The 72,089-nt window shown below is 29.9% G+C and overlaps 1 protein-coding gene across 1 annotated transcript; it reads right to left on the reverse strand.

Moving 5' to 3' along the window:
- Positions 1-1,182: 1,182 nt before the first annotated feature.
- LOC123302352 (glucose-6-phosphate 1-dehydrogenase) lies at positions 1,183-34,035 on the reverse strand. The gene is made up of 9 exons (XM_044885249.1): positions 33,851-34,035; positions 28,228-28,361; positions 11,713-11,859; positions 10,999-11,219; positions 8,159-8,537; positions 7,522-7,741; positions 6,406-6,611; positions 5,295-5,455; positions 1,183-4,357 (listed from the first exon to the last, which is right to left on the reverse strand). Exons 1-9 carry the CDS (start codon positions 33,864-33,866, stop codon positions 4,258-4,260), a joined length of 1,584 nt encoding a protein of 527 aa, XP_044741184.1. The 5' UTR covers positions 33,867-34,035; the 3' UTR covers positions 1,183-4,257.
- Between the last annotated feature and the right edge of the window lie 38,054 nt (positions 34,036-72,089).

Genomic DNA, 72,089 nt, shown 5'->3' on the forward strand with positions numbered 1-72,089 from the left:
TATGTACATATTTAAAATCTAAGTACGCAGCAAAACGAATGGGTAACTGCTAGTCTTAAAAAAAACTTCTTCCAATCATTGAAATTGCAAAACTATAAGGATAAACGATTCTTACCAAGAGTACCCTTTTTGTAATACACAATTTTCTGAATATAAATTCGACACTTTCAATCTCTTATCTAAAGGGAGAAGTTTTGAAATCTAAAACCTTCCATTTTACGCCAATGGATTGATGATAAACTTAATTATTATGTGGGTTTATTTTCCTATAAAACCTTGTAAACATACCCAATTTTAACAAAATATCATATCGCGTTTGCAGTTACAAAAACGATTTCAAATTTTCAGCTTCAGAACTTTATAGCTTTCAAACGAAACAACTTGGTACTAGGCTCTAGCAAATTTCGCTAAGTCTAGTACAACGTTGTACAGACGTTTTCTGAATACATCGATATCTACGTAGTATCAATACCTGACATTTGGGAACATTTTCCGAAATCCCATCCTCCTAGAGCTAAATTTTATTGCAGAAACTCTCTGAGAATGTGTTATTAGAAAATAAAAATATCAGTCTGCCAAAATCGTTGGAATTAAAATGATCCCCTGTATGGCATCGAGAATAATATGTGTTGATTAGCAGAAAATTGAGGATTTCAAAATAAAGAAAAAAAAAGATTTAAATTTAAAAATATATATTTCCAATCAGTTTCAACTATTATTTTCGAGTATCATGCAAGTATTTTTAACAACTTTCTTTCTTTGCACAATTTCCCTTTTTTGCTCAAAAAAAACATAAAAAATTTAATAAATTAAAAATAATTAATAACAGAAATTACAATTTTTTTTATATAAACATAATTAAAAATATTAATTAACATTAAACAATATGCCTTAAATTTCAATCGCTCAGCTTAATTTAAGCCGATTTTTTAAATATTAAAACCAATTTACACAATTGTTGGTCCCACCTTATGTGAAATATTAGAAAAAAGTAAAAGACAAAAAAATTAAGGCCAGTTAAAAAATATTTTAAAAGAAATCATTAGTAGTATTTTATTGTCAACAAAAAAATTAGATGAAAATTTTGAAAAAACATATAATTGAAGAAACGATTTATAGTAGAAACTTTTTTTTTCAATAATTGATTAAATTTTTAACTTTAATTAAAATAGGTTTTTTTAATTTCCACCAACTAGTTTTGGAGAAATCTATGAAAACATATTATCCATTTATCGTTTTCCCATATGATCAATGTTAAATATTCCTACTTTCGAAGTCTTTATTCATTAAAATAAACGCACAAACAACACCACCCCCTTCCTAAAATTTTCAGAATTGATTTAAACTTAGTCCAACTTCATATAAAAATGAATCAAGCTCTTTATTTAAAATTGTTTTGGTGCTCGTACTTTCTTAAGTATAATCGTTCGAATAAAAAAAAAATGTGAGGTCAAGTTTAAGTGATTTGGGTTACACAAACCTACAATACCTCAAATTTTTGTGTTTTCTTCAATTATATGGTTTTTTTTCAAAATATTTCATACCGTTATCAAAAAACATTCATAAAAACCAGAGTATTTTCTTTAAAAATTAAAAAAACTTAAAAGAAAGATATGCAAATGAAATGCTTCTTAAAAAGAGTATTAATGGAATGAATTATATCAGTGATGAATTTAAAAAGGACTGAATACAAATGAGAATTAAGGCTTTTACGTGTCTTTTTTTCTTTAGTTTCAACGTTATAAAATATACAACTTGAAGCAGCTACCTAAATACATAAATAGTTTCCTATAGGTTCTTCGGAACAATGTCATTGGATTTTATGATAACCACTACCGCCCTGTTTGTTTATATGATTCTATACTGATTGTAAAAGAAGTTCCATATTTTGAATGTGCTACCTTTTTGGCGTTTTGTACTACGTCCTCTATTTTGACAAGTGAAACATTTCGGTTAACGAAAATGACAAAATATTTTATATTTGAACGTGCAATCGTATAATATCTCTTAAAGTAGGCGTTAATTGATCCCCTAGATCTTACAATTTAACGTCTATTGTCTTTTTTCTTTGGGGATATTTTTACTTCAAATCCTCAACAAAAGTTTTATAACTTCATTAAATTTCACCTATTTTGTGCAATAGTGAAATAATAAGTGCTCATTGATTTTTGGTATAATTTTTTGTCGTAAATTACCCGAAGACGCCTCGAGTTCGGGTGATAGGTCGTTCTCAAAGAGGGCACAGAGGCATCTTGGTCTAGGTGCTAGAGACCCACTTGCGGTACCCTTCTTTTATCTTATTATTATTATTATTGTCGTTAATTTTATCTATATTTTTTTAGAAAATTTTTTGTTATGATGTATAAACGGTGTACATGTGATGCGGGGAATGCTACACATAATGCATAAATTTGTAGAAAACAATCGTTCGATATTTCTTTATTAATTGTATTCGATGCAGGGACGTAACTACCGTCGTATCAATGATACGGGGCCTCCGGGCTAATTTTTTACAATGTATATTTTACCATGTGAGCTCACAGCAGCATATAAATGCACCCCTATCTTATTTTAAAACCAAAGGGTGCCCGAAGCTCCATTTGTGCCATCCCCCAACTAATTTTGATACACTGTCCTTCCAAGGCGAGCTACGCCACTGATTCGACGTTAAGATTTGTCTAATTGTGTGATTTTTTGCCAATATTCTTCAAAATTCTCTTCTTATGGTTGTAACGACATAATTATTATGATTGCGTTTAAGAATTTTTAATAGCTTATGACATTTATCTTAGCAAATAGATAATTTTTTTTAGTAATAAAAATTGTAAAACAAACCCATGTTGTTTTTATTTCAAAGGAAATTTTAATTTTGATGTATTTTAAGTATTGCCCTCTAACAGTTTTAATAAAATTTCGTAATTAGCTCTTCATTTAAAATTTTTATTTTTAATTCAAAAAATATTACGGAAAATTTTTCCTACGAAAAAGTCACTGGACACAAACTTAAGGTTTATAATTTGTGGCAAAACAAATGGACAAATTTTGCTCGTTTGCGGACTTCTAATAATATTTTCTTGATAATTTTGAAATAGGCAAATTTTTACGCTAATGATTCTAAAACTATAGATGATCTAATAATAATAATATTTTCAGCAAAGAAAATTACAAAAAGTACCTACAGAGGTGAATAATATTATCTGTGCGTAGGACTGGGGGAAATTAAATTAGTGAGAATTTAGTGAGAAAATATGCCAGAGATTAGTGAGAAAATATGCCGAAAATTTATTAATTAAAATGTATATTCAAAATTTGAGCAATTATAATGTAATGTTCAATAAAAAATATCATTTGAAATGAAAAACCTCTCATTCATACACCTTCATCGATGAAATATTTCGTCATTTTTGTTAATCGGGATGTTTTCACTTGTCATTTGTCCACAATACATGACACTCTGGAAAAAACACCAACATCTTGTATATTATTTCACTAGTATGTTTTTCCCTGTCCACGCGAAATAGACTTCTAAAAATGTATCGCCTAGGAAAAAACAGGCTAGAGAAATAATATAAAGATTTTTGTTTGTTCATTATGTAATTTATATATCATATCTGTAATAAAATTGCCTGTAAATAAAAGAAAGTAAATTATCGGTTATATATTACTTCTCTAGCCTGTTTTTGCCACGATTACCGCACTGCGGAATTCCATAAGGGTCGAGCTAGTTAACACATATATAAAAATATCACCGAAAATGGAACTTTATTTGTCACCCATTGTCACCGATTTGGTTGCGTTACGTCTCAATCGAACTGAGCCCATACTATACAATCCGTATCGTTTAGACTTTCTGACAATTTCACATAATATCATAATTAGCGAAACATTATTTCCTACAGACATAACTAATATAATTCTATACTATAACTATGAACTTCCGAAGCTTTCAAATTTTCGATTTGAAAATGAAAAATACCCTGCAAAAATTCTGTAAAATTCGTGTTTTCTAGATTCTTGGGCATTATTAAATTATGCTACTGATATTGAAATGTAGAGGGTAAAACTTCGAGTTGTATATTTTCTAAGCTTTTAACTTGGAACTTGGAATTTTTTGCTTTAAAACTAGAATTGCACTTTTGAAGTATTCACAATTCTAGATATCTACGTAAGTACTTTTTTTTTGAGAGTTCCAACTGACTGCCATCCGTCTCGTCTCCATGAATCCATCACTATAGGAATGTTTTGATGATTGGAATTTTATAAATGTGATGGTTGAATCCATTTATAAGATCCTGAGTATATATAATTATGTTCACGTAAAAATTGATCTGCTTCAGGAGGTCCACGTGATCCGTATCTGTAAAAAAAAAAGAATACTTTTTATACTTGAAATATATCAAGGTATATTAAATTTAGTTTCAAGTTTGTAATGCTTAGAAATATATTGGTGAAACGAATAAAATTTTGATGTAAGAGATAGTATTTTTGATTCTGCTTGCAGTTTAGATAATATATTTGATTCTACTTGCAGTTTTAGTCGCTGGTACGAAACTACCCCATAGCGTCTGAAAGTACTCCCCCAACGAGGTATGCAAGTATCCACGGCCCGATTTGCCTCCTTTTACACTAATACCATATACAAGGTGCTTTTTTAAGATTGTTAGTTGACATATGCTTGAAACTCGATAGATAAATTTATTCGAATAAAATGCTTCAAACGCAAAATATTAGTTCAAAGGGGCGCATCTTATACCGGCATCAAATTCGACCTAAGCTATCAGGTTAAATTAAAATTTCATTCTGATTCATAACTGGCAAACAGATGAACGCTTAAAATTAGAAAGTTGTTCTTTATAAATACGCAAACATTTTTTGTTTGAAACATTTTTTTGTAAAGCGAATAGTTTAGACAGTAATTGATAGCAAAAATCTAGCTATTTGTGCGTTTGTTCATTCAATTTGAACTAAAATGGTCTTTATAGAAAAACAAATCTTTATAGGAAGTTTTTCCTTTATTCGGGGAGTTGCGATGTGGGTATTGAATGAGTTTTTGAAGTATTCTGTAAATATGACTTTATTTCGGGTTGATTAGAGGAAAAATCTCATCGGCTAATATAAGAGGGTCAAGCAGAAAATTTTATTCTGCATACATGTTTTTGAACTTATCTAATTAATAAAATAAAAATGCAAGGTCTGATATTCAACACTGTCAATACAGAGTATTTCAACAATTAACTCATAATTGTTTATTTGCATTTGTTTAAAATTATTTTGAAAGATATGGGAGAACTTACTTGTATTGCGTTGGTTTAATTTTACTTTCTTCAATGTCATGTAACAAAGGTGTGAAAATTCGCCATGCTTCACGTAATTCATCAGATCGTACAAAATGCATTTGGGAACCACAAAATACGTCTAAAATTAAACGTTCGTAAGCATCGGGTAATTTTGCATCCTGTAAAAGAAAACATATCGAATTTTTAAATAAAAAATATCTTGAATCCAGAAAGAATATAACCATGAATCCTCGATCATGAACATTTAGTATTAGTCTTGCTCGATATACTGACGCAACACGATTTTTTCATAATCGGGAACGTTTTATCATTATCTGGCATAGTTTGTAGTCCAAGCAATCGTAAAAAAATAAGCAAAATTTACCATAATTTATAGCAAATTCAACCTTTGAATGTTTGCTATCAGGAAGACTGTACGTATGATATAGCAGGGTAACGTAAGTACCCGGAAACGCTCTTAATTGTTGCCACTGACAAGCATGTCAGTGGCAATCCATTTGGAGTTTCATCTTCATGTTATTTTTGATTGTGCTGCCATTTTGGAGTTTTGAATTAAAATGCCCTCTATTTTGACATGTGACAGGCAAGAACATTTCGGTTAACGAAAATGACGAAATAGTTGGCATTTGAACGGTTTGGCAATTGAATACTCACGTAAAGTTGGCGTTAATTGATTGCCTAGATCTTGCAATTTAACGCCTGATGAATTTTTTCTTTGAAGATATTTGAAAGTAAATATCATTGATGACACTCAAGGGATGAGTGTGGAAATTTATCGAAACTTTATCAAAAATTTTGGTAATTAAAAAATTCCCGAAGTATCACTTTACTCACAAATGTTCATCGATGAAATATTTCGTCATTTTTGTTAACCGGGAATTTGATAACCGTTTTATTTACACTTGTCACTTGTCCACTATATACGATATTCTAGCTCAAAAAACCAAAATGGCGGCACATTTAAAAATAACAAAAAAAAATGGAACACCTTTTGTTTGTTTCTGACAAAATCCGAATACGCTATTAGTAAATTATATTCCACCACTTGAATCATATTACCTTTCCTAGGAAAAATCATAATATCTATGATTATAAAATGAATACTAACCTTATAGCGAGAGCCGTATGTGAGATCTAATTCCGTTTCTTCCATGTCGAATGTCATACCAGGTGTTTTGCACATAAGTTTCAAGTAAAGTGCCTCACCAGGTTGTACTCGAATTACTAATTCATTACGTTTTGGTTTACCTTCGAAAATATCACCAGGTACATCACGGTATTGAATTCTTACTTCGGCTTTACGTTCATTTAAGGCTAAAATAATAAGATAAAAATAATAATAATAATACTACATAATACTACATACTTCTTGCAAATATGTTCCAAGCATTTAGATTAAGAAGTCCTCTATAACCATCATCTAGTAAGAGATGCTATTTTAAGCAAATGAAGATATAAGATTCTGTCGAGGCACAGCTTTTCGCCGGGAATTCTCCAAAGATTGAAAAATCCAAGGTTTTAGACCAAAATATTCTAAACCTAACGCCCTGCAGGTTTCTGTAGGTGCAAATATTGTAAATGGATGTTTCATCGTCCTTCATACAGACCCTATAAGTGGGATCATCAGAGATTCCCATGCTAAGAAGGTAGTAGTTCCATCGACATTGCCTTTTCAAGAGTCCCACCACCCTTTTTTTCAACTGTGCTCTAGTGAGTTTCAAACGAGCACATTAGCATGGCTTAGCTGTGGTTAAACACAATTTGGCCTTTCGTATGCCCTGCGCAATGTCCACGTAATCAAGATGGATTTGTCGTAGCTATTCCTTGATTCGGTAAATTACGGAGCATTTTGCTATGGGCATTGCTCTCGCATGCTAAAGAGTCTGCTACTTCATTCTCGTGAGAGTGGCTCGGTACCCAGATCAGTCTGACTATGTCCTTGATCATATTGGGCTCTACCGAGACTCATTTTAAGAATAAAAAAGAGATTTTGATTCAAAGTGTTGTCATGATAACCAGAAATTTAAGACCACCCTGGAATATCACAAAAGGACTAATGATAAGTTTATTTGTTTATTTGTAATGCCAAAGAAATTTTGGTTGGACTCTCTAGCAAATTGGATTTAGAAACTATCTCAGAAATTTTGGAAAAATTCTCCATTTTGAACAATGCAATAGGAGGAAATAGAACAAAGTGGAAGAGGAAGTGTCGATGATTACAAACCTTTTCCACATCGTAAGATAAATGGAACACCATCCCATCGTTCATTGTTTATATTCAAGACAGCCAATGCATAAGTAGGAGTTACTGAATCTTTATTTACAACAGTCTCATCGTCTAAGTAACCATATTTCGCTTCACCTGTTCCTTCTGGATCGCCTACATATTGTCCTATAATGACATCATCTTGAGTCAATTCTCTGATACTACGAAGAACTTTTACCTGGAACATAAAATTGAGGATATTGTCTATGAGACCTTAATTACAGGATAAATTGAGTTATAGCCCCAGGGTGACAGAAAATGTGTGAGGCCAAAATTTCCCCAATCCTTTTTGCAGGAATAAAATATTGATTGTAGTAAAGAATCTGGCATTTTTTATCATTATTTTCGTTGAAGAGAATTCTTTTACTTTAAGAGTCGGCCATATTGAATCTGTCATTTTGAAATAACCAATTTACATATTAAATCGTGATCAGCGATCTAGAATGCGTTGGATAATTTCCAAAATTATTTGCTACTTCGTAGATATTTCTGATTTTCATAAGTATTTCCGCTCAAGCTCATATCTAGGGAGGAGCTCTCCATACTGATAAAAAAAATTTTGCTAAAAATTGTCATGTTTCCAATTTTTAATTACCTTTTCATTTCGAATATCATCTGGATGTACAGTTGCTGGCTTTTCCATCGCAACTAAACTTAATATTTGCAGTAAATGATTTTGCATAACATCTCGAATTATACCGAATGTATCGAAATATCCACCACGGCCATGTGTGCCAAATGGTTCCTTAAATGTAATTTGTACTGATGCAATATTATCACGATTCCATGTTGGACCAAATATACGATTACTGAATCGTAAGGTCATTAAGTTTTGTACCATTTCTTTGCCTAAATAATGATCGATACGATAAATTTGTTCTTCTGAGAATAATGATGCTAAATGATCGGAAAGTTTTGCGGATGTAGCTGCATCTCTGCCAAATGGTTTTTCTATTATAATTCGTGTCCAACCCCTAGAAAAAGTAATATAATTCATAATTAGGACCCCTTCGTAAAAACGTCACGTAAGCATCGGGCGCTAAGAAAACGTGACATTTGCATTTCATTGGACAATTTTATTTGAATATTCCTTAACTTACTGGATTTTTAAGATATTTAATGATTTAAACAATCAGCACAGATTTAAGCAGAACAGAATTTCGTCAAAATAGAGAATCGAAATTAAGTCCTTTCAAAATTTTAAAATTTAGCTTAAAAGTTATTATCATCTGCTACCGTTTTACGTTGGGGAAAAAAGTTCACCGTTTAGGAATTGCCAGGCTGGAAATCTTCGTCATTGCAAGTTATTCGCTTTGCCTGGATATCAGTCAACTTCTGCCTAACGCAGTATTATGTCAATCTTATCTCGAAAATTGTAACAGACCAGCCGCAAATTAAAAAAAACTTTGAAGTAGTCTAAAAGACTCTATATATCCTTGAGTCTGAAAGATTCAATGGCTGATGCGAGTCTGTCTGTGCCTTTATGTGCTCCACTACATCCAAGAAAAATTTTAATTCAACTATTTAAGTGTGACTCAACTCTATAAAAACTTATTTATCTTTATAACTGATACATGAAATTTATTATCTAACAAGTGAAAACAAACAATTGACTGAGTTAATTGTTGAAATACCATGTATAGACAGTGTTGATGAAGCGAATCGTTTGTTTTTTGATGTCACGCAAATAAAAAAAGATATCCACTTTTAAATAGCTACACACACACTCATATTCCCATATTCATACATACTATAAAATTTGTACCTAATAAGCGCCCTTGTGGGTAAACAGTGATGTTTACAAAAAAATGTTTCAAACAAAAGTTGTTTATTTTTTTATAAAGAACATTTACATTTAAACTTTTGTTCTATCTCTAACGGTTTACAAGATGGGTCCTACGGACCCAAGACCCAATTGACCTAAGATGCTCATTTACGAACTTGACCTCACTTTTTACGTCCTGAGTACGCTGTAAAAATTTCAGCTCGATATATTTTTTCGTTTTTGAGTTATCGTGTCCACAGACGGACGGACGGACGGACAACCGGAAATGGACTAATTAGGTGATTTAGTGAACACCCATGACAACATTTTTTTCCTAGCATCATTATTTTTAAGTGTTACAAACTTGGGACTAAACTTAATATACTATGTATATTTCATATACACCGTGTTCCGTTATTAACTGCAGAAACCTAACTTTTCAAAATAAGGTCATCAAGAGCAACAAAAAAACTCTTTTCCAAATTTCGATCTGAGCCTTAATTTGGGAGCTACAGGTATGATAAAAATTGATAAATTTGATTATTCATTGGCTGTCATTCGATAACCAGTAACCAATGATAATAAGAAGATAATAGTAAATTTTTTTTAAATAATATTCAACTGAGGCAGGGATTTTTAGAAATCATAACATGATTTGATTCGTTTATATTATTTTGCAAAAACATTAAATTATTGTACGTAAACAAATAAACTATGTGACAATGGGTGTGGTTTGCTTGCTTAGATCCAATGATAAATTGTTTACTTATAAGTATTATTATTTTCTCAGAATAATAAAAAACAAAAAATGTATCAAATTATTAAATTGTCCCACTTTTTATAATTTAAATATTTTTATTCTATTATTCTTAGAAAATAATAATAATTATAAGTAAACAATTTATCATTGGATCTAAGCAAGCAAACCACACCCATTGTCACATAGTTTATTTGTTTACGTACAATAATTTAATGTTTTTGCAAAATAATATAAACGAATCAAATCATGTTATAATTTCTAAAAATCCCTACCTCAGTTGAATATTATTTAAAAAAAATTTACTATTATCTTCTTATTATCATTGGTTACTGGTTATCGAATGACAGCCAATGAATAATCAAATTTATCAATTTTTGTCATACCTGTAGCTCCCAAATTAAGGCTCAGATCGAAATTTGGAAAAGAGTTTTTTTGTTGCTTTTGATGAGCTTATTTTGAAAAGTTAGGTTTCTGCAGTTAATAACAGAACACGGTGTATATACATGGTATAATAGTTGGGGCGCTAGAAAGGTTTCTGTCGCTGTTTGAGATTAAATACACTCATATTTCTTTTAGATATTTTTATCTCTTAAATCCGGTTTCTAGAATGTCGATATGAAAAAAACTATGCAAAATCAATTTTTTAATCAGCAAATTTTTTTCTAGATTCTTTGATTTATTTAAAACCAAAAAAAAAGCGGGAAATATTTATTTTTTTAGGTTTTGTAGTCGCTTTTTAATAGGTGGCTAATCATCTACAATAGCGTGTCTTGAAAACAACGCAAATCTTAAAATTTTGTCAATTTTGCTGTATATAGCAACTTGTTATAATGAACTAGACTATAATGGGCATTATACATTGGCGCGGATAAAAGCATCAAATTTAAAAAGAAAGGAAAAGATAACATACTTTTGTCCCATACAGGCATTTTTAATGTGTACTGTAACCGGTTCAAACACTGATGGCGGTAATGCTAAATAAAATAATCGATTCGCTTTTGGAACGCCTCGTTCATGTACCAATAATTCTTGATTTAACATTTCAAAATCTTTTCTTGAATCATATTGACCCGCAAAATACTGATTTAAGTTCCAAAATTGTTCGTATCTTTCTTCTTCTTCTGGTTTTACCTAGAAATTTTGAAGAGGTGTTATAAAATCTAGAAGTATAATAATTCAAGATGGTAGAGGGAGAGGAGGATGAACTAGCTTAATAGAGTAATGGGAAATACAGTAGAGTCTCTATAATTGGGTCTCAATAAACATCGGGGGTGTTCCGATTACTGGCGAAAATTCATTATAAACAAAATAAAATATTGCAAAATAGCATTAGAATGTATGCATTTAACGGAGACTGTACACACAGCATTAAACACGTGTTATTGTGATGTTATTGTTTGTTATTCATAACAATAAACCTTATTAGACGTATATACAACCGAACAGAATCATTTTTGAGTGATTCAAGAGAGTGTGGAACAATATCATTTTTGAGTGATTGGAGAGAGTGTGGAAAGTCCGGGCGGATGAAAAGTGTTCTGATTAATGAAAATTTCCGATTATTAAAGCTCTACTGTATTTTAATGGCAGTTGTTCTTTGCCTGGTTCGAGTGTTTAGTCTTACCTTCATATATTGATGACATTGCTGTTTCAGTTCATCGATAGTCAACTTACTTCGTGCATATCCATAAAAAACTGTTTCGGTTGGCAATAAATTATCTCGGAATAACCACCATAACGTTGGATAAATTTTCTTTTTTGCTAGATCACCCTGTAAGAATAAAAATCAAAATCATTAGAGATTGTAAAAAAATTCCCTTAATTTAATGTTCCTTGCGGTTTTTATTGAAATGGGATTTTTGTCTTCAGACAAACAAAAACAACATAATAATTTTGGACACTAACCTAACCTAGACACCGATTTTCACCATGTAAGCCAGGGTTATCAACTTAGGGGTTTTCCCTCCAAATTTAGGGGTTAAAAAAGTCTAATGGGATTTTTTTAGGGAATTTTTTTTTCAACTTCGAATATTCACTTTTTTTAGATTAAAAAACGAATAATAATATTATTTAAATAATTCAATTTGGTATTTGATTATTGATTAATTATTTATAAATGATTATGTAATTAATGTAATAATACTTAATTGTTTATTTTATTAATAACATTTATTTATAATTTATAATAATGTTTTTTTTTTTTTAGGGGAATCTCGCAGCAATTGTATTTTAGGGGATTTTAGGGGTTTTTGGTTGAAGCATTAGAGAGAAAAATTTTTGAGAGTTGAGAACACTGATCTAGGCCAATTTGGAGGCTCTGTGCTGACACTGAAATAATACAAAGATTGGATCCATTTGACGATGGGAAGAATACTTTCCGAGACATCGACTAAAATCGTATTCAAAGGACTTTATCTTGGAGCAATTTCAGTTCAGAATGAACCAGATTTTCGTGTTATTCAAATACACCCCAAAAGCAGTTCCTTAGAGCCTAATTGATAAATATAATAATGATCTCTTAAAGGTCCAACCCTACCCTTAAAAATTGACAAAAACTAATAGTTTTTGGAAAAATTTATCAACAATGGATTTAGAAAATAGTTTTTACAATGAAAGATTCATGGTAAAATTGAAACCGGGTGACGTGTTTGGAACAACGACAAGAAACTAGCTTGAGTTTCACACACACGTAACTGATATTCTCAGATAATACATACTATATAATGTTGTAACCTAATTTACACCCTCACGAATAAACAGTGATGTTTACGAAAAAATGTTTTGAAAAAAATTGTTCATTATTTTATAAAAAAACATTACAATAAAACTTTTGTTCTATCTCTAACGATTTACAAGACTCTATGTTGCTCATTTGCGAACTCAACCTCACTTTTTACGTCCTGAGATCGCTATAACAATTTCAGCTTGATATCTCTTTTTGTTTTTGAGTTTAAATTTATTATTTTATTTTAAACTTTTTAGTTAAAATTTTCAATACCTAATCAACGATGCCCCATTTAACATAGTTCGTCGACTTTTATTATTTCTGTTTTTGCAATATGGAAACTGGTGGTCGCACTATTAAAATTTCATTACTACTATTCGCTCCGTGCGTGAGTTTCGTTTCCATGACAACGATACACTACTTTAATTATAGAATTGTATGGATGCATATATAATTGTATGGATTGCATTGAAAACTTACATTTAAAATTTAATATTCTTGTTTCACAAATTTAAATAAATAATTATGATAATTTACATTTGAAAAATAATATTTGTACAATTTGATTTCTTATTTTCACAATTTTTAATGCATTAAGTTTAATTAATTAGTGTTTTTCAATCATTTTAATTTGACAGTTTCTATATCATTAACATGTAAAGAATTGCAAATTAGTCATAACACCCCCCTTTATCTCCAAAATTTTTCACTTAAAGCGCTGGCATCGATTTTATTATCCCTACCATGACTACGCACACAACGAATATCTTCACTTTTCAGTTGCCACTCGCAAGATTGAGACAAATAAATTGATGTAAGAATCATCAAAAAGCAGCCTATGCGTTTGGCCGCTAAAGTGCCACACAGGAACACACACACAAACGTAGATATAAATATAGACTGATAAACACGTTACCAAACCTTTGCGTCACGCAGTCGAGTAAAAAATATTTTGGCAATTTTTAACTTAAGTTTAACAGAGATTATGTATACCGATGGACGATCGGACATAAAGACTATTTGCACTCGCTTTCTCTGTTTTGTACAGCGTTTGAAAGAAAAATATTCATTTTTTTTATTTACAAACTGTTAGTGGCGGATTTACACATTTGTCGTCAGTTCACTTTTCAATTTTAAATGCAACGATAAAAACACTTTTTTTTATATTATTGATAAGAGAAATTGCTGTCTTTATGGACGACAAATGGACGAATTACTCAATATCACGTCAACCGATTTCGATGAATTTCTTTTTTAGTGACAAATTAATTCACGAAATCACAAAATAAAAATACATGAATCCAAAAAGTCCGGGTTCGAGTATATTTTTTCAATTGTCTTTAATTAAGATTACTAGACAAGATATTTGTCAATATTTAGTTTACGCCTGTATGTATCATATTAAAAAACATCAATTATAATCGAGAGACCATGATGTAAATAAATATCGTATGCATGATTACCAGTAAACAAAAACAAAAAGTAATAATAATAAATAAGTGGATAAACAAAATAAAAAATTCAATGAGTTGAAAAAATTGCACTCTGTGTCTAGAACTCGAATAGCCTAATTGGTAGGGCGCTTGACATGAAGTCCGAGTTCCAGTGTATTTTTTTTCAATTCTCTTTAATAAAAAAACTTTTAACAAAAAAAAAAAAAATTATTCCAAAACAAATTAATATGCACTAAAAAGTAAAAAAAAAGGATGATATATTGTAGTTACAATTATTGTTATTTTTGGATTCGGTGTTAGCCAAGTTAATGTAGCAAACTGTTCTGTAACAGTTGTTTCCGTTTCTGATACGGACTACAAAAATAACAATATTTATAACTACATTATATCATTATTCAAATTGAGATGAGGATTTCTGTGGGCTGTATTATGCATTTTGTTAAAATATATCCCTTAAGGACCCACAATAAATAATCATCAGTGGCATCACACGCCATGGAAACTGGACATCAGATCGATGAGATAAAGTTGTTAAAATTAGTCAACATTCCATTGAAACTTGATGCCTACGAAAGTTTGTACATCAACAAAATGGGAAAGAACGCTTTGAATAGCGACAAAGGTCCAGTACCATTCTCTGACTTGAACAGCTTATGTGTAGATGCCGCCAGCCAATCAACAAATTTCAGCCAGCCATTGGATTCAAATAAAAGAACCAATCAAGGGCCGGTACCTTAACGAACGAAGCATATAAAACAAGCGAAAATCACCAAATTTTTAACAGTTAACTAGAGTACATGTGACGATTAAGTTTATTGCTTAATTATACTTGTGTTGTACACTTTTTATATGTTTCATTTGAAGGGATCGAATGGTGATCGAAAAACAAGACAATTTGGGCAGTGTTTCTTTTAGTTACCTGTTTCGTTTGTGTTGTCTCGAGATACTATATTCTGTTTTATTTTTATTTATTTCTCTTTCCTATTATTATTTTTTTATTTAATTTTTTCTTCGTAAATGCAATCCATACAATTATATATGCATCCATTATATAATTAAAGTAGTGTATCGTTGAAACGCCTCCAATAAAACTAACGCACGGTGCAAATACGATATAGTATTAATTATTATTGTAATTACTTTTATTAAATTAACATGCTCAATATTATTGAAACTCTATTTAATTCAATTAATGGTTAAATTGGTCATTAAAATCATGATTTGAATAGACACAACCGTTAGAACGGATTTAAAAAAGAGCGTAGTAAAATCCAATACAATGACGGTTCTTCAATGAAAACTAACTTCACCCGAACAATAAGTTTGAAGAATTATGGTAACATTGGATACACTCACATGAGTCAATAATATTGATCAATTAAAATAGTAATTTGAACAGATTCCGCATCTGCCAAATATATTGACGGATTTTCAATAAAATTTGGTGATCAATATATTTACTCAATAATATTTAGCGTGAGTAGTAAACGAGACGTTTTATTGTCTTCGAGAATATTATTGTTTCAATATACTCCTCAAATAAGCGAACAACCAGCCCTCAAAAAAGGTGATGGGCAAGTCACAGCACCCGAAAATCGGCCAAATGTCAATCAGAATATGAACTCGCTTATGAGCGATATAGTTCATTACTACAAAGAAGATGTTTATATCATATCATATACGGGGCGTTCTGTTATTGACTGCAGATCGTCATCCTGCAGAATAAGCTCATAACGACGAAGGAAAAAGTTGTTTTCCACTTTTGGATCTGAAGCCTACTTTGCGAGATAATTAACAAAATAAATTGATATATCTTTATTCAATCACAGTTCAATAAAATTTTGAATGAAACCAATAAAATACTACTTAAATAGAGGATGTGTTTTATCAAAGTGGAAGGCGTCTCTAAATGCAAAATTATTACAAAAAAACTTTATTTGGCTACTTATCTTAATATATATAAATCTCGTGTCACAATGTTTGTCCTCAATGGACTCCTAAACCACTTAACCGATTATAATAAAATTCGCACACCATGTGCAGTTCGATCCAACTTGAGAGATAGGATAGTTTAAATCTCAAATTATAGTCGCAATTTTAATTTATTGCTAATTATTTGTCTGTTATTATTTGACAGTCACAATTATCTGTTAACTCCAAATGATTCTAACAGATGTCGATACCTTTCGACTGGGTTGAGTAAGTAATCAATAGATGGCGCTGCTATGGTAAATAGTTTTATCAAAATAATGTGCTAAGTATTGTACACATTGAAAAGGTCTACAGAAAAGTCCGTGATGGTATATGTCTATCTCTTATGCATTGCACCTTCAACGTTGCATTGCACCCGTGCGAAGCCGGGGCGGGTCGCTAGTGTTATTATAAAAACTAACCCATTAAAACCTACACTTCTTTTGTTTGTAAATTAAGTGTTGTACGCAACCTATCGTGCGATATCACATACCGTAAGCATTAATTTAGCAAAACGGACCAGTCCGTTTTGATGTTTAGGCAAGTCCAGATAATCTTCCCTGTCCCATTGAGGCACACAACCAAAATTTTACCCAGTAAAGTGTAGAAAACGATCTCTCTGCGGTAGTTACGCTGACCGAAAGAGTTACGCTACAAATTTTGGTCGCATGCTTCAATGAGATGATCTACCAGCTCTGGTATGGCGGAATTATTTTTACATTCTGTTTTCCATTTGGCCATCCATAGTCGGTATTCATTAATAATGTTTATTCACTATCATTAATGAACCGCCGGTACATCTGAAGCACTTTTTTCACTGCTAGGACATCGATATTCAAGTACTTGACACCAACATTTGGTTTATTGATAACGGAATCTAATACAGGGTAAATTGATTTCCGAAAGTATTCCTCTACCGATTTCGCTAGGATTTTCTTCCGATTTTTGTAATGCTTTGAAACGAACTTTTAAACAACAAAAAATGTTTTCCCCAAAAATTATCAGATGGGGGTTTAGTATGAAATTAGGAGCAATAGGCTAACTATTTAAAGCGATTCATTTTTAGACTTATAATTTAATAAATTTAATTTTATTAAATTATAAGTCTATTTAGGTGATGGGCATGCCCATCATACCCATATGAGTGTATCCGCCACTGCCCTTAAACGATCAATTTATTGGACAATATCGATATTAGGTCAATAATATTGACCGTATGACATAAGTTTAAGTGAAAGGGTAAAAAGGATTGAGAGAATTAAATAAATTTATATTTAAAATATAAATAAAAGATTGTATTGAATAGATTATAACTCAATTTAATTTATCAATTTTTAATTTAATTAACCTCCGGCTTAATTCAATTAGTTAAGTATACAGAGTGAGCCTCTAAAATTATTTCGTAAATAATCATGAACAAAATAGCTCATAATTTTTTAATTAATAAGTTTGTTTATATTTACAACTGACTATTATGATCGTGACATCTGGTGTAAATTTTTTAACTATAATAACGTTACATGGGATGCTGTCAATACATACGGTTTCTTCTATAATTATAAATAAAGACAATCAATTATTATCAAATAAAACATGAAAATAGTCCATCAGACTGCTCGGACTCATTCTACAGCTAGATATATCTGTGCTGGAAGGTTCTGTGGTAGTAAAAACACGCCAAACATCGCGTTACTTACAAAATAGTAAAACTGACACGAAATCAAAACTAAATAAGGCACGATGTCAAAGAAAATTTCGTTTCTCATAAAAAACACATTGTTTTTAAATTTTTAACCTAAAATCAGCTATATTTATTAAGCCACGCCTCTATATCAGTTGTTAATATAGATAATAAGACAATTCGCCATTCGATTTTCGTTTGAAAATACTGAGTGTGGGAAAAATTCTTCGAAATAGTTACATCGGGGTTTTAAAGCCAGTTGTAGCTATCGTCAAAGTATGAAATAAGGATAATGCTGTATCGAGAGCCTGTTGAATAGGTCTATCGGCGGTTTTGTTATAAATTTCTCCTAGATCCGATTAGGAGGAAAATAAGCTCTCCAAATGTGATAATCAATGTGGATTATTTTTTACATGGATACGTTACTAATCCAGATCATTTTTTTTTTTTGGATAAATGAGAAAAACTTTGGGCCCATCACTACTTATCTTCCCAACAAGCTATCTCTCATTTCCCTAATTAACGGTAGAGGATCGAGTCTTGATGCAAAACGCCGACATCTATTACTTGTGTGTATTTAATTTTGAATTTTGTAAGTCGATGGGTCACCCTGTACATTGTATTCTATGTCTAAATTCTGACACACATTTTACTCTGTATCCATTGAGTCTAATTACTAGACATGTCTATTTAATCAGCATTGGATATGATTTCATTTATTCAGTCATAACTTATATGTAAATCATTTACGAACCTAGGCGGCATCTAAGCCCTCTGGAGACTAATCTTAGTCAGAGGAATAATTACCATTAACTAATTCTACATTGTAGACGAAATATGTACCTATTAATCATTAAAAAAGACCCCGGATAATTATTTAGGAAAATGGCTCGCTGTGAAACTTTTTCAAACCGTCCCCAAAATGTTATTCGGGTCGCTCTGATCAAAAACTCTCACCACCACAAAATATTTTAAGAAGTATTTTCCGAGCTACAGACAATCAAAGCTACACATATATTATATTTATAATATGACTACCCTCTTAATAATTATTCAACGTAAAACACACTAACTAACAAGACAATTCAACATAATACAACTATACAGAAACACTTACACAAAAGCAGTAGTCATATACTATAATTATAATGTATGTGTAGCTTTGATCGCCCAAAGTTCGAAAACTACTGGTTAAAAAAATTTGTGGCTTAAAAAATTTTCACAGAAAGCCATTTTCCTATCTTATTGTGCGGAGTCTTTAAACTAGCTACAGGCCTAGTTTTAAATTTTATTTAAAAGTAATTTCAAGTTTGTGAATGAGCCCCACAAAATTCAATCCTTCATTCACACTCTCTCGGAGTATCCTTGCCCAGTATACTCGCCAAAGTATAATTCCCGTAATTATGTTAGAAAATTAACGTTTGATACTTTAAATTAATATTTACCTTATTTAGATACTCCTATTTTAATCCGACTGAGCAACGCAAAGGAATGGTAATGTGTGTTTAGCAGCCTATATATATATATAATTGCTCCTATGTGGCGCTCTAGAGGCCAAACACTTGGGCCTCTAGAGCGCCACATTTTCATGATTCTGACGTCAATCGATTTGTCTTAGCCTTGCGAGTGAAATTACTTAGGCTTATTGGAGTGGAATTACTTATGCTTATTGAAGTTAAAATGATCCTGGTAAAGCCCAAAAAAAATCAAGCGAAACATAGTTATTGAAATAAATACCACGATACTCGAAATAAAATTATATATTAAGAAATTTTATTTAAAACATACAGTTAAAAAACAGATTTAGATGTGAATAAATATCGATATTTCGATTGCAACGCAATCATCGTCTGTAGCTAAAATTAGAATTTCTTAATATACAATTTTATTTCGAGTATCGTGGTATTTATTTCAATAACTATTCCCCTTACTGGAAGTCAACAAAAATTCATCCTTATAAGCGTAACAAAGTTTTAAACCTGAAAATTTTGTGCAAATAATAATATTGTGTTTTATTGTTTTAAATTGGAATAAATTACCTCATTTTGCCCCGTAATGTGAACGCCATTGTATTTTTATTATTTGAAATATTAAATTGCAAATTTAAAATTGTAAACTTTAATAAACAATCACATTTACTAATATTATAAAATATAATAAATAAATAAATATATTAACCTTGCAACATTAAAAATGAAATAATTTTATTTTGTAAAATCCTTGACCTACAAAACAATAAATTGGTATTTTTTTTAAAAATCGTTTGAAGGGATTTTTATAATAATTAGAGACCAACTTTTAATAAAATGTTAACAATATAGGTAATTTGTTGTGGCTATTTTTTTACCTCAATATACGAGCTCAAATTACAGTGTAAATGAGCTCAACTAACATTATAAACAAATCTTGCAACTCAATTTTCATCCACTCTTAATATGTGTAATTCAATAGACCTTTTTAATTAAGAACAGAAATGCTTTTTGTTAATTTTTTATGAAAATATAGGTCGAGTAGAGCCTGTAACTCGAAAAATTACACATTTTTAACAATAATTCACATAAAAATTTAATTTAAAAAAGTGATAAAGTTTGAAATAATTTAAAACGATTTTTTTTTTGCTCCACCGCACACGTGATCTATGACGTCAATTCGACAAGCAATGACAATAAAACAGTGTTAACAGTCGTATTAATATATCGTTAATATCAACTTTAAAGGGGTATTGTCTATAATATATCATTTCTGAAAATGAAGAGTAAAATGTCACCAAAAATCGACCCAGGATTTTCAAAGGCAGATTAAGGAGATCTGTGAAAATAACTATTTTTATAGTATGAGAGTTTTTAGTGCAAGATGACAGGTTCAATGCATTCGAAGTTCGTGAAGTAAAAGCAACTTTGTGAGTTCTAATTTTAATAAGAAAATGCGTAATATTCTAGAAAAAAAAGTGATTAATAAAATTTCATAAAAAAATTGTTAGGTCTTCGAGGGAGAGCTATGGGGACTTTTGTAGCATGTTTGAATTTTGGTAAATTTCATAGTAAAAGAAAATGTTCATCATGATAATGATAATATTCGTACTGTACTTACTACAAAATGATTTTCGCAACAATAATAATTAGATTTTCCAATCGAATCCTTGCGATGAGCGCGATAAAACCACTTTTTTCTAATAGCCATATCCATTGGAAACGGAAAAATTCTGGCTGTTTTGAAGTAGTATTTGGGCACAGAGGCACAAAACACGCTCGATATATTTTTATGCACGATTTTTCATCGTCAATATTGACCGATTTATCTGTCATTGCCGGTTTATTTCATTCGCAATTCGTATATTTATGATAATTAATAAATGTCAACTGACGAACTGACGTTACAGTGCCATTCGTATAGCTTCGTGTGTTTCCGGATCGTTTTCGCCAATTTGAATTTTAATGATTTTCATTGTCTGTTTTCTCGGTCATATGGCTCCAAAAAATCGGGGAAAAATTAGCCCACTTATTAAGACACTTTAAAAAATTAAATTAATTTAAAAAAAAGAAAAAAAAATGTAAAAAAGGTCTATTCTGATAACAAATACTAATTTTACTGAAATTTTGGATCTAGGAATGTCATCAATGCCACTTTTTACCTGTAAAAATTCTCATTTGCGCAGAAAAAAAGGGTGATTTTGGAAAAATCAATGATTTCCCAATGTTATCCACAGGTTTTTTCAATTTACTCAAAAAATATACATTTTAAAGATAAAATTGATCAGTCCAAAGTTATAGGGCGTAAAATTTCAGATCGATTTTTATATTATAAACTTATTCTTATCTTTCATATTTTCAGAAAAATCTACAACAATGTGATATTTTCCCTGTTTATGGTGTTTTTTTGTTTCGATTTTTCTTAATAGCTGTGCATTTTAAGGAAAAAATACTATAAATCAAAAACAATTGGAACTCTCTACCGTATACAAGTTTTGAATCGAAAATTGGGATTTTTATTTACCAAATTGATTTTGCAGAATATCCCGTTACGTATGAGGGGTAATCGGACCGCGCATTCAAAGACAGAATAGAGGAACATAGTACATCTATTCGATTAAAAAACATTGGTGCAACAGCTTTTTCAGACCATTGCATTCTAAATGCCCATAAATTTGATGATAAGTTCAAAATGTTACACACATGCGAGAAAGGAAAGCTTATGAACGTTTTAGAAAGGATAGAAATTTGAAAAAATTCAAAAACAACGTGTATCGATAAAAAGGATGTATTACAAGCTCCTATTTTAAGTCTAAATTGCAAATAATTTTCTTTAAATTTTCATCTCATTTTCCAAGGTAATCATACTAACGTCAAAAATTTTACAAAACCTTGGTATATATTATTGTTATATTTATTATAAACAAATTTTGGATAAATTAAATTTAATCTCTTGAGAATGAACGAAAGTTCGAAAAATTTTGAGATCAAATAAAAAAACTAGTAGTAGTCATACACTAATACTAAATTATTTAAATATTTATTATAATATAGGTTGTACTACCAAAAACCTAATATAAATAAAAGTTGTTAAGCATAAAATTTCTTATCGATCTGTATATTTTTATTGTTCCCAATCTTTCGCATTTTTGGTAAAATCGATATTTAAATAAATTTTTCCGCTATAAATATAAATTTTCATCACTAGACCGAAATTGCGAAAGATTGTGAACAATAAAAATATACAAATCGGTTGGAAATTCATGCTTAAAAACTTTTATTCAAACTTTTTTTTCCCTAAAATGCACAGTTTGTAAGAAAAAAAAAAAACCACCCAAAACACGGAAAATTGCGCATTGATGTAGCTTTTTCAGAAAATATGAAATATAAGAAAAAGTCTATAAATACAAATCGTTTGAAAATTTTACGCCAAATAATTGTTTCTTGGTCAATTTTATCTCTAAAATGTATAGTTTCCGAGTAAATTGTCGAAAAATGTGGAAAACAGTCGATTTTTTCGAAATCACCCTATTTTCTAGTTTCTCAACGTAAAATTAACAAGAGAAAACAAACAATTGATTGAGTTAATTGTTGAAATACCATGTATAGACAGTGTCGATTACGCATTCGTTTGTTTTTTACGTCATTTAAATAAAGAAAGATAAGCAAACAAACACATACATAATACATAAGTAACATTTTTTACACTTAAACTTTGCTTAAATTTTTTATTAAACTTTTTTGTTTGTTCTTTCTCTAACGGTTTACAAGATGGGTCCTAAGGACCCAAGAAGTTGACCTATGTTGCTCATTTATGAACTCGACTCCTTTTTTATGCCCTAAGCACGCTATAAAAATTGCTTGATATCACTTTTCGTTTTTGAGTTATCGTGTCCACAGACCGACAGACAGACAACAAAAAATGGACTAATTAAATGATTCTATGAATACCTCTACCAAAATTTTGTTGGTAGCCCTTGATATCCATATATATATTATAAATGTGTAAGTGAGGATGTTTGTTTGTTACGCTTTCACCCAAAAACTAGCGAATGGTTTTTAATGAAACTGTACAGCAATATAGCTCATATATCAAAATAACACATGAGCTATAAATTAAAAAGATATAGATACTAAAAAAATTTTTTTTAATAACATTAATCTGACATTTACTATTTTAAATTTTTACAGAAATCTTTAATTTATGGTTCAAAATGATGATCATAACTCTTCTGCATTTGTGATCATCATTTTGAACCATAAATTACAGATTTCTGTAATAATTTAAAATAGTAAATGTCACAATTCATGGCTACCTTTTCTGATATATTCAATAAATATTATAAATTATAACTACTTTACAATTTAAAAAATTGAAAACTGTGTATATCTTTTAGCTGCGAAAAACAATCCTTTCAAGTGTTATGGAACGTTGATAAGTGAGATCAAAAGAGATTGAGGCTATAAAGCGGTGGTCTTTACTTTTAAGCCCAGTGAAGCGGGCGGGTGTCAAGCTAGTATATCATATGTAGGTACATGGTATAAAAACATTCAAATTTATGTTGAGAAACTGCTCGTTTATTTTTAGCATATATATGGAAGTATATGGACGATTTATGGCGTTCTTGTTAAAAACAATCTAGTTCTTTGAATTTCGTAAACAATACAATCTTAAATTAAAATCGAATTTTATTTATTTTTTTTTTTGGGAGTGTTTTTTAATTTGTGTTAAATGTAATTAAATTAAATTCGAAGAAAGTAATTAAAATACACTTTGTTAAAATAAAAATCAATTAATCAATTTATAATTAAATAGAAAAGGATTGGTAATAATTTTAAAGGTTATTGAATTGGAAAGCACAATAAAATTATTCATTGGAGCACATTATTAAGGTTATAAAGCAAAGAGCTGGCCTATCGAGTTATCGGATGAAGTATTTTTTAAATAATAGGGTAACATGGGCTAATGAGAGCTGGAGGATAATGGAAGCCAGTCCAAAATAGGCTTCCTTAATGCCCGTAATTATTTAAATGAAGTTCGAGTGTCTTTATTTATGTTTGATAGAGCTGGCCTAAAGCGCACAACGACTTAGTTGCATTCATTTAGTTGTACGAGATGATTATTGTTTTTTTTTTTTTGCTGTACTCTTATAAAAAATACGAAAGAATAACGTCCCAGATCAGCATTAAAATACATACGTTTAATATTGTATTTACGCTAATTATATCTCTAAATCTATCTAATTTAAGGTATGACTATTGAAATTTTTAAAGTTTACGAGATGTAATTTTGAAATTTTATTTGTTCGATTGAAGGTTAAGCGAGTAATGAGAGCTGCATGGCTCTCATTACCCCATCGCAGAGTTTTTTATTATTTGTACCTGTAATAATGTGAAGTTTCATGGGAAATAGAAAAAGATATGACAGTTATATGTGCCATGAGTGCTCCAGGAATATTTACCCTACTCCTTTTTATTTTTCCACATCAGCGCTATTCGCCTCAGCTTGAAAAAGATGGACCACCGAGCGCTATCTACACCTGATCCCATAATGTTTGGACAAACGAGACCATTTTGTCACCAAATCTTACTTTTGTTATTTAATTCTTTGATATATAAAATTAGATTTATTTGAGACTGACTGAAATCAATGATAAGACTACTCCAGACTGATTAAAATTTTAATGGCTCCCATTCGATTAATGCGATATTTATTGACTCCTATTTCCCGAACGTTCGAGTATTTGGAGCGAAAAACACAATCCAGAATTTTTTAATTTTTGCCAAATGTTATTTAGGCTTAAGATTTTCTGGTAACCAGATAAGTTACGTTCATGCCAAATAAAAATTTAAATTATAGAAATTATGAGTTTTATTAACAATAGTCCTTACAAAAAAAGTGTCTTCATTTTGGGCTATATCTCCATAACCGAGTCCAAAAATGGCAATGATCTTTATTGTAGATAAATAAATTTCTTCTCTTTTTTGTCAAATATTTTTTTTGTATCACTGACCGTTTATGACTTATACGACTATTTAGATTTATAAGATTTACTTTTTGATTATTGATTATTTGCCCGATATCTCGTCTAATATTTGTTTAACAAAAAAATGCTAATACCGTGATATTACGCGTTCAATATTGCATTAGAACTACAGATATTTGAAAATTTTTTAAAACTATTTATTGCTAATTATGTCACTATCATAAACTTTTTTCATACATTTATTAAATTTTTATCATTACACTATGTATACTTGTTTTTTTTATTAATGTTGCACACAGTGGTTGCAACATTAAAATGCGTTATAGCTTCATAAATATTAATTTTATAAAAAAAAGTTTTAGGAAATTTGTAGATTTAAAAGTTAAGTTATTAACATTTCTTGTTTAAACAAATATTAGAAGAGATATCGGTCAAATAGTCAATAAGTAAATCGTCATAGTCGTATAAGTCATAAACGGTTAGAGATACAAAAAAAATTGTTTTACAAAAAAAGTGCGTAATTTAATTATCTGCAATAAAGGTTATAACCATTTTTGTTTTAAAGTGCACGATTATGGAGATATAGCCTACAACGGTTTTCCCTAAAATGGAGGCACTTCTATTTTTGTAAGGATTTTGAGCATTTACATTCAGTACGTGATACTACTATTAAAAAAAGCATTTAGTGCCAGAATAAAAATAGTGCGTAAAATTGCTTTTTTTTTCTAGGGACATTTTTTGTACATGAACTGTATCAATTGAATTATCGATTGTAATTAATTTTGAAATATAGTATAAACAAGTGTCTCGTTAAATCTGATGCTGACCCCATGGTCCGACATTTTTTTAAATTTTTGTTTGTTTGTTTACTGTACTTCGAGTTACCGCTTCACACTATAATCAAATTAAAGTTTCAACATTTTTTTTACATAAAATTAATTATTATATAAAATTTAACGTATTATCTCAATTTGGAGTAGCTGTGGTGATGGGCAAAGGTTTAAAAATGGCGAAAAAAAAAGATTTTGTGGTATAAATGATGGAGTTAGAATACTGGAAAGTTAACACCTAAAAATGCTATTTTTTTACACTAACCCGAACTGCGTATCGATTTTATATCCTCTTTCTCGATTTGGAGAATTTATACTGAAATTCAAAGCCAAAAAAATTTTGAAAAAAAATGTTTTTCTCTTAAAAATGCTCTTCAAATTGCTGAAATTAACCCTCAATTTTAGAACATCGATCTCCATAGTAAGCCACCCAAATGCCATCGAAGGAAAAATGATTATTTCGTTACTGACTTGGAAGTACTATAAAAATTTCTATGCTCCTAGGACTTATTATGAAATGGATTATGAATGTATGACCTCCAAAAATTGATATACCATGATTTCGATAGTTGGAGAAAATTCTCAAATATTTGTATTTATTTTCTCATTTTAATGAAAATGTAGTGAAAATGAAACTTGAAACAAAAGAACTAAAAAAGGTATTTATTGATAGATTTATTATTACGGGGGGTGGGGGAGGGGTAGTCGCTAATTTTTGTACTTTTCTACGAAAGCAAAAATTTTTTTAAACCTGCAAATTTTGTAGATTAATCCAACACAAACTGGAATCTCATTTCTATAAAAATAACCGAATATCTATATATATATAAGCGATTTACCACTGACTGACTCATCACGAAATCTCCCGAAACTATCCGTCCGATTTACTTCAAATTTCGCATACTTTCCTCTTTCGTGATATAGACGCCCGCTAAGAACAGATTTTAGGGAATTCTTATATCAACGTATTTTCTGTAGTCCCAACGGATTATTTTAGTTTATAAGTCTGTAGATACAGTCATAGAGTCATAGAGTACACTATCCTGTCGAGTTTCTACACACACTCAACCCACCGGGAATACCACCTCATATTCTTCATCTAAAAATTGGTGCACCAATAATGTTGTTGCGTAATTTAAATCCCCCAAAATTGTGTAATGGCACCAGATTACGAGTAAAAACCATGCAAAGAAACGTTATCGAAGCAACAATTTTTACAGGAAAGTATGAGGGTGAAAGTGTATTCATTCCAAAAATCCCTCTGATTCCATCGGACCATTTCGAATTTAAGCGTTTGCAGTTTCCAGTAAAATGTTGCTTTGCGATAACTATCAATAAAGCACATAAGGTCAGAGTTTAAAATTAGCCGGTGTAGACTAGGAAGTGAGTTTTTCTCATGGTCAATTTTATGTGGCGTGTTCAAGAGTGAGTTCACCTTAGGATTTCATCGTTCTCAAACTAGATAAACGTACGAAGAATGTTGTTTACAGAGAAGTTTTGTAAATTTAAGTAAAGTGTTTTACAGATTTATATATCTTTATCTATTATTATGAGTTTCATATAAATGAAATGTTTTTAAATGTTAAAATTAAGAGAAATAAATTAATGTGATGAAAAATGGAAATTTAGTTGTTAATTATAAAAATTGTCATACATAAAAAATAACGGACGTAAAAATATAATTTGTACAAAATTTAATTTAAAAAAAAAAAATTTTCAAAATTTGTCGTTAGTTTTATGGAGGCAATTTTTTCATAGTGTAGGACTACTAGGGATCCCGCCACAATAAATAACGGGAGCGCATCCCAATGCACAGTACCTCATGGGTGATGTGAAAATTTGTGTATTTACTGACTGGCACTATATTTGCCTATTTAAAATTTGAAAAATTTACAATAAATATCAAATCGAAAAACATTTCGATAATAAAAGAAGTGTAGATTCACATCCAAATAGTTAGTGTACCCAGCGAAGCTGGCGGGAATCAGCTAGTAATAAATAAAAAGCAAAAAGAAAACTTACCGATGCACCTAATACAACAAATAAATGTGGCATATTTCCATCAAAATGTCCTCCTTCACTGTCCATATTTTTCGATTTTAGTGATTTTCGAATCAACGCCAAACACGATTCTGGCGAGATATTAGAATTACACTCTGGAAAATAACAATATTACAAAAGCATAAATTAAATAATTTCGATTAATATTTGTATTATTTATAACATAATGCTTAGGTAAGTACAAGTTGATCTGTCATAATCAATAAAAAACAAGTGAAAATATACAATTGAGTAAGTTAATGTTGTTATATTTTTTATAGTTTCTTTGACATTTTTAGTGTATTAACTATCGTATATCACCTCCTAATATGTGCCTACTATTAAAATCACAAAAAAGGAAAATCAATTTATTTACAAACTTCTAACGTGTAAATATTTGATTATGAATTTAGTAAACAAATATTTGGCGTATTAGTATTACATCTAAGTGTAAATAAAATAAAATTATTATAATTTATGAAATTGGAAAAATTTATTCCAAAAATAATTACTAAACTGTTTAAGGCTGTTATGTAGGGGAGCGGAGGCTAATACCGTACATCACTGTTTATACTGAAGGAATTGAGCTGCGTGCGTTTTCTTGGTGTCAATCATTAGCGCAGTAGTGTTAGCGTAGTTACTGTGCTATTAAGGGTAATAATTTTTGTATAAATAGATGTTATGTGATTTGGCGCTCGTTTTTACAACTTTTAAACATAAAAAAATAAGATATAAGTACCTATTTTTATTAAATTTTATAATGAAATTATTAATTTCGGACAATAAATATCTTTATAATAAGATTTTCATCAAAGAATTCCTTTATTGAATTTTTTTTTAGGTAAATACTTATTCTTAAAATTTGAATTCGGTTTCGGGAATTTCCGTACACTGTACGGTATTACCCGCAATGAAGCATTGCATGATATTATTTCTCCAGAAGCAGCAGTAAATGCAGAATCAGAGATATCACATGAACTCATTTCACCAGAAATATGATCAGAAATATGAGGAGTTCATGAATTGTGTGTAATATGTAATGAATTTGGTAAGGATATAGAATTATGGTACAGATGTGTGTCATGTGACAAATGGGCACATGCTTTGTGTAGTGGCGTAAACTCTGCGGACGATTATATCTGTGTATTTTGTGAATAAATAAAAGATTACCCACAGTTAATTAAAATTTTTTTTTTTATTTGTGAAAAAATACCTTTTTTCAGGCTTTTTACGTTCTTAAAATTATGTACGGAATTAGACGCAAGTCTCGGGTAATTCCGTACAAATAACTTTATAGAATAATTTGATTTTGACACTGTCATATTGGACACTGTCATATTGGACACTGTCAATTATGGATTATTTATATAAAACTAGACTAAATTTATGATGGCTTGATACATAAAGCATTGTATTCTATTAAGTAGGTTCGAAGAAATACACGTTTAAAGTTAGGTGTACGGCATTACCCTCCGCTCCCCTACAAATTTTAAATTAGCGTGAAACATTCTTTGATTAATGGTGTGAAACATTCTTAGATAAATATTCATAGATGGAAAATAAAAGTTTATAAAGAAAAGCGATTTTCCATTCAAGAATGGTTAAATTGAATTTCAAGTACTGCGATTATACCCTTAACTCCATCGATCTGAAATTTGAAAATGATATAGGTATTCATACTCTACCTGCCTTGGGTACTTTTATTTTTCGAAAATCCTGAATCCTGAATTATAATCTTAATTTTCATTTTTCACAGCCAGGTACAGTGGAATAAGAACAATTTTTATAATCCTGGGAGAGTTAAAAATACCCTCCCATCAAAATTATGATAGAAAACTTGCAAAATTTTCTGTCACCAAATCAAATCGATGAAGTAAAAGGTATACTTGCAGTGCTTGAAATTGAATTGAAACTTTAACTATTTTTATCTGCAAAAGTGATTTTCTTAATAAATTTTTTTTTCCCACCAATGACGAACATTTTTAGACAATTTTTGACAAATTTATGTAAAAAAATTGCCTATATTTAAAACTTTTTGTATGAAAAAATTTTTATATGAAATCTAAAAAGGATACTCAGTTTAATCCCAAGTTTGTAACACTTAAAAATATTGATTCTATGAACAAAATATTAATAAAGGTGTTCATAAAATCACGTAATCAACTTTTGTTTGAAACATTTTTTTTGTAAAAGTCACTGTTTACCCGTGAGGGCGCAAATTAAGCGCAAATTGTATAGTATGTATTAAATGGGAATATCAGTTATGTATGTGTGACATGTATATGTGTAATGTGATAGAGTAATCAACACTGTCTATACATGGTATTTCAACAATTAACTCAGTCAATTGTTTGTTTTTACTTGTTTTATTCGATGGTTAAGATATATACATCAAAATTCTAAATAAAATTTTCTACTTGACCGCCGATGCATAGAAAAGAAGCGATTTTTCATTTTTTATTACAATAGTTAACTAACTATAAATTTTTCTTTTGAGTAGATAGAATTTCAAGAATTTCAGTATTTAATCACAAACATAAAAAAGTATTCGACCTTGAAAGTGGATATTCTGAATAGTTAACAAAAAATAATTTAAAGACGAAAATAACCATGTACGCAACCAAGAACAGGGAACAGGGGATAAATCCAAAAATATTCCATAAAACTGTAAATAAATAATTTTTCTATTCTCGTTTGGAAAAAAATGACTATTCCTATATATTCTACAGGTGAAAGTAAGCATGTTTGTTTGTTACACTTTCACGCTAAAACTAGCGAATGGTTTTTAATGAAACTATACAGTAATATAGCTAATATATCAGAATAACACATGAACTATAATTTATAAAGATATATTTAAAAAATAAAATTAAATTAAGTTTGACATTTACCATTTTTTAAATTTTTATAGAAATCTTTAATTTATGGTTCAAAATGATGATTATAGATGGAGCAGATCTATGATCATCATTTTGAACCATAAATTAAAGAATTATGTAAAAATTTAAAAAAGTAAATGTCAAACAAATCATGGCCAACTATTCTGATATACTCAATGAATTATGACTATTTTACATTTAACCAAATTGAAAACTGTGTATATAAAGAGTGGGTGGAGGCTATAAAGCGGTGGTTTTTCTTTAAAGCCCAGTGAAGCGGGCGGGTATCAATCTAGTTAAGTAATAATTATTTCTGCCAAAAAAAACAAACTAAACAAAAAAAAAACATATTTCGGAAACTTAAAACAATGAACTTATGAATGCCAAAAATAATAATTAAACAAGTGAAAACACACAATTGGCGAGTTAATTGTTGAAATACCATTTAAAGACAGTATTGATTACGCAAAGATAGTCACTCTTAGATAGTCATAGTCGCTTTTACGAAAATATGTTTCAAACAAAAGTTGTTTACTGAACATGTTTTACATTTAAACTTTTGTTTGTTTTTTTTTTTACATTTAAACATATTATACTATTTCTAACGGTTTACAAGACCCAATTGATTTATGTTGTTCACTTACGACCTCGACCTCACTTTTTAGGTCTTATCCACGCTATAAAATTTTTAGCTTGCTATCTCTTTTCGTTTTTGAGTTATCGCGCTTACGCATAGACATACGAACATGCGGACAGCCGGACAGCCGGAAAAGAACTAATTAGATGATTTTATGACCACCTGTACCAAAATTTGATTTGAAGCATCAATATTTTTAAGCGTTACAAAGTTTGCATATGCACAAATTTTCACTGGAAAATTGCTTGCTCTTTTTTTTGACTTTTGACTTAATCTATCTTAATCTGTACCCTTATCTTAGTTATAAAAAAGGCACAAGTTCGCGCAAGATTTTTTTTCATAAACATGATATAGAATACTAAAACTTTTCCCTGTTACAAAAAATTTTACCGGACAAAAAGGGCACATAAATAAAAAGCTTTAAGTTTGATGAATTTAATGAAAAAAGTAACCTTTTTTAACAGCAAATATGAATCAGAAATATTTAATTATATAAATAGAAACATTAAAATTAAATAAAGCGGAAACCTTCGTCTTCAATGTAAAAAAATCCTTACTTAATTGCATTAACAAGCACAGTAAATGTAAATTGAATGACACGGGAAATCAAGAGCAACAACAATAATGACATGCATCCGTAAGAGCAGGTACATTGCGGCTTAAAAAAAGGCGAGGGACGAGGTTAAGGTAACTCAAGTGACCTGTTTGTGATGGAGTGATTATTTAACTCAACCAAAAAATAACTTTCAATGCAAAACAAAATAGTTCAGTTTTCTGACTTTTCTGACTGTGTCTCCTACCTATCTCCCCCACATCTCGAATCGAATTTCTACTTTTTCCAAACTTCACACGGCTTTAATCTAAATATTCTGTAAATGGTGCATAACGCTTCAACCTAGGTATGTATATCAAGCGTTTATTTTATTCGCTAGTGGCGAACAGAAAAGTTCTCAAAAATTTTTCTGTTTAAAGTGGGAACCTGAATTCAAAATTCTATCACCATGCAAAACTTAATATAAATTCGACGATATGTAAGTATCACTCTCAAGGTCAATTTTATTTATATTATGTCATTATCATACCAGAGATTAAATTCATAATAAAAGATTAAAGAAAGACATGCAATTAAAAATAAAATTTCTACCTAACTACGGCTCATGAGTCAATGTTTTTATCGTTCCCCAATTCCTTCGAAAAGAGGATTAAATAGTTTGAATTTTCAGTAATGGTATACAATGTTTGATTCTAAATCATCTTTTCATCAATTCGAGAGATAAGATGAAAATTAAAGTTACATATGCTAAGATAGAGCTCAGATGACCATTTCTCTATTTTGGCGCGTTATTTCGATTGACTCGAGTGACCGTTCATATTTTGCCAGGGTGCGAAATTCAAAAAATTCGTGACTAGTAACAGTTGGTCAATTGTTTCGTCTATAATATATAAAAAAACTTAAGTTCCCACATCGCTTTGAAGTTATAAAAGTGAAGGACAAATTTTGCAATATTTTCTAATTAAGAAATGAATATCGTATTCTCAGTAACTTCAAATTTGACCTTGTACACTTGAACCCTTTCTAACCCATTTCAAAAAAAAAAAAAAAGATCGTACAATTCATGTCACTAATGACCTCTAGTGTCTAAAACACCAAAAACCCCAATAATAAACTCTTTCGGTAAATAATATGCAAATTAAATTTTTTTACGCGAATTTATCATACAAATGACTCAACTAATTTACGGATGCTGCACGACAAAAAAAAATTGTTTTGCTGTAGTTATTACAACCTCAAAAAAAAATTGCGGTATTATTTATAATCTAAAATTAAAATACGTACTTTGAAACTAACTGATATAAAAAAATTTTGAAAAATATTCGTTATAAAAATTTTCGAAATTTTGATTCAATTGTTTATAAATTTTTTTTTTAAACCGTGCTCAATCATTTTGTTCAAGCAATTAAAAAGAAACAATATTTGCACTCTAATTAAAAATTAATTACGTAAAATTAATATAATTGATAATAATAAAAAAAATGCAAATAAAAAATAAAAATTTCCCAGATAACGTACGCAAGAAACTTTGATTACCTTGTTTTGAAGTCATCTTTTTTTTTTAATTTTTCACCGAATCACAAAATTTTTTTTATTCACTTAAAACTTATTTTGAAAAAAAGTTGTATATTTTTTTAGTTTTCTGATTCCAAAGTTATTTTTTAACCTTCATTCAACATTAAACTACACGGATTAAACTTTCAAACACATTTGAAACAATCATTGAAAAGCCATGTGGAATAAGCAAAGAAATCATGTATTTACTCTCAAAATTAATACCTCAAAATAAAGGAGAATTGTATGCTTAGAATGTGAATTGTATAATTTTTTATCTCTTTTTAATAAAATACAATATTATATAAAATTGTGCTTATGTCAATTTGATGATATGACTTTCAATACTTCCATTGGTGTTGTTAAAATGTATGGAAGCCCTATGCACTACATCAACCTGTCACAAACATACCTTACCTAATGATAACCACACATGGCAGCCTTTTACAACATATAGTTAATATAGGGGTGCTATGGTTTTCATCGGTATTTTTTATACTTTCCAAAATTGACATAAAATCCTCGTAAATTTTTTAAAATTTAATTTTTGGAACGATTTATTTTAGACGACTTATACCATATTCAGTCAAAATAGTTTTCTCTTTTTTAAAATATTATTGCTGAAGCTGGCGTAGCCAATACTCTTTTTTTCCAATAAATGAAAAAATGTTTCAAAAAGAAGTTCTTTGCTTTGTTTATAAAAGAATACATTGTCTTAAAATTTTTTTTGGGAAAGAAATTTAAAAGTAAATAAGGAAGAATTTTCTGTATAAAAAAAATAGAACTATTAAGGTTTTAAAACGAAATAAATTCGATTCAAATAAAAGTTTGTTTGCAAACTACAAGTTTTGAATGGGGTTAAAAAATGTTTTCTCAGATTCGAATACTTAAAAATTTCTTTTTGTAAAATTATGTTATACAAATCTAAGTTCTAAAAGGTCTAACATAAGATTAAGTCTGTTTCTATCTAAGCTGGATTACAACTACAGGTCATATTTCATGCATAAGGGTCAACATTAACAAAAAAAAAGAAAGAGTTGACTTAAATAAAAAAGGGGGTTTAATTTAAATTGACGGTTTGATATCGTGTATTCGTTGTGTACGTAGTCATGGTAGGGACAATAAAAACGATGCTAGTGCTTCCAGTGAAAAATCTTGGCGATAAAGGAGAAAATGTCAAATTAAAATTATTGAAAAACACTAATTAATTAAACTTAATGCATTAAAAATTGTGAAAATAAGAAATCAAATTGCACAAATATTATTTTTCAAATGTAAATTATCATAATTATTTATTTTAATTTGTGAGACAAAAATATTAAATTTTCAATGTAAGTCATAAATGCAATCCATACAATTATATATGCATTCATACAACTCTATAACTAAAATAGTGTATCGTTACCATGGAAACGCCTCCAATAAAACTCACGCACGGTGCGAATAAATAGATTATCACTCTTGTATTTGCTTGTGAAATATGTTTATATGTTTATGTTTTATCAAACGAAACAAAAATTTATTTGGCCACCGTTCAACAATTTAGAACCTGTCCTGCCAGTAACGATTTACGTCTCTGATTATTCAATAAAGGTTCTGTTTGTTTATTGATATTTATTAAGATGGTATCACAATATGATGTCATCAATTTATATTGTATAGATATAAATTGATGACGTCATTCTGCAATATCATATTAGATGGAATCAATAAACAGTCAGAACTAAAATATTGTTCAAAGAGACTCCAAATCATTGGCAATAGTATATTACACACCTAGGGGTCCTAGGGAGCAAAAGTAAAGAATGTGTCAGATTTCATGTTTATTTTTGTCTGAGCGGAAACCGACAGTGATAAATATGAGAGCTGAGAAATTCTTTAGTTGCTCCCGTGGTGTGTATGATATTTTTCTGCTCGACGAAGGCGGAAAGCGGCAACTTCGTTTAAGGCAGCGGGACGAAACTTGACCCTTTCCGCTCAGAGGGGGGGGGGTGGTTGATCATTTGCATATTTTCAACAAAATATAATTTTGTTAATACAGGCAATCGTTATTACATTTAACTAAAGCAGACTCTAGAATGATAATAATTATACCATATATATATATATGAAATATACATAGTATATTAAGTTTAGCCAAAGTTTGTAACGCTTAAAAATATTGATGCTAGGAAAAAAATTTTGGTATAGGTGTTCATAGAATCGTCTAATTAGTCCATTTACGGTTGTCCGTTAGTCCGTCTGTCAACACGATAGCTCAAAAACAAAAAAATATTTCTAGCCGAAATTTTACAACGTACTCAGGACGTAAAAAGTTAGGTCGAGTTCGTAAATGAGCAACATAGGTCAATTGGGTCTTGGGTCCGTAGGACCTATCTTTTAAACCGTTAGATATAGGACAAAAGTTTAAATGTAAAAAGTGTTCCTTATCAAAAAATTAACAACTTTTGTTTGAAACATTTTTTTGTAAAAGTCCGTGAGGGTGCAAATTAAGCGAAAATTATATAGTATGTATTATATGGGAATATCAGTTATGTATGTGTGACATGTATATGTGAAATGTGACAGAGTAATCAACCCTGTCTATGCATAGTATTTCAACTCAGTCAATTGTTTGTTTTCACTTGTTTGCCCTTGTTTTTTTTTTTTTTTTTTTGTTTTTTTTAATATACCATTGTGCGAATTCAGTGATAATTTGGTTACGGCAATGAATGACTGAATATTGATAATAGAAAAAGTGGTTTTATATTAAATGTGTAATTTAGGAATATTTGATAACCAGAAAAGTACGTTTTCAATGTCCGTTTCAGTGATACATTGGGTTAAATAGGGCTATCCTAGAGATCCTAGTCAACTACAACATACGTTACAGCTGTATCCTCTATGTAATTCTAACAATCACAGGTAGATCACAGTGTTATTTGCCAAGATAATTTTGCAAAATTTCAAATTATTCCACGGTAGCTTCAAGATAAAATATTTGTAAAAAGTTTTGAAATTGGAAATTTTGATTACAGACAATTTCTATCTAGACCAAATCTCAGAAACGTGAGTATTTTTGATTTGAATGAAATTATATAATAATGGAAGTAAAGTGATCTATTACAATCAAATTTTTTATGGTGTGTTCATAATTGGTGGGGATACTTGGTTATAATGCACCCTGTCTGATTTGTGTATTTTAATTTAAATGTGGGTTATATATTTCATATAACAACAAATCTAAAATAACCTAGATATGTTATGTTTTTTCCAATAATATATCAAATTTTTAAACTAATTAATTATTGAAAATAAAAAACGATTATTCATAATAAAATATGAAAGTACAAAAAATGATTTTTAATAAAATTGCGTGCGCATCTGGTGGTTGTCTAGTCTCTATTACATTATTGACTTGGATATGGATATACAGTTATTGTTCCTACACCGGAAATTGAAATAAAAAACTTTTTAATACTTTTTGTAATTCAACCGCTAAAAGTGTATGTTTATGTGTATCTGTCTGTTTTTGGTAAAATTTTTGAAGATCCAGAAAAAATTAATGCGATCGAATTAAAAATCTAAAAAAGAAAAGACTTTGATTTCATTACATTCACTTGGATTTAAACTATATTCGTAAAACGATATTTGTTCCACTTTTTTAATTCTGTGTCGATGATAATTAATTTGTACATCCATAGAATTTAAATACCATTCAATCCTGTCCCCTGCCCTCACTCTTAAAATTATTTTTTTGGGCCAAACCCTTCTCGTATCTGTAGATAATAATGTGAAGTTCAAAAATATCATCACATGATAGGCAAATTTTTTAAAAGCACTAGTTTATCTTTGGTGGATGATTCCTTGTTAATTGTCATGCTATGGGATTTCAATGATTTTTTGTTATTGAACAAAACTTGAGCGCGCTTACATTTTTTAAAAACTATGAAATGTTTTATGCATACCAGCTAAGCTTAAATACAGAAGTGTTAATTTTGCTTGGGAAAGGGAATATCACGGTCCATAAATCTCGTACGATAACTTTTTATAGCTCATTTTCAAGAAAAACAAACAAACTTTGGAGTGGTCATGACAGATTTGTTGTTAAACATATTTTTAAAGTTTGTGTACGCTTCTAAATTTCATATGGAATTTTAATGCTAAGTAAGATTCTATCTAGCGATAGAAAAAAGAACTATTTGTGTTAGCTCGTATAGATTTATACAGTGGAACTTTGGAACACTTTGGCACTGAATTACCTCTGTTTGTGGGACGAAGCATACCTCTATATCTGGAATTCGTTCTTTCGCTTTTATCGTCATAGTTACCTCTATAACTGAGACAGCGAGTGAATTTTATATTCATTAACCTCTGTAACTGAGAACTGAGATAACATCGTTTTGTTTGTTTACTTACTTATTCTCATTCTATCCGCCAATTCCACACTTAACTAGTTTTGAGCCTCAATGACCTTCAGTTTTAGTTTTGCTTTACTATCATACATATGTTTATTTAAAAAATGCCGAAACGAAGGCTCAAATCGTTATCAGTACATGAAAAATTGAAGTTAATATCCAGTGATGAAAGTGGGAAGACACGTGATTAAGTCTGTGTCGAACTTAATATGAAAGCTACTCTTTGTAGAATAATTCAGAAGGAAGATAAAATTCAATCACAATGTTCTGAAGGACAAGGAAAACTAAAACGTGCAAGTTTATCACAATATCGTGAACATGAACAGTGTTTGCTAACATGGATCCAGCAATTTCGTAACAAAAACGTTCCGGTAAGTGGACCGAAGATTAAAGAAAAGCACAAGATTTCACGCGAAGACTCGATATTCATAATTTTTGTAGCAGCAATGATATTGATAATACGTATTTTATTTAATAATCGCATCTCTATAACTGAAATATCCTGCAGTATTCAGACCTCTATTAATGAAAGGAAACCTCTGTAAATGAGACAGATATTTGTTTATACCTGGATATCTGAGACACTGGGTAACAATATCTCTATCTCTATCTCTATATATTATAAATGCGAAAGTAAGCATGTTTGTTTGTTTGTTTGTTACGTTTTCACGCTAAAACTAGCGAATAAATTCTAATGAAACTGTACAGAAATATAGCTCATACCTCAGAATAACACATGAGATATAATTTATAAAGATATGTTAATAAAAAATATAAAAAAATTTAAAAATTAATTTAATTTAACATTACCAAAAATTACAGATTTCTGTAAAAGTAGTCATTTGACATAACCATAAATTACAGACTCCTGTAAAAATAGTCAATATAAAATATTTCACGCCCATCTTTTCTGATATACTCAATGAATAATTACGACTATTATACATTTAAAAAAATAGAAAACCATACATATATTTAACCTGTGAAAACAATCCTTACGATTATTTCGAGTGTTATAGAAAGGGAGTAAGCGAGAACAATTTTTATCAATCTTTACTTTTAAACCCAGCGAAGGGGGTGGGTATCACTCTAGTATAAGATAAGTTAATGCAACAATTTTGACAACAAAAATTTTGTTAATGAATTATATAAAACATTAAATTAATTGTTTTTATTTGAACTTGGGTCACCATTCTTTAAATGCCGTTATAGTGAACAAAAAAGTAAAAAACGACATAACTTTAAGAATTATATGAACAAAATTTATGTAAGAATTATAAAAGTAGGTATCTTTTGTCTTTTTATTCAAAGAAAAAATCAGCTGAGTCTAACATGTATGGTTTATATTTTATTTATTCGTGGCGCTGACATCTTATCGTTAAAATCTAATGAAATTTGCACCCCACCTCTTAGATCTACATGAAATTCTTTTGATGAATATAAAACTTTTGATGAGTGTATTTAATGTTAAAATTCGAAAATGTATTGATGTTTAAGAAAGTTATTTATCTGGATTCTAATGGTCATATCCAATATAGATTGCCACTAATGGAACACTTTTGTGTCTATTGTGCATACATGACATCTGCTTGTACTTTTCTAAACTAAAAAATATATTGTTAGAAAATATACATTTACAGAATTTATTAGAATTCGAATTTTGGTTCCACGAGACAAAACTTACGTAAAATTTTCGGTTGAAAAAATTTTATTTTTATTTTTTTGTTCAAGTGCAAATTTCTTGGAAATATTATAAAAAATTGTGGTTGTAATTTTTTTAATGCATTCATGCGCACTTAATAATCCGTTAAGTATTGTTATCATTATGTTGTTTAGACAACAATGTTGCAATAAGTTGTTGTGAATAAATTTTATTTTTAGAAAAATTTTGTCATTGATTCGAAACGAGATAAAATAAATAATTTATAATTATAATGCACAAACATTAAGTCTCTAATAAAAACAAGTGAAAACAAACAATTGACTGAGTTAATTGTTGAAATACCATGCATAGTCAGTGTTGATTTCTTTATATTTCATTACACATACAAACATGTGACACATACATAACTGATAATCAAGTATAGTACATATTATAAAATTTACGCTTAATTGGCGCCCTCACGGGTAAACAGTGATGTTTACGAAAAAATGTTTCAAACAAAAGTTGTTTAATTTTTGATAAGGAACATTTTTTATATTTAAACTTTTGTTCTATCTCTAACGGTTTACAAGATGGGTCCTACGGACCCAAGACCCAATTGCCCTATGATGCTCATTTACGAACTTGACCTCACTTTTTACGTCCTGAATACGCTGTAAAATTTCAGCTCGATATCTTTTTTCGCTTTTGAGTTATCGTGCCCACAGACGGACGGACGGACGGACAACCAGAAATGGACTAATTAGGTGATTTTATGAACACCTATGACACAATTTTTTTCCTAGCATCATTATTTTTAAGCGTTACAAACTTGGGACTAAACTTAATATACTATGTATATTTCATATATACATGGTATAAAAACTTAATGAATCGAATAGTTATTATTGCTTTTTTTTTATAGATGCACCAGCAAAATTGAGACGTTTAAGGATTACTGCAATTTCATCATTAAATCTATCAAATTCTGCTTTAGACATGACAGAGGAGTAACAGTTTGCAAGAGAGGGACTAGAACTATATATACATAGTATAATTAGCGAAGATGACAACTTATTGTTTGAATACTTTGTATTAGCAGACGGATTGAGCTAGTTTTCACTTATTTCTCTTCTTTGGCCACTAAAACTAATTTATAATTAAGGATGTACGAGTACCAAGGCAATTTTAAATAAATTTCTTGATTTTTTTTTATATGAAGTTGGACTACGTCTTAATCAATTCAATGAATGAATGCATAAAATTTTGTTGAATTATTCAACTTTCGATAGTTCGAAAACCAAGGCAGATATCGAAAAATTGTATTCTGATTTTTCGTCTACATTCATGAAGTTAATACAAAATTTATCATCAAAGTTGAAAATAAGGTACAAATAATTTCAACCCTAAATCTAAAATTGCCTTGGCGCTCATACTACCTTAAAAGTGTTTTATTGACGTAATTAGGTGCAATTCAAAGTGCAAAATTTTCAGGAACTTGCAGTGTCTCTCGAATAAAATATATTCAAAATAATGAAGTTTTTTTATTTTTTCTTGCATAAATTTGGGCGTTTAGAATACATACTGAGTATTCGCTTGTTTTACCTACATTGAGCAAAATCCTAACATAAGACTCTAAGGACAGATACTGGGAAGGGATGTTTCAAAATATTTTTGGGAAAATATCTTACAGTCAAACCTGGCTAAATGAGAAAACTCTATAAGTGGGAGTTATAGCCAGGACCCGTCATTTTAAGCTCCCAAAACCTCTATTAGCGAGAAGCAGAAACCTCTGTAAAAGAGAGTCGTTTTTCCCTTATGGACCTCCGTAAGTGAGACTACTACTTATCTATACCTCTATAAGCGACAGTCGAGCTTTATTTATTTATATTATTTAGGAGGAACTATATTTTATCATACTACATATTTACTACATTCGTACTTGCTGTGATTTATTATTGCTGCGTACCTCTATAAGAGAGAAACGCTACCCATGTCCCTGCATTAGCGAGAAACTCGGGTTAGCGAGAAACTTCTATAACCGAGAATGAGTTTGTGCTCCCTTGAACTCTCGCTTATCCAGGTTTGACTGTATATATGAATATTTTTTCTATATAAGATAAAAATTAATGATTTTTTAAACGGTCCAGTGAATTTTGGGTTTTTTATGAAATTAATTAAAAAATTTGTATCCAAATAGAATTTACGCATTCAATTCACTAAAATAAAATAAAATCCAGTAACCATGTTTGGTGAAAACCTGTGATCACACATCACACCTGTATTAAAAATTATATTACATAATTTTTAATTATTAATTAGTAATTAATATTAATATATAATTTATTAATAGTTCTTAGTAGCCATAATTACCGATAAAAAATTGTTTAATTTACATGAAAAAAATTATTATGATTAAAAAATAATTTTTTTTTTTTTTTAATTGTAAGGTCTTTTATTTTAAAACTGTGCACCTTCAGTATATAAATGTTTTAATTAAAAATTTTTCCATGTTTTCAGATTAGCTGGATTCTCTTTAGGCAAAAATGTACCCTATTTAGATAACTAAAATAACTGTTTTAGTATTATACATTTGTAAACGTGATATTGTAATTTCTGTCTGATTGTAAACTGGTTACAAAAGGCCACTCCAATTAGCGCTAACTGAACATCTTTCTATTAACGAAAACCTATTGCGTTATGTTCAGTTGATCTGTACCAAGTTAGCACGTGGTGGGGTGTTCTTTGGCACGCTTGTGGAAGTCAAATTTACAATTTTACTAGTTAGTTTACAATCTGACGGAAATTAAATATTACGGTGACATATTTATGTAATATTTCGTATACTCTTTCAACCTGTCAACATTTCACGTAGGCACTAAAATAATCATTGTAATATCTACTACTACCTAAAATTTTGTATATGTAAAAAACGAACATATCGCAAATAATAGAATCGCTAAATTGATTCATACTATGGAAGGTGGTTACCTAAATTTTCCAACCGATTTGGGTTGGCAACCCATTTTTGGAATGTTTCTTATCGCCCCTTTTTGAATTGTTTGCAGGCGGAGAGGCTAGATAAAAAAAAATGTCACAAATTTTTGTGTAACAAATATATATTATATCTATGGAAACAAAATAAAGTGTTACAAAGAAAACCGAAACCTATGTAGGTAATAATCAATTAAGAATCAGAATCAATTAAGTAATTGATTCTGATCTTTGGTAACTATTATTCTATTATTAGTAAGAAAATGTCTATTTTCAGAACTTGACAATCGAAAACTTGATACATAATTAAATAATACATAATTTAAAACGAAAGACACATAGGTCCTACCGGGTGTCCCACAACACCTTTATTACCAATAAGACAAGTTACTTTGCGATTCGCTTCCGGACTATTGTGGATGTACATTATTTACCGTTTCAAACGATCCTTCTACCTTCAAATCATTATTGGAAACTAAACAGTGCAAATATGCGAAAAATGCAGTTTTCTCTTTTTTTTGTACTTTAAAAATTTGTGAGTGAACGATATGGCCTAAAGACATCGTTCTTTGCTTACATTAAAGCTAATTACATTTGCTTTAACATCTTTGCCCATGATTTCAACCATAAAATGAGTATTTTCCTCGATATCTGTGTCGAAAATAGACCAAGTATGAAAATTTCACTTTTTTCGAAAAAATTGCCAATTTTTTAAGAGCTGTATCTCAGTAAGTATGATACTATGATCTAAAATTGTAGCAATTGTCTTCTTTTTTAAAAACTTATTTTCCGAGAGATTTCGGTTGGGCAACCGGCATTTTCGGATTCAGCAGGGCCAAGCGCTACATTTATAATATACGAAGATACGATAGAAACATAGTTTTAACTGCGTGCCCCACGACACCTCTAGTTCTTTTTTTCTATATTTTTACTTGAATTTACCAAGAATTCATACTTTTACCATTCTCTATTTCCCATCCATCGACTGGCGACGCCCTTGATATTAAATACTCATTAATTCACAAACAAAATTTGAATGTTTTGGCAACACTTGTTTTGGTATCGAAACACCTTAAAAAGATTATTTGGTAACTTTACAAATAAGTTAAATATAATTTTTGGCATGTCTTTATTTGTTTTCAGTCTCACAAATCTGTTTTTCTACCATGTATGAGATTTTATTGCTGTTGTTGCCATGTTCATAAATGACATTCATCTGCCAAAATAGTCATTTAAATTTAACTAAATATAGTTTGACGATATTACGGATCTGGTAAAAAAGTATCATGTACAGTATTCATGTACACTTGAAATGATATAATAATTTAAATTTTTGGTAATAAATATCTTAAACAAACTTTTCAGATAAAGGAAAAAAATTATTACAATTATTTCATAACTGATAATCCATTTTAATTATGATAACAATAAAGCTAGGATAATAACTTTTTTTTTAGTCAATACCCCCTACCTCCTCTTACTAATGTAAACACATGTAAATAATTTTAATTTAATTTTGTCATTGAATTCGAAAATGCATTTACGAATGCAATTTTTCGTATGTCTTCACAGCAAGGGAATTTGTCAACGATCTCAATACTCTACATAGAGTATTTTTGGTAAATTTTATGTTTGCTACGGAATCCAAAGGTAATATCCCATACAAAATCGCCAATAATAGAAAAATTCTCTTACATTAACCGATGCCTGGTTAACGATTGCTTATCATCTTCTGTTTTAGGTTATCACAAACTAATCAGATATCGCTAATTTGTTGGGATACGATCAACTGATAATTTCCAAGAATCTGAGGATCTCTCTTTAGTAAGTACCCCTCCTATTATTCAAGAATTTCTCGAAATGTCAACTTTTCAAATGTAGTCTACTCTAACAACCTAAAAATAATTCCAATCTAAATCTAAATTCTAATCTCGTCTCTTGGAACCATTTCCACTTTTCCAGCTCAGAAGTCGACGTATTGATCAAAAGTTACAACGGATGATATTTATAAGTTATACTGACCTTAATGTACAAGATCTGTATATATATTTTTTTAATAACTGCATTTTTGAGCCTAAAAACTTAATTTTACGATTTCTCGGAAACGGTTGATTTTGGCGCCGCCAGAGACGATAAATACTACGATATTTCTCGACATTTTATTTTTAGAGTCTACCTCCAACTCGAAAAAAATCAATAAAAAAACGGTACAAATAGGCATAAGGGGCCATATCTGAGGCCCATCACCTCTGAATGATCTTTAGTTAGCGGAAAATTGTGCGTATGTACTCTAGGTACAAATTTTGATTGAAAACTGTTTTGATCTGATCCCTCTGTTCAAAGCTAGACTCAAGTAAACCGAAATTTCCAGGTTCAATTCAAATTTCACGCTTAAAAAAGTCCATATCTTTTTACCTCACCTCGGGAAGCAAAAAGACTCACAAATTCGTAATTACCGCAAAAATTCTTCATTCGCAAAAAATCAATAAAACCTACCAGGTGACTGGGCTACTACTGATTTTTGAAAATATAGAATTATGGGCTCTGTAAAAAATTTCAATATCGACTTTTTGCAGTTATCAATGAGCTGTTATCAAATGACACGAAGTTGAATGTATGCATAAATATTATAAGATAAATATTTATAATAAAAAATACTTGAAGATATTATTTATTTAAACAAATTCAATTGCATAAATTAAGTTTATCAGTTTCTAATTTAATAAATAAATTATTATATGACTGATTCATACGTGAATTACTTAAGGGGTACTTGAAATCGAAAGTATCTTGATGTGCTGCTTAAATCACGCGATTTCACGAAGCTACCCACAGTTCTAAAACGTGAAACCATGATTTTTGAAGTAGACGAATAATTTTAGCCGAAAAAAGTGTAAAATGACGAATTTTTTTGTACCTCTACCTAAGTCGCCAATTTTAAAAAAAATTCTTCAGGAAGGTCTATATTTATCATAATCTACATCTAAGTTGGTCGGCTATAAGGTTTTGCCATTGCTATAGATCAAATAGGCCAATTATTTTTATCTATTTCTGAGATGATTTTTGAAAATTTAAAAACTTTGAAAATATTCTACAAAATGTGGCAGAAACGTATACACGTGGGGTTTTCGGGGTCGCTGAATACTATTGCGATTTCAGAATTTCGATATACTCCCTCTCGCTTGGGGTAGGCCAACCTCTGCTCCAAAATAGTAATACTCTGTAAATGTTAATTAGTAATACCTACACTGATCACGTTTCCGAAGTTAGAATGTGAATATACTCCCTCCCTTTCTGGATTATTCTCCCAACACAGCAATATTATGTAAATATTAAACAAAATGGACCAAAAAGGTATATTTGGAAGTTTTTGGGGTCGTTGATCACGATTCCGAAGTTAGAATTATGATATACCCATGAATATACTTTTTTGGCCCAGAATATTGCTGTGTTGGGCCAGCTGAGGGTGAATTTCTATAGGAGGATGGAATTATATCCAGATTCTAACTACGGAATCGTGATTAGCAATCCCAAATACCTCCGAGTATACATTTTTTATCCATTTTGTTGAATATTTACAAAATATTGCTGTGTTGGGCCAACGGGAGTTGAATTACCCCCTGAGAGTAGGAGTATATTCACAATTTTACTACGGAATCGTGATCCATGACCCCAAAAATCCCCGAGAATACTTTTTTGGTTCATTTTGTTGAACGTTTACAGAATATTCTGTGTTGTTAAGTTTTAAAGTTTTCAAAAATCACCTCAGAAATGGATTCTAATAATTGGCCTATTTGGTCCGTAGCAATGGCTAAACTTTCTCTCTTTGAAATGCTAAAATAATTCGTCTAAAGGTAGAATGTCCATTATAGTCAAGTTCATAAAAACATGCTGTGTTATATGCTGTTGTGAATTAAACCAAGTAGCGTTTGTCATCAAATACCAAACATCATGCTAAAAGTAAAGATACAAAAACCACCACTTTATAGCCTTCACCTCCCTTGCTTTTACTTATCGCCCTTCGATAACACTAGAAATAATGGCAGACATTGTTTTACATAGGTAAAATAGATGTAATTTTTTTAATGTAAAATAGTCATAACTCATTGTGTATATCAGAAAAGATGGCCATGAATTGTTTTACATTTACTGTTATAGGAACCTTTAATTTATTCGGCAGTTTTTGCGTGAAAGCGTAACAAAAACACAAACAAACAAATAAATATCCTTACTTTTATATTTATAATATACAAAGTGTTCTGTTATTGACTGCAGAAACCTAGCTTCCGAAAATAAGCTCGTCAAGAGCAACAAAAAACCTCTTTTCCAAATTTGGATCGGAAGCCTAATTTGGGAGACACGGGTATGGCAAAAATTGATACGTTTGTTCATTCGACAACCAGTAGCCAATGATAATCAGACCACGTTAGCAAGTTTCATTTAATAATGGAAGAGTTTAAAAAAAAAGTATAAAATTATTTAATTGGGTTTGGTCAACCTGTCTCGCTTTTATTCTACTATTGTGAGAAAATAATAATAATTATAAGTAAACATTTTATTATTGGACGTAAACAAACAAACCACGCCCATTGCCGCATGGTTTGTTTGTTTACGTACAATATTCTAATGTTTTTTCAAAATAATATAATCCAACTAAATCATTTTTCCCTTTTTAAAAAATCCCTTCCTTAGTTGAATATTATTAAATAAAATTTACTAATATCTACTGATTATCAATGGCTACTGGTTATCGAATGATAGTCAGTGAACGAACAAATATATCAATTTTTGCCATATCTCCCAAATTAGGCTTCAGATCCAAATTTGCAAAAGAGTTTTTTTGTTGCTCTTGATGAGCTTATTTTGGGAGGCTAGGTTTCTGCAGTCAATAACAGAATACGTTGTATATGAGAATAGGGACCTACATAGTTGTCATGGATAAAACCTTAAATAGTCTACATAAATTATAACAAATCATTCACGTATTCACAATGCACAATTCACTATTTATTCTATTAATAAACATTCATATTCTAATTTTATACGTCAAGTCATAATTACTTCCTGAACATGGTATTATACAAATACGATACTTAATACAAATACGATATTAAATGTATAATATATGCGTACACTATTTGTCACAACATGCGTTAAAGTGTGCACAATACTTATACATCGTGTGTATTACATATACAAATTATACACACACAGCTGTATATTAGTCGCAGAAACGATGCAATGATGTTCGAAAAATTTGAACAGTAAGTCGGATTAGATTCGTTAGAGTGTCAGGAAATTTCGTGACATAAATTGATTTAGAAGAAATTAACAATTTACATAAATAATATGCATTTTATAATTTCATTTTAAATTAACAGTAAATATACTAAATTCACAATTCGTTTAATATTGATGAAAATAATTCATAACTTGTTACTCAGAAATTTTTGGAATCACTAAACACGAATATCTCGAAAGAATTGATTTCCAAGGTGTCTGGTGTCCGATTCTGTTACAATATTCGTGTTCAGCGACCCCAAAACTCCCGAGTAGCAAGTTTGGACCGATTATATAACGTTTATATAACGTTTACCCTGGACACCAGATACCTCGGTGACCAATTCTGACACGACCTTCGTGTTTAGCTCCGAAAGCCCCGTGTAACAAGTTTGGAATCATTTTCATCAATATTAAACGAATTGTGAATTTAGATATTTACGGATAATTTAAAATGCATATCATTTATGCAAATTGAAAATTTTTAATTTATTATAAATCAATTTATGCCGCAAAATTTCTTGGCGCTCTAACGAATCGAATGCCGAAGAACGCATTCAAATTCGATTTACTGTTCAAATTTTTCAAACTTTGACCGTTTTTTGTGTTTCGTTTCTGCGACTATGTTAATAAATTGCTTTTTTGTGTTAATATTTTTAGTAAAACGGGTAAGAATCGTCAAATTTGTCATAAATTAAGGTATGATTCAAGTGGTGAACAAAATTCGTAGAAAAGTTTTAAAGATATGATTTAAAATGTGCCAGTATTAGTTAAAAAGTTGGTTTACGGACATTCTACCCCAATTATGAAAAGAACATTAATATAATAAATTACAAAATAAAATAATCGACTACATACAAAACCCCCCGATAAAACAGAATACAAATTTCCAATCCTCTAGCTCAGTTTGAATTAACTTTGGGGATGCATAAATCCTTAATAATTTCAAAAACTTTGTTGAAAACACTCAAGTCATCTTTCAAACAAAACAAGAATAAATCAAAATTGGTTCTGCCGTTTAAAAGCTACAATGCCAGAGACAGAAACACAGATACAAAGAACTGGCTACAAAAAAAAACTAAAAGAAGAAAGTGCGGTCAAAACCGACTAAGCCAATATCGCTTATTACCAGTAATCGGATATTACGACTGAATTGAAACATAAATCATATCTGAACATACACCTTCTATAACAACACCAGATAAAACGGCAAATCGATTTTAATGCTAAGAATAACTTTATCTAGCAATAGAAAAAAGAACTATAGGCCTTAACTCGCATAGATATTTAATATTTAACGGAAATGTTGTTTACAATCATGTATATTGCATACCGTACACAAAAAAAAAATTTATAGAATTATATATAAAAAAATTATCAACACAAACTACAAAGTATTAATTTTATTTTGAACCTTATAAACAATGGGTCCTTAATTACAGTGCTAACTGGGTTAAAGCTCTAGGGTGATAGCCTATTTTTTTAGAAAATTTTTTAAATGGTTGGTTAATTTTTTTGTAAGCAATTACTTTTACTAATTTTTTTCTGCAATATGATCGAAATTATTAAGAATTAATTATCAAAAATAATTGCATAATTAACGACCCATTAGGTGGTACTTTCACTAAAATCATTCTTCGCCGAAAGAGAAATAAAAAGCAGGTCGTCAAAAGACAAATTGGAGCACCAATGGGTTGTACTGAGGTACATTATGGAACATGGGCTTTATTTCAAATAATGCCTTCTTTAAAAGAAATGAAGTAATCATTGGCGATTTCGATACTTTTTTTGACATGATATTATATCATATCTTTACATATAAAAATTACGTGTCACATTGTTTGTCCGCTATGGACTCCTAAACTACTGAACCGATTTTAAATTTGATTTGCACCGTGTGCAATTTGATCCAACTTGAAATGTAGGATAGCTTACATCTCAATTTATATTCGCAACATTATTTTATTGCAAATCATTTGTCTATTACTTGACAGTCACAATTATCTGTTAGCTCCAAACGATTCGAACAGATGGCGATATCTGTTGACTGGAATGAGTAAGTATTCAATAGATGGCTCTGTGTTAAAAAAACAAACGTTTTTTTACAAATGGTATCTATGTAAGAAAGCATGATGTCTTCCTACTACTCCCCAAGAATAGTTTACTACAATGTAGGTAATGTAACAAGAACCTTAGCTACAGCAACGCGTGGCCGAGTCTGCTAGTTTTTAATAAAAAGAAATGGGAACCATATTCATAAAAATTATATTATATCGATTCAATTTTTTATAATAGGAATGTACAACCATAATTATAAGTGGAGTTACAAAGATGGCACTACAAATGATATTTAATTCAAAAAACGTCTTTTTTTTTGTAATTTATATATTAATTCTACAAAAACAAACTACTTTAATAAAGTTTATCAAGGCTTTTCCAAAGAAAAAACTTTTTTTCTCTAAAAGTTTATAAATTAATTGATAATAGATTATCAATTTTGTGTGACACTGCCTGCGTGCGTATTTATTTATCACGATTTAATAAGCGGTTACCTTAATAGGTAGGAATTTTACAATTTATTAACTTTTTTGTGTGAGGTGTAATTAACCAAGGTCATGTAATTAATGTAATTATTTATGTGTTTATTTTTCAGTTAGAATTGATGGTGAAATTCTAATTGTAAATATTTTTATAATTACAATGTTATTTTGTCTAAATATTACAGACCAATTAATTTTGGTGTGTGTATTTTTACGTAAATATTTGACTTGTAATAAAATTAACAACAATAATTGATGGAATAGTTATAGAGGTTAGGCAACTTTATATACAATAAAGTATATGAATTGCTCTATAATCAGGCTATTGGTAAAAATGACATTTTTAGTTTAAGGTAGTACCAGCATGGTATTTGCAGTTTCTATGTTAAAGCAATGGTACAATTTTTTTTTCGACAGAATTTAACGAAAAATTAAATTTAAGAATTTAATAATGCTTACTATTAATTCCCAAAGTTTCAGAAATTTTGACCGTTTAAAATGGGAAATAATTATGCCAACGTCCCAATTTCGATCAATTTACGTCAAAATTAATATCTCGAAAGTGAAAATTAATTTCTAAATTTTTTTTTTTAGAATTGTATTGTATAAACATTTTTTTCTACTTTTTCTTCAATATATAATAATATCATAAAAAATAGTTGGAGAGACCGGACATTTTACATGCTTTAAATGGGACATGACCCTCAAAATCGCGAACTTTGTCTTTAAATATCTAGCGATCTAAACGGTCAAAAATTATGAAATTTTAGGAATTCATAAATAAAGCTATTATAAACCCGAGAAAAAAAATTCGGCCAAATCTGTCGAAAAGTGATTTCATGCTGGTACTACCTTAAGAGATATTATGGAATTTAAATTAAACCAATGAAAATAAACAATAGGGGATCGGATGAAGAATCAGGGACGGAACTACAACAGGGCAACCCTGTCAATGCCCCGATGCCCTCGGATTCAGCGAATAGCGAATTAAAGGCGATTTATAATTACTACTCGACTCTCATCCTTCTTTATATAATTCATAATTTTTTAAAGTAAGAGATGAAAGTTCCGTAAAATATTATAGCTAAGAATATAATAGGTTGGCTGATAAGTCCCCGGTCTGACACATAGATGGCGTCGCTAGTATTAAATGCATATTATTTTTATATAGTACCAACCTTCAAATGATTCGTGTCAAAATTTGACGTCTGTAAGTCAATTAGTTTGTGAGATAGAGCGTCTTTTGTGAAGCAACTTTTGTTATTGTGAAAAAAATGGAAAAAAAGGAATTTCGTGTTTTGATAAAATACTGTTTTCTGAAGGGAAAAAATACAGTGGAAGCAAAAACTTGGCTTGATAATGAGTTTCCGGACTCTGTATTTTTTCCCTTCAGAAAACAGTATTTTATCAAAACACGAAATTCCATTTTTTCCATTTTTTTCACAATAACAAAAGTTGCTTCACAAAAGACACTCTATCTCACAAACTAATTGACTTACAGACGTCAAATTTTGACACGAATCATTTGAAGGTTGGTACTATATAAAAATAATATGCATTTAATACTAGCGACGCCATCTATGTGTCAGACCGGGGACTTATCAGCCAACCTGTTATTACTACTTTACATGATTGATGATGTAATAATGTCTGATGTTTTAACTTACAAATATGTAATACAACGTGAAAAATATAGTGACAAATACAGTGGACACCCCGGTAATCCGGCTCCTGGCTAATCCGGCGTCGCTTGTAATCTGAACAATTTTTTTTTATTAAAAGATGGTAAATAGACACCAATTATTGAATTTAACATATCGAATCTTATCATTCGATTTGTGATTTGTCGGATTAAAAGGTACTCTTTTGTAAAAAATTCCGGGCTATAGAGAATCTCAGGCAGTACTCTATATCTCAAGCAGTACACGTATTATCGGGGATCCACTGTAAAACAAATCATTTATGAATAGAAATAATAATACCTTGTTTCCTTTTTTTTACAAAAGCTGGATAAAAACCAGTCTACAAAGTATATATAAAAATACAAAACCCAATCGTCACATGAACCCGTTTTTTTGTACTTTTTTCGTCCAGTCTGGGAGGAGCAGAGGGTGTAGTAATGGGAAAACACGATTGGTTTTATAAGACATGCTACATACAATCATGAAAATTGCACGACGAAATCACGAGAGCAGGGCTGAATTAATACATAGGTCCATAGCCCCTCGAGTGTTAAGGGGGCTCCCAACAATCAAATTTAAAAAAATATGAAACAAAATGTTAAATTAATCAATCAGCAAATAGCTGATGGAAAAAGCGAGTAAGCAATCTTCAATTGTAGATCTCCAAAACTCAGGTCCGTGTGCAGAAATTATCCAAGGAGGGGTCCAAACTTTTATTCGCCATGTTAGTTGATAAAGTCAATAAAAACAAAAAATTTTTTTTCGAGTAAAAGGACATTTAATTAGACCAAAATGTGATATTCAGTCACTATTTTTCAATAAGAGTTACAGGAAAAAATTTTTCCAAAACCCTGTGTGACTTGATCGCGATGTATATTGAGCGAAAAATAAACTATTTAGCCGATCTTCAGACATAGTCGACTTAAAGTGTGTTTTGAGACGACACAAGGTTGAAAAAGGAGCGTTCATTCGTCGCTGTTGACACACGCAAGACTACCAGAGCGCGAAGCATTTGCTAGGCATTCGGAAATCCATCTTTATTACAATAAAGTGCTTCAAGTGTATTTTTGGCATCCTGTCCGGCAATTCGTTTTCGCCAAAGGTGAACTTTGTCCACTCAGATTTCACAGAAAACACTGTGGAAAATTGAATATTCTAATTCAAAAAGTTAAGCAGGAGTTTTCATCGAAAGTTTCCATTTTATTTAGAAAGATACAAGCTAACTATAATCTGCAACTGAATCAGTCTGTATGTTCGAGCGTTGAGTCTGCTATGACGCGAACCTTAGCTGCCGCACTTCTATGTCGTATTCACCACAGATATTGCTCATGGTTTTGAAAACTTTCCTGTACTCTTCTCCAGCGTTTTCTTTTTTGTTTGAAGTACTCGACTCAATGTCAAAGAATGTATCGAGCTCAAAATAAGCGTGGATATCTGATTCATCAGTGGAAATGCGTCTCATAAATGGGTGCACTTACAGGACTATATTTTTTAATTCAAAATTTAATGAAAGCAGATTCTCAATGAGAGAGATTTTGACCCTCAAAATCCCTCCCTTACGCACGGGCCTGCCAAAACTACATAACTCAGAGTGTTTATAATAAATACAAAGTTAAAATTATAAAAATCAGATAGTCAAGATAATTAAAGAAATTTTAATATACAATGAAACTTACGTTTAAATTATTTCAATGTAATTTTAATAATTTTTCATATTACACGTGATGGTTATATTTTTTTCAAGATTTTTTAATAAGAATTTAGTTTTTACTATTATATGCCATCCCTTCAGTTTCGTAAATTTGAAAAAAAGTCTGCCCTTAAATGGGGCCCCTTGATTATTTAATCCGGCCCTACACGAGAGCAACAATGCGTATGATGAATTCAACGTATGATATAATCTAAAAATTGATCGAATGAATGAGAGAGAATTTACCTAAACTTTTTTACTTATATTTTTTCCGAAGATATAGACTAATGCATCGAATATATACATATATAGGTATACTTATATGAAATTTGAGAGTTTCCTAAGGGGCAAATCGCATTTAATGCGTTTTTGTAAATTTTTACGTCTATTTATGGGAGTGTTAAAAATCTGTTTCTTGACCTCAATTTATGTGGTTTTATAGATTTTATATTGCACACTTCCATTAACAGCCATAAAAATTTCTTTAAAGCGATTTTCCTTCAGGAAACTCCTCCAAATTGCGAAAATGAGTCCCGTTTTATAAAATCGATCTGCTCAGTGAACCTCTCATACCTCTCATATCAAATGTCAATTAATTTAAACTAAAGAGAACCGCTGGACGGCGCTGGGAATATGCAGCAAGACAGTACAGTGCTAAGAGTTATGGAATTATTATTAAATATATTAGTTGTGGATATATTTGGAAATCAAGATTATAAATTACTTTTGTGTAGAATAATTAATGTATCTTTGCAATAAATATTAAAGTATATGAAAGTTTGCAAAAAATTCACCAAGTGGTGTTTTTATTGTATCGAAATTTGGGGGGGGGGGTAGAATTTTACAATTTAAACATTTTTATGACTGCGCACAACTGTACAGTTTCTCAAAATTGAGCCAGAATGTTTAAATCGATACGTTGGTTGAGTTGTTGAGTTGCTATTTGTGATTTCCAGCTCCCGTACTCCCTTGATTATATCACAAAAACATGTTTTTTTTTCGGTTTTTAAGATTTTCCACACTTCTATAGCCTCTCCAAATTGGGCTAGACTTGTCTAAACTTGTCTGTAGAACTTTCGCTTCCTGAATAAGCTGAGAAAAAAAGAAGGACTAATTTACGAGATAATTAACCTATTCTTATATTAATCAATTAATAAAAAATACAAAATAAAATTCATTCAATAAAACACTTCTTAAACAGAGGATGTATTTTATCATAGTATGAAGGAGTGACCTAAATGCGAAATTACTAAAAAAAAAACTCTAAACAAAATCTAATACATTGTATCAACTTACAACTTCAAAACAATATGTAAAGTGTGGTTAGTCCGTGAGTATATTGTCCGTTTAGATCAACTACATGATTAAGGTATGTGACATGCGCACGATAGGTTGCGTACAAAACTTAATTTACAAAGAAATGGAGTGTAATAAAATTTGGTTTTTATGGGTTAGTTTTTGTAATAATATAAGTAGCCAAATAGAGTTTCTTGTAGTAATTTCGCATTTAGGTCACTCCTTTATGCTATGATAAAACACTTCCTCTGTTTAAGTAGTGTTTTATTGGATTAATTTAATTTGATGAATATATTTGTTATTAAGGAAGCAGCTAATTCAGGAAGCGAAAGTTCTGCAAACAATTATAAATCACGCTGTATAAGTTGAATTATGCCAAGAATGTGCTTGCTGAAGGTAGCTCTCATACCCCAGCTCCTTTTTTTATGCCACTAAATCGCGGCTTTTAAGTCGTTTGAAAGCATTTGATGTGTTTGCCAAAGGACAAAAATTATATTGTAATAATTAAAAGACTACCTAACAGTAAGTGTAAGAAACATGAGAGGAAAATGTAATTTTAGTGATAGAGCTCTGTTGCTCACGAGTTTTTAATAAATATCAGCCGATATCAATTTTATTTATTCAATGTAAGTAATTGAAGTTCAAATAAAGAATGTTTATTATTTGTGTTAGTCTCGGCAAAATCCATCATTAAGCATGATTAATTTTCGCATGGAAAATTTTTGCAGGATCCCGTTTAAAACATGCTATTGAACCTAAACGTGAAGGTTGCCGGTGAGTAACCCGGTAGGATATTGTTTAAACCAATTTTTTTAAAGGTATTTCCAACATGGTATCTGCAGTTCCTATGCTAAAGCTATGGTTAAAATTTTTTTCGACATAATTTAACGAAAAATTAAATTTAAGAATTTAATAATGCTTACTATTAATTCCCAAAGTTTCAGAAATTTTGACCGTTTAAAATGGGAAATAATTATGCCAACGTCCCAATTTCGATCAATTTACGTCAAAATTAATATCTCGAAAGTGAAAATTAATTTCTAAATTTTTTTTTTAGAATTGTATTGTATAAACATTTTTTTCTACTTTTTTTTCAATATATAATAATATCATAAAAAATAGTTGGAGAGACCGGACATTTTACATGCTTTAAATGGGACATGACCCTCAAAATCGCGAACTTTGTCTTTAAATATCTCGCGATCTAAACGGTCAAAAATTATGAAATTTTAGGAATTCATAAATAAAGCTATTATAAACCCGAGAAAAAAAATTCGGCCAAATCTGTCGAAAAGTGATTTCATGCTGGAACTACCTTAAGGTGATTGTAAATCTACAGTAAAATAGTTTTGGTTTATTTCACGGTACATAGTGCAGTCAAGTAATATGTTATTTTTAGCTTTACAGTACTACACAATTACAAATTATATAATAAATTGTGTGCAAGCGCTGCTCATTAATTTGATAATATAGATATCGCTCTTCAATCAAAAATACTCTAGTCGTCTCTGTTCATCAAATGATGGATCTTCGATGAACTCATAATTAAATTAAAATTTTGTTTTTATATAATCGACAACCTTTTATTTATTTTTATATTTATGGTATTATTATAAACTACAAGATTATCTAAATATTTTAAATAGTTTTTTATCACACTCTGTACATTTTTGATATCGAAATATCCAATTGAAAAGAATAACCTATATAATTCATCATTTTTTCAGCAAACTTTGAACGATAAAATAATAATAAAAAGCCCGATGACCTACGAATATTTTGTGATTTTTTGGAAACTTTGTTAATCAAAAAATTTATTTATAAAGTTTTATTGAAATCCCTATAGGCATTTTTGTTTAAATATTTACTTTTTTTGTTTAAGATTTCACTTTTTTGATTAAGGAGATATGCAAGGATTGAATAATACTATATTATAATTCAATCCTTGCATATCTCTTTAAACTAAAAAGTGATATTAGCCGAACCGCTTTGGAAGTTTTATCATGTAATTGGGGTCAAAATTAACAGGAAATGTTCTTAAAAAAATCAGATTTTTAATATGTATAAAATTTTTATTTGTTGTGTAAAGCTTACTCAACAACATCCCGCGCAAAAATTTTTGGTCTAATTGCATTTTAAGTGCTCGATTGTTAATTTCGCGAAGGGAGCCGCGACAAACCACCCAAAACAACAGATTTTCTGTCTTATACATGTTAGAAAGATGGGATTTTCACCAATCGACTCGAAATAAAGTCAAATTAACAGAAAAATTTCAAAAATTTCATTTTCCACAAAAAAACTTACGGGAAAATCACTAAAACGAATTTTCCGATATTCCGGGGGTTTGTGTTGTTTGTTTTGTTTCTAGCATTTATAGAACAGAAAATTCAACTAGGCCAAAAACTTTTGCGCGGGATGTTGTTGAGTGAGCTTTACACTACAAATAAAAGTTTTATTCATATTAAAAACTTGATTTTTTCATAGACTTTTTAAGGGATGAAAATCGTAAAAATCGCGTTTTTTCAAAAACTGGAGGGTTAAGACAAAAAAGTACTTATTTGTACTACTAGTATTACTTATTTGTTTAAATTTTTACTAGTATTACTTATTTGTTTAAATAATTCAGGAGTATGGTTTAAATGGGATACTAAAATTTTCTATGCGAAAATTAATCATGTTAAGTGACTAATTTTGCTGGGACTATGTTGACTGTAGATTGTTGATTGTTGCGTGGCTTCAAGGTCACTAATGCCACTTGATTTTTATTATATTTATAAATATATAGCCTCATAGGTCATAGGAAGTAAAAATATTTATAGTTATAGTTTGATTTAAAAATAATCTTACAATTATTTATACTTATTATTTATTGTTCATGTTGAAAACAAATGATCAAATAAGTCTTAAGCACCCCTTCATATAAACAAATTCAGTAAAGGGGCTACGAGCAGGATACCAGCTTCCATTAGATTTTAGCCCAGCCACCAGGTAGGTTTTGTTTATTTTTTTGCGAATGACTGAAAATACTTCTCTAAGTGATTATAATTAGCGTTGATCACGGATTTTTTGCCCATTTTGCTCCCCGAGTTGAGGAAAAAAAGATATGGCAATTTTTAAGCGCGAAATTTGAATTGAACATGGAAATTCGATTTTTGAGTCTAGGTTTGGACAGAGAGGTCAGACCAAAAAAGTTTCCAGAAAACAATTGTAGCTAGAGTACCATTTTTACCGTTTTTTTCAATGATTTTTTTCGAGTAGAAGGTTAACTCTAAAAATAGAATTTTTACCTCAAAAGATAGTGGTTTATGCTGTTTCAACTCGTTTCTGGTTTTTTGAATAACGACACTTTCGGTGCCGAAATCAACTATTTCAAGAAAATCGTTTTTACGCATAAAAATGCAGTTATTTAAAACAATCAAAATAAGTCTTGAGGATTGCGGTCAGTATAACCTAAAAATATCATCCATTGTCAGTTTGGTCAATACTCCGACCTCTGAGCTAACTTCGGGCATTAAAAAAATGGTGATCAGCCCACAATATCACTGCTTAGAAAACTATTTTCAGCCATGCGCAATTTTTTTCGAAACGGGTTCGATTTTGACTACTTGGTGATCGACTTACTAAAAATAATTTTATATATCTATTCTCTATTCTGTTTATCAAATTTCATTATTTACCCTTCATTTTCAAGCTTTTCATACTGACTAATGACGAAAAATTGACCTATATGAGATCTATAGTCTCAAATTCACCATAATATAATCCAAGAGTAACAAAATTAAGTGTAATTTCGAATGAAACATTTTTTTATAGATGTTCTCCTAATACTGAAAGCAACAACTAACAAAATTAAGAGTTATGTTTATTCGGAGAATAAATTTCAAAATTAATTATTTTTAAAACATGGTACTAAGTACTCATTTAAACAACGACCACGGGTTAGCCACTGCGAAATTCCGCAGGGCTTCAACTAGTTTAGAAAAATTAAAATTATTTACTTGACGTAATTACAATTCAAAGTGCGAAGTAATTCTCAGGCACCTGCAGTGTTCCTCAAGCAAAATCTAGACAAAAGAGTTATGTGATTTATTAAACAATTTCATATTAAGTTATTGTAATAAATACCACGATACTCGACAATTATACATGTATATGAAATATACGAAGGTGTACTAAGTTTAGTCCCTTGTTACGCTTAAAGATATTGATGCTACGAACAAAATATTGGTATATTTGTTCATAAAATCACCTAATTAGTCCATTTTCGGTTGTTTGTCTGTCTGTCGTCTGTCTGCCCGCCTGTCATCATGATTACTCAAAAACGAAAAGAGATATCAAGCTGAAATTTTTATAGCGTGCTAAAAATATCATAAAATCCGAAATCAGGCACTATTTTGGAAATATTCAAAACAATGAGGATCAAATATCAATATTTTTATTCCATGTATATGAAATATATACAAGGAATATTAAGTTTAGTCCCAAGTTTGTAACGTTTGAAAATATTGATGCTACCAAAAAAGCAGGTGTTTATAAAATCACCTAATTAGTCCGATTTCGGTTGTCTGTCCGTCTATCTGTCAACACGATAACTCAAAAACGAAAAGAGATATCAAGTTGAAATTTTTATAGCGTGTTCAGGACATAAAAAGTGAGGTGTAGTTCGTAAATGAGCAACATAGGTCAATTGGATCTTGGGCCCGTAGGACCCATCTTGTAAACCGTTAGAGATATCACAAAAGTTTAAACGTAAAAGTTCCTCATAAAAAAATAAAGAACTTTTGTTTGAAACATTTTTTCGTAAACATCACTATTTACCCGTGCTAGCGCAAACTATGCGCAAATTGTATAGTATGTATTATATGGGTATATCAGTTATATATGTGTGACATGTATGTATGTGTAATGTGACAAAGTAATCAACACTGTCTATACATGGTATTTCAACAATTAACTCAATCAATTGTTTGTTTTCACTTGTTTTATTTTGAAAATCGTGGTAATTTCAATAACAATGCCTCAATTCAAAAATGCATTCTTATAATTTCCAGTTTTGCAAAATTTTATGTTATCAACTTTAATTTAAAAGAAAATTAAAAATATTCAGTTTATATGAAATTGACCATAAATTATGTAATAAACAAATAAACAAGCATGATTTTGCGGTAAACTGATGCAAATTTTTTAATTGTTCATATTGAATAATAAATAAATGATACTAATCATATTATGACAATAAAAATGAATTTATAATTTTAAAAATACATAATATTTAGCATTCAGTTTCAAAAAACTTCTTTCTACAATTGACTTTGCACGGTTTTTAATTTTTTTTTTTTTTTTTTTGTAAAATTAGGAGCTATTGAGAAGCCAGGTGAAATAAGAAGGTAAGTGTCTTTTTTAGCTCCGGATTATTTTTATCCGACTGAGCAACTCAAAGGAGTGTACATATATGGCACACTAGAGACCATATACGTGGGCCGATTTTAATGATTCTAACGTCAATCGATTTGTCTTAGCCTTGAAAATGCTACAGAAGATATAGTAGTAATGCAAACCACCAGACGCCATATTGTGAAAAGCAAAAAATGAATGTCGGCGAACTATGTCAAGTGAAATATCATTGAATAGCAATTAAATTGACAAATCGATCAACATAATAATAATTAAAATCGGTTCATCGTTTGGTCTCAAAGGACTAAAGATACATACATTTGCTGAAAATGAAAGTCGATAAACTCTGGTAAGTGGGGTATCGTTGAATAGGTATTTGAAAATCCTACTAAAACTAAAAAAAAGTAAAATAAAAAAATTTATTTAAAAAATCAAAAAACCCAACGGAGTTAAATATAAACTGAAAAGAAAATAACAAGTTCAGTAGTTTACATAGCGACTTTAATAGTCTGAAATCTTCAAACTTAGTCGGGTTTTTTGAATTTTTAAATAATTTTTTTTATTTTACATTATTGTAGTGTTATTATCTACCATAAAAATTGCATTATGATACAACTAAAATTAATGGTATTACAAAAATCTAAGCGCACATTCATCTGTCTCTCGTAGATTTTCTTTATGACCATTTATTCGAAAATGGTTGGATATGACCATAGCCCGTTCTAAGGGAGGGGGGGCGGGGGTAGCCTGACGTGAGAACAACGAATCATGGTAAACAATTGTTTAGTTAAATGTTACTGCTTTGTTACCTATATGTATAACTTTCATTGAAACTATTTTCCATTCCAACGCGAAAATACTTAAATCGCAAGAAAGAAAATTATTTGTCTCAAATTTTGCACTAACTTTCTAGTAAATTCTCTACAAAAATGCTTTCGGCACTTTTTTCGCGAAAATCAATAGTGTGGAAGTTATTTAAAAAAAAAAAAAAAAACTGATGTCTCCAAACCAAAATGGTGGTAGCATCCCGCATTTTCAAATTTAAACTTTGACCAGCCTAACCGTAACCAAATAGTAGGGCATCTCCCCAAAAATGCGATTTACTATATAGCATCGGCTAGGATTACTGTAATATATAATATTTTAGTGGGAATACTATTTTAACCTACATTGAAACAATACGGCATTTTAGGTAAATCCTTAAAATATGATATACTGAATGTTACAAACCTGCCATAGGTTAGTAGACGTCTCTTATTTTTAACTCGACCTTACAAACTGCATACATACATACCTACATACATTAGTGTAAAAGGTAGCGAGCATTATTTTGGCCCGAAGCAGCAATATTGATAGTTCGGACCCTGGCTATGGGGTTTTTAGTGACTCCAAGCGATAGCTTATACAGTAAAATGCAGGAAAAAAGGTTTATAAGACTTAAAACAAATGCGCCAAAAATTCATTAGGAGTTAATTCAATCTTGATTTTTGAGTTCGGTCCAATGCTTAACAATCTCCTCCCACTCGAAGAATCGTTAATGGCACAGCGAATATTGTAAGAGTTTAAAAACAACCGCCCTTACTATTTTCATTAATATAGCTAGCCATTAAGATAAGGTAGCCTAGTTTTTTTGCACCTTCACCCAAAATAGCCACAAACATTGCAAAATTAAAATAAAAATAATTGCATAATTATAAAATTCTTGAGTGACATTCAGGAAAAACATTTTCATTGATGATAAAAATGTAGTAAAGAAAAACCTGTTTATAGAAAAATTACACCTTGGAATTATTCAACTGTATTAATTTTAAACAGACAAAAACATTGAACTTAGAATTAAAAAGAATGTATTTAGGATAATTAGATCATTTTCAATCTTATAAAGAGTAATTTTTTTTCCATATAGTTTAAGGTGATTTGTTCAAGGTAATTCGCCTTAATTTTTAATCGCACGAAAGATTTTTAGCAAGTACATCGTATGCTAAATCAACGGAAATTCAGGGAAAAGTAAAATTTCTGTATTTCTACATTAGCAGGGGAAAATGTTAAAATTTGATACCTCAAGGTAAAATGATCCCTCGTTGTTTTAAGTGAACTTGAAGTGCCATCTCTTATATTTATCGGTAGATGGCTTCCACGTTATCTAATTAATACTTAAACAAAGACTTATGGTAATGTAAAAGCTATTTTGTGTTTCGCAGCAAAAATATTAATTTTACTGGTTTTGATCTCTATTAGACAAATTCCAACGTAAAATTTCTATATTTGTGTTTGTTTTGACCGACTGATTGTTTTCCTCTTAGCTTCCGTTGAATTTTTATAATATTATAACACATTTTAATAGACGTATAATGAATTTTAAGGTCGTTTGAATGACGCTATTCAAATATGTCGTAACGGGTTAAATGATCACTTTTATATTGGTTAAAATGATCCCTATTTTGTGTGTAAAATTATCCCCCATCATGTATCGGGTTTTTAATGTGTTGATCTAGATGATTTATCAGGGATTTTTGTTTTCATACTAATCGTTGATGGAATGTAAAAGAACAATTAATATTTTATGTAAACTGTTTACTAAAAAACGCAATGGAATCATTTTACCTAAATATTCTTACAAGATCGGTAAAACCATTTTGATCCATTTTGAGTAATATTGGATAGTTCTAAAAATTTGAGCAAAAAAAAAAAATTGGTATGCCAATATTACAACAATGAATAAAAAAACCAAAAATATTTCGACGTTATCATATCTCGAATAGTTTCGCTATAAATTACATTGTTTCTTAGGAGGATCATTTTGTGACATCTTCCCCCACATATATTTAAATAGCTTTATTTCCCAGTGCTTTCATAATAAAATTCATTAAATTTCAATAACTTTCCTAATGAGTTTGTCGAAGCCTCGAGCACAGCAAATTTTTTATTTATTGTCAAGAAATTCATTGAGTTTGTTGAGTCCATGAGATCAACAAAAATCTATATTTTAAACCGCAAGATATAGAACGAAAGCTCATAAGAACAAATTTTTACTTTCAAAATAAAAGGCTTTTATTTGAAACATATTATAAACTGAATTTTACAATGTGTATGCAGAGATCCATAACCACATAAAATATACACAGCACAGTATATACAGAATACTTAAACAATTAACTCTTAATTAATATACAAATTATTCAAGTGAAAATAAACAATTGACCGAGTTAATTGTTGAAATATTATGTACAGAAAGAGTTGAATTCAGTGCTTGTATTAGTTTTAATAAATTAGAAAAGTTTATAAAAGCAAGACAATTACGGCTGCCTTTTTCTTTTTCGTTTTTCGAAAATCTTTCACAAGATCATTGGTTGAAGCTATTTACAAATTCCCAACTCCTTATCATTAATAGTTTTTAAGAAAATGGACACTTAAATTTTATCCTAACTTGCGCTCTCATGGAAAAACAAAGATATTTACGAAAAAATGTTTGAAACAAAAGTTGTTTATTTTTTTATCAGGAACAACTTTTATATTAAAACTTTTTTTTGTATCTCTTACGGTTTACACAAGACCCAAGGCCCAATTGACCTATATTGCTAATTTAAGAACTCAACCTCACTTTTTACGTTCTGAGTAAGCTATAAAAATTTCAGCTTTATATCTCTTTTTATTTTTCAGTTATTGTGCTCACAGGTGGACGGACGGACAAGCGGAAATGGACTAATAAGCTGATTTCATATATATAAAGTTTACATCTGAAAAGGAGCTGGGAGATAAAAATGTTTGGTCTTTTCTGCCCAGACAAATTTTGGTTGAAAATACCTACAAAAATATCCAACCGTCAAAAAAAGTTATATTATTAATTTAAAGAACGTTAAATTCTCTAAAAACAAATCAAATTTTCAAAATTGAAAAAATCCACGACAATTTTTTCGCGTACGGAACCCTAAGCTCGCACTTGAAACATATCTAAGAACACTATTAAATTACCTGTTTCTTTAACGTCTTCTTCAAGATGAACCGATTTTGAAGATCATCGCGTATTTTTTAGTTGTTTCGAGTACCGAACAATAAAATGTTACTTAAAACATTTCTAAGAACACTCTCCATTAAATTACCTTTCAAACGAAACAAAAAAAATTAACATCGGTTCATTCGCTTAGGCGCTACGATGCCATAGACAGACAGACAGGCACATACACATAGCGATCAAACTTATAACATCCCTTTTTTTTTTGGTTCGGAGGTTAAAAAGACATCTATCGAAACTTTCTTATTTTGCACAGGAACCGTTCAAAAAGCTATTGAAGGGTTGTATGTGTTTTTGAATGGTTACGACACTCATCTTATATGCTTTAAAAGAATTGTTTACAAAAGCGATCATATCTTAAGAACGGAAAAACGCATGGGAGTGAAATATAAGCCAAATTAAAGTAGAAAAACAAAGCTTTTGTATGAATATAACTTAGGTTAAATTTTTTCATTCTTCTTATAGAAAAATTAACCTTTATGTAACCAAATTGACAAACGGTTACTATTTATTAAAAACTAATATTTATGAACTAAATATTAATAATTTTTTCCAAAACACTTCGATTTTTCTCAATAAAATACTATTTTTAATAAGACAAAATATTTTTGAAAATTGAATGTACATTTTTGCATATTTTATAAAAATCTTAAGATGATTGTACTGATTATGCATAATGCTCTATAACTATATACTAGAGTCATGTAACCATATAACCATATATACTATAGTCTCTTTAAAAATATCAATCAATTATTAATATTATCAATAGTAAACATTTTTTAAACAATTAAAAATTACTTACATAAATACAATTTAGAAAAAAATATTAAATAAATAATATTATTTAAATAGCATTCACTTCAAACAAACAAAATCGCACTTTTTACAAAAAAAATGAACTAATTGTTTATATTTTTATTTAAAAAAAAATTACAAATATTGTATTGTCACTGCTCATGTATAAAATATTTTTATAATATACGCGGATAAGTACGATTTATTTTATAAGCGCAACTCGTAAGTACGATTTATTTTGTAATAAATGTAATAAATGTTGTGTTTTGTTGTACTTATAATGTTGATAGGTTTAAAACAACTAAAAAGTTTTGCTTGTTCATCACGCTATAGTCGAATATGTTGTATTTCAATTTTTTTTATTCGCATTAATTATCAATTTTTTTTTTTATAAATAAAAGTTTTACTAATTTTGTGCATGTGTATATCTATTTACGTATAATAAAAAAAAATTAAAACAAAAAAAATTGTACATAGATTTTGAAGTTAATCGTCATAGTCCGTCAGCTAGCGACCCCTGATAGAGAGCTGTTCATATGATTTACTGATGGTCATGGTTACTGTCTTCTGAACCTTAAATATGATAATAGGTAATGTCCCAACTCCCCCTGAAAGGTTCCGCGAATTTCTACGTGGAATATTCCCCCCCCCCAGGTGGAGGCTTGAAAAACTATTACTATTGGAAACTGTCTGCTTGTTTGATAATTCTTATAAAGATTGAGAACAGCAAGTGGTCTCAAGCTATGCCGAAAAAACCGAAACTGTTACTAATTGATGGTTCTGAAAACGGTCTACTTGTTTGATAGTTTATTCGATGTGATTCTCAACAGTTATCTTGTAAAGTTTGATCCCAGCAAGTGGTCCCAATCCGGATCATGTCGAAAAAACGGAAAATCGACATAATCGGCATAACTCCGTATTGGAGCCACTTACTGGACTCAAACTTTGCAGAATGACTGTTAAAAATCACATCTAATTAATTATCAAACAAGCAGTCAATTTCTAGCATTAATAAAATAGCCATCTACAAATTTATTTATTTTTTTAGTCAATTTTTAGCTTTTTAAAATCCTCCCTGGGGGGAATATTCGACGTAGAAATTCGCGGATCCTTACAGAGCAACTTGGAGCATTACCTACTATCATTTTAAAGGATCAGCAGCCAGTACCATCCATGACCATCAGTAAATCATATGGCAAGCTACCAAAAACTTGGAATTGACATATGATGAAGTTGGGAGATAAGCCAGAAAGTCGGGAGATGGTGAAATTAATCTAATTGTATCACCGAATCCTAATACTCCTAATTACTTTGGCAGGAAGCATAGTAGGTGAAGGCAGAGCGGCAAATCCTTAAAATATTATATACAGTAATTTCGATAATCGAGACTCAATAAGATCTATTATATATAGAGCTATTCCAAAAACTGGGATTGTAAACTGTACATGTGTGTATTATTATTTATGTACACTCTGTACACAGGGTGTTCTTTTTTAAGTTGAGATATGCTTGAAACTCGAAAAATAATTTTTATCAATAAAAAGGCATCAAACGAAATATGTTGGGTGTGTAGACGCATATCTTACGCAGACATTAAACGTGATCTAGGTTTTCAAGCTAACTCTTCTCCATAATTGGTAATCGATAGACGAACACTTTAAGTTAGAAAGTTGTTATTTATTGTTCACATTTTTCCCTATTGTTTAGGCAAAAAAGGACTGATAAATTAACCCAAAATTGTTTTTTCGTATCAAAATTGTTATTTTGAATAATTGCTTCGGCGAAATCTAGGCTCTTTTCGGAAAAAATTTTCCAATAAATGCAATAAAAGTCGTTCGTTCTTTAAAGATCATTTTAGTTTAAATTGAATGACTAATTACTTTTTGCTATCAATTGCTGTCTATTCGGTTTACAAAAAAATGAGGAAGTTTTAATTGAACGTGAAAACTTAGATCGAATTCGATGCCGATATAAGATGTGTGCCTTTGAAACTAGTATTTTTCGTTTGAAGCATGTTCCTCGATTAAATTTAGTTATCGAGTTTCAAGCATATACGTCAACTTAAGAAAGACACTCTGTATATGGTACGATCGTAAAGGGCGGCAAATATTTTTTTTTGTCCGTAGCGGCTAAAGAGCTAGATCGGCCCGTAGGTGGAGAGGACAACTAAATCGGCCTCAACGCTGTTATCTTATAAAATTTCCAATAAACCATGCGTTTTATTTAAAATATGACTAATTTTCAATTGTTTATATATAAATGGTATAGTAAATGTCAAATTAAAATTAATGATAAGTAACTATTCATTAAAGTTGTTGCATTAAAAGTTATTAAAATAAGAGAATAATCGCACTTCTCCGACAGTGTTTCGTACTTTTACAGGGGGCCTCCAGTACCACTTGGGGGAATGAAAAAAATATCAAAATTTTGGTAGGTATTAACAGCATGATTTATGCAGCTGAACACATTAAAGTGTTACTACTCACGGACTATCAACGGTATAAATAATTGATATCTAATTAGATGACGTTGATTAAGGTGTTTTAAGGTAGTGTAGTCACGGTTACAAGAACCTTGCATAAAGCTGGTTCAAATATTAACAACGTTTTTCATCCTTGTAAGTGAACAAAGCATGTGGCGAGCCCCACATCGACACGTGTCGACCTGTTTGTTCCTTCCAATCCAATTTCTTGGCTTTTTCATTGTCGAGCTCGATTTCCAAATACCGTAGCCAAGTTTGTATTTGATAATAAGCTCTGAAAGAGTTTTGTGCAGCAGTTGCTTCAGTTAGGGGAATTTTTTCTAATTTAAATGTAGATTTATTTTGAGCTTGCTGATAAAGTTCGAATCTTAATTGATTTAAAGTAATATCTATTTTATCACTTTTGTATATGCCAGCTATAAGTTGATATCCGTTTTCTGTGACAGTAATTTGATCTGCATCCTTCTAATAAAAAATATAAGCGAGATTAGATAAATTATTATTGTTTAGTAACGATTTTACTACTGTTTTTTTACCCTTTTGACGCAAATCGCATAAAACTGCTTTCAACCCCTAAAAGGCACTCCCATTTCGGTACCCAGCAAGATCTCGTGTCCAATTTTATTTTTTTTATTTGGTTACAACCCTAACTTCATTTTCCACAGGATCTATGCCTGCTGGTAACCCTGATACAAAAAGGGTATTAATAAATTAGAATATTCGAATTAATAAATTCGATTTGAAAGCGATACAATTCGATTCATTAAAATTACAAATTTTTAAATTTTAGATGAACTAAAACTTAAAAAAAAGTTGGAGTTCTTAAAAATAAACCGAATTCAGGCTTCAATGTGAAAATAATTCGAAAAAATATTCAAACTTTTTTTAAAAATTTGACCTAAAATAAGACTTATATGCAATTTGTACATGTATATATGTTGTTACTGTTGCCTAGATATAGAGTAAACGAAACTAAAAAAATTAATACAATCCTTTTTACAAAATTTTGGCTACTTTTAAGACATAAAATAATATTTTTATGCAATTTGCACATGTTTATATGTTGTTATTGTTGCCTAGATATAGAGGAAGAGGAAATGTAAAGAAATGATACAATCCTTTGTACAAAATCTTGACTTTTTTTAAGACATAAAATAATATTTTTATGCAATTTGCACATGTTTATATGGTGTTTCTGTTGTCTAGATGAAGAGTCAAGAACCAAGCTATGAAAAATTTTCGATTAAATGACTTTGAAAGCGATTCAATAATGCAAACCTTTTATAAAGATCTACTTCCGTTCAAAACGTAAAACAATTTTTTTATACAAAGAGAACATATCTATATGTTGTTAATGTTGGCTAGACGTAGAAGAAATTAAAATACTCTGTCTGCGAGAGAAATATAATAATTTTTAGCTTTGTGAGGGGATAAACCAAGAAAATCTTCCCATTCACCTCTCTATAACTCTATGCTATACAAAACATTCTAACTGTTGTGGGAGAAATAAATTTAAAAATAGTTCTAAAATTTTAACCGTATGAGCATTTTAGGTGGATTTGTTTCAGTTAATTAGTGTTTAAGAAAATAAAATATTTTACTACAGTTGTATCATGCTTTATGACAGCACGTTCATTTCTTTCATTTTAGTAATTTATAACAATGTTGCATTTTATTTAAAAACTTCCCTCATATGCTGGAATAAAAGAAACTCCGGGAATGAGTAACTAATTATTCTTAAGCTAATTTCGTACAGGACTTGGGTAAAATATTACGCTAAATTTTCTTTACAATTATTTTATTAATACTGTTTTTATACATTCATAATAAATTTACATACTTAACACAATAAATTACATAAATTTTATAAATCAATTTTCAAAAATAATATAAATTTAAAATTAAGTTTTATTGAATAGACCGCTTAATACTAATTTTAATAATTAAAAGTAATAATTTATTTGGACTTGTTTTTGCTAAAATAATTAAAAACACATAATATTTTTTAAAAATCTGTTATTCAAATGAATATAAACCGCCTCTTTTCACAAAATGAATTAATAGGCCAACTTGGACTATTTCTTAATCGTAGGACTAAAATCGAAGTAACTGAAAGAAAATGGATATTACTAACAAACAAAAAAAAACAAAAATTTACAACACTAATACAATTTATTATTTATTTATTTATTTTAAAACAATTTAATAGAATGTATGGTGAGAATGTATAAGCATAAATCAGTAGATTCGGACACCTAATAAAAATTGATGTTAAATTTATTGTAATTAGTATTTTATTTCTATTATTGTACAATCTTAATTTCGTTTATATTATTATTAATTGTCAATGATTTTATGCAAAATTGTTAAAATCAGTTTAAGATCCCGGACCTGACGACAGCAATGCGCTGATTTGTATCACTCGTAGCCAAATTGTACATTTTAAGAGGTCCTGAAGCTATGACATTAACACTCCTCGTTTATTATGTATGCCATAAAGGCTGATTATAAACGACAATGTACGTTTGTCGGAGTTCATGACAGGTACCAGTATGCAAGAGAGCATTTTACATCGAACTGTTAACCATTTACATCAAAATCAAAATTAGTAAATATATATAAACATTTAAGATTCATCAATAAAAACGAAAGAAAATCATAAATACTACAAAAGTAACAAAATCATTGCACCGCTATGTATTTTCAGTTGTTTTTAACAAATTTTTAATGAAACAGACCGTAAACGGGTTGACAAAGTTATAATAAATTTTTGGTTAGTCCTGCAAATTTAATTGCAATGGTACATTTGTAAATAAACTTTTTATTTCTATCATTGTACAATCTTAATGTCGTTTGTATTATTATTAATAATTAGTTATTTTATGGAAAATGTCAATGTCCAAACCCAAATGCAAGAACTTGCTACAGATCAAAGGAGCATTTTACGGTTTAGTATTAACAATTTACATAATCGAAATTAATAAATATATACAAACATTAAAGATTCATCAATTAATATGAAATAAAATTATAAATATTACTGAAACATTTAAAAATCATTGCACCATTGCGAATATTTTCAATAATTTGACAAATTTTGGATAAGACAGCCAACAGACGGGTAGAGATAGCTATCACAAAGTTTTGATTATGACTACAAAATGACTATAAAAAAAAATTGCTATAATTTAAAAAACTAATAAAAGTTGTGATAATTAAAAATTATTTAAAACTGTAGTTTCGTCGAACACATACGAAAATTTACCATGACATATTTTTTTATATAGATACTTCTTTTTCTATCATTGTACAATCTTAATGTCGTTTGTATTATTATTAACAATTAGTTACTTTATGGAAAAAATGTCTTTTTATTTCTTAATCATAGGATTTAAATCGAAGTAACTCTAAGAAAATGGATATTATTAACAAAAAAAAAAAAAAAAAAAAAAAAAACCAAAAACCAAAAACAAATATTTACAACACTAATACAATTTTTGCTATTTGAAAACAATTTAATAGAATGTATAAGCATAAATCAGTAGATTCGGACACCTAATAAAAATTGATGTTAAATTTATTGTAATTAGTATTTTATTTCTATTATTGTACAATCTTAATTTCGTTTATATTATTATTAATTGTCAATGATTTTATGCAAAATTGTTAAAATCAGTTTAAGATCCCGGACCTGACGACAGCAATGCGCTGATTTGTATCACTCGTAGCCAAATTGTACATTTTAAGAGGTCCTGAAGCTATGACATTAACACTCCTCGTTTATTATGTATGCCATAAAGGCTGATTATAAACGACAATGTACGTTTGTCGGAGTTCATGACAGGTACCAGTATGCAAGAGAGCATTTTACATCGAACTGTTAACCATTTACATCAAAATCAAAATTAGTAAATATATATAAACATTTAAGATTCGTCAATTAATATGAAATAAAATTATAAATATTACTGAAACATTTAAAAATCATTGCACTATTGCGAATATTTTCAATAA

This window comes from Chrysoperla carnea, chromosome X (assembly GCF_905475395.1).
Source record: "Chrysoperla carnea chromosome X, inChrCarn1.1, whole genome shotgun sequence".
Classification (NCBI taxonomy): domain Eukaryota; kingdom Metazoa; phylum Arthropoda; class Insecta; order Neuroptera; family Chrysopidae; genus Chrysoperla; species Chrysoperla carnea.

Coding starts and splice junctions, on each gene's coding strand:
- LOC123302352 (XM_044885249.1), bottom strand. Junction 8,538..10,998: donor AATGCCTGTATGGGACAAAA/GTATGTTATCTT, acceptor TACTTTTTCTAG/GGGTTGGACACGAATTATAA. Junction 7,742..8,158: donor ATGATATTCGAAATGAAAAG/GTAATTAAAAAT, acceptor TTTATGTTCCAG/GTAAAAGTTCTTCGTAGTAT.